Source organism: Triturus cristatus, chromosome 1_1, assembly GCF_964204655.1.
Source record: "Triturus cristatus chromosome 1_1, aTriCri1.1, whole genome shotgun sequence".
Taxonomy (NCBI): Eukaryota; Metazoa; Chordata; class Amphibia; order Caudata; family Salamandridae; genus Triturus; species Triturus cristatus.
This window is the reverse complement of record NC_140579.1, coordinates 486326204-486396058: the sequence shown is the minus strand read 5'-3', so window position 1 is coordinate 486396058 and position 69855 is coordinate 486326204.

Sequence of the window (69855 nt, the reverse complement as noted above, 5' to 3'; positions counted from 1 at the left end):
CAGTGTCTCGTGCAGCAGTGTGCGGCGTGCAGCAGTGTGCGATTTGCAGCAGTGTGCTGCGTGCAGCACTGTTTGGCATGCAGCAGTGTGTGGCGTGCAGCAGTGTGTGATGTGCAGCGGCATACAGCAGTGTGTGGCGTGCAGCAGTGTGTGGCGTGCAGCAGTGTTTTGTGTAGCATTGTGCGGCGTGCAGCAGTTTGTGGCGTGCAGCAGTGTTTCGTGTAGCAGTGTGCGGTGTGCAGCAGTGTGTGGCCTGCAGCAGTGTGCTGCATGCAGCACTGTGCGGCACGCAGCAGTGTGTTGCATGCAGCGGCATGCAGCAGTGTGCGGCATACAGCAGTGTGTGGCGTGCAGCAGTGTGCGGCGTGTAGCAGTGTGCGACATGCAGCAGTGTGCGGCTTGCAGCAGTGTGCGGCGTGCAGCAGTGTTTCGTGTAGCAGTGTGAGGTCTGCAGCAGTGTGCAGCGTGCAGCAGTGTGTAATGCAGCAGTGTGTAATGCAGCAGTGTGTGGCGTGCGGTAGTGTGCGGCGTGCAGCAGTGTGCGGTGTGCAGCAGTGTGAGGCGTGTAGCAGTGTGAGGCATGCAGAAGTGTGCGGCGTGCAGCAGTGTGCGGTGTGCAGCAGTGTTCGTGTAGCAGTGTGAGGTGTGCAGCAGTGTGCGGCGTGCAGCAGTGTGCGGCATGCAGCAGTGTGCAGTGTGCAGCAGTTTGCGGCGTGCAGCAGTGTGTGCCATGCAGCAGTGTGTGCCGTGCAGCAGTGTTTCGTGTAGCAGTGTATGGCGTGCAGCAGTGTGCGGTGAGCAGCAGTGTGCTGCATGCAGCAGTGTGTGGCATGCAGCAGTGTGTGGTGTGCAGCAGTGTGTGGCGTGCAGCGGCATGCAGCAGTGTGTGGTGTGCAGCAGTGTGTGGTGTGCAGCAGTGTGTGGCATGCAGCAGTGTGTGGTGTGCAGCAGTGTTTCGTGTAGCAGTGTGCGGCGTGCAGCAGTGTGCGGCATGCAGCAGTGTTTGGCGTGCAGCAGTGTGTGGCGTGCAGCAGTGTTTCGTGTAGCATTGTGCCGCGTGCAGCAGTGTGTGGCGTGCAGCAGTGTGCGGCGTGCAGCAGTGTGCAGCGTGCAGCAGTCTGCGGCGTGCAGCAGTGTGTGCCATGCAGCAGTGTGTGCCGTGCAGCAGTGTTTCGTGTAGCAGTGTATGGCATGCAGCAGTGTGCGGTGAGCAGCAGTGTGCTGCGTGCAGCAGTGTGTGGCATGCAGCAGTGTGTGGCGTGCAGCAGTGTGTGGCGTACAGCAGCATGCAGCAGTTTGTGGCATGCAGCAGTGTGTGGCGTGCAGCAGTGTGTGGCATGCAGCAGTGTGTGGTGTGCAGCAGTGTGTGGCGTGCAGCGACATGCAGCAGTGTGTGGCGTGCAGCAGTGTGTGGCGTGCAGCAGTGTGTGGCATGCAGCAGTGTGTGGTGTGCAGCAGTGTTTCGTGTAGCAGTGTGCGGCATGCAGCAGTGTGCGGCATGCAGCAGTGTTTGGCGTGCAGCAGTGTGTGGCGTGCAGCAGTGTGTTGCAAGCAGCAGTGTGCGGCGTGCAGCAGTGTGCAGCGTGCAGCAGTGTGCTGCGTGCAGCAGTGTCATGCAGCAAGCAGCAGTGAGTAATGCAGCAGTGTGCAGCAGTGTGCGGTGTGCAGCAGTGTGTGGCGTACAGCAGTGTGTGGCATGCAGCAGTGTGTGGTGTGCAGCAGTGTGCGGCGTGCAGCAGTGTGTGGCGTGCAGCAGTGTGTGGATTGCAGCGGCATGCAGCAGTGTGTGGCGTGCAGCAGTGTGTGGCGTGCAGCAGTGTGAGGCGTGCAGCAGTGTGAGGCATGCAGCAGTGTTTTGTGTAGCAGTGTGAGGCATGCAGCAGTGTGTGGTGTGCAGCAGTGTTTAGGCGTGCAGCAGTGTGTAATGCAGCAGTGTGTAATGCAGCAGTGTGTGGCGTGCGGTAGTGTGCGGCGTGCAGCAGTGTCGTGCAGCATACAGCAGTGAGTAATGCTGCAGCATTGTTTTGTGTAGCAGTGTGCGGCGTGCAGCAGTGTGTGGTGTGCAGCAGTGTTTCGTGTAGCAGTGTGCGGCGTGCAGCAGTGTGCGGCATGCAGCAGTGTGTGGCTTGCAGCGGCATGCAGCAGTGTGTGGCATGCAGCAGTGTGCGGCGTGCAGCAGTGTGTGTGTGAGGCATGCAGCAGTGTGCGGCGTGCAGCAGTGTGTGGCGTGCAGCAGTGTTTCGTGTAGCATTGTGCGGTGTGCAGCAGTATGTGGCATGCAGCAGTGTGTGGCGTCCAGCAGTGTGTGGCGTGCAGCAGTGTTTTGTGTAGCAGTGTGCGGCATGCAGCAGTGTGCGGCGTGCAGCAGTGTGCGGTGAGCAGCAGTGTGCTGCGTGTAGCAGTGTGCGACATGCAGCAGTGTGCGGCGTGCAGTAGTGTGCGGCGTGCAGCAGTGTTTCGTGTAGCAGTGTGAGGCGTGCAGCAGTGTGTAATGCAGCAGTGTGTGGAGTGCAGCAGTGTGAGGCGTGCAGCAGTGTGCGGTGTGTAGCAGTGTGTGGCGTGCAGCAGTGTGCGGCGTGCAGCAGTGTGCGGCGTGCAGCAGTGTGTGTGTGTAGGAGAGTAGGGTCTGCTATCCTATGGTCACCCCAAATTTTTGCTTTTTGCTTCACTGGTTTTTGACATATTGAGGCTGTGGGCCTGCCAATCAGACCCCCAGCCTGCTGTTCTCTCTACTAAATTAAAACTATGCACCCTAGGTGCATAACCAATTGGAAGTGGATCACCCTGTCAGCCCCTGTACCAGTGTACACTAGGTACCCAGGGCATTGGTGTACCCAAGGCCTGCCAGGGGCTGCAGCATGTATTATGCCACCCCAGGCTTGGCCTAACAATCTGACACAACTGGCTGATCACTCAGCTGAGGTAAGTTGGTGTAATCACCTCTTACTTAGGTGTAGTATACCTATACCTAACCTTAAATGGGACACCTGGTAACCTATAAGTCACTCCTATGGCAGGCCTTAACAATCCTGAAGGCAGAGTGCTTGGTTCCATGTGAGATGGTGCTCTGGCATGAGCTGAGCCTGTCTGCAGTGGTCGGAACAACTTCCTTCTACTGTTTCCAGATATCGTCATACCATATACTCTTAAGTGCATTATGAACCTCGCGGTTAAATGCTATCTTTGGTTTGGCTTTATCAAAACATGTCGAGTAAGGTGTCATACGAATTGGAATACTAACCCCTCGCCAATTCTGGCGACGGGGTTAGCATTCCACCCTTCTAGAGGGACACGACATGTACAGTGCCTGAAACCCGGGTAAAATCAGACATAGCCTCAGCTCCACAAAATGGATGCTGCCACCACAGACACAAGTCTGCCCTCCTGCTGCTGGGAGTCCTTCCAGCTTGGGAGGTGTGGACAAAGGGTTTCCTGCCAGGGGAGGTGCATGCACCACCCCAGACAGGATTTTGTGTATTGGTCAGGTAGGGCTTGAAAGAAACCAGACATGCCTGTGGCTCACAAGGAGCCTCGGTGCATATGCCAGTTCAAACCGGTCCTGGGGCACACCAGTCCCGGGCCTGGGGCGAGCTGGACAAAGGATTGGGGGTGTAACCACCCCCCTTCCTGGTCCCACCCATAGGGAGGGACCTAGCAGGTAGTCCGGCCCCTAGAATCCGAATAAAGGTAGGAGCTGTGTCCTAAGACTTCAGACATCCTGGAATCAACTTGAAACTAAGAAGAAGACGGGAACTTCGACGCTCTGCCGCACAGAGGACTGAAGCCAATCTCCCCTGTGGTCAGGGAGTGACCACCTTGCTAACGCAAGCACCATCCAGCGAATCAACGTCTGCTTTGCCGCCGCCTCCCGCCGGAGCCCGAGCCCAGAGACTGACAAGACCTGGACCTCCAGACCTCTCACCGCCCGATCCACAGTCCCTGCAAAGAGGAGACCCGTGGAGGCACCGAGACACGTGGAGCCAGCCATCTTGGAACGACTACGACAAGCTGACCAGTGCAACAACCGAGGCTCCCTCCAAGTTGTGCTTTGGGTCCTGAGAAGCCCAACCCTCGAGCAGCATCTGCACCAAAGGTGAGCCCTCCAGCATCTCCACGATCTGCGTGGGGCCCTTCTGCATTTTGCCACTCGACGCGCCTAACCGGTTGCTGGCCCGCTGGCTAGTGGCCATCTTGGCGACGAAATCTACGACAAACACCGCTGGTCTGGTTGCTCCAGACTGGCCCTTGCTCCCCTCCAAAGGAGCAATCCCTCTGACCTTGCTGGTCAGAACCAACAGCTGATTTCCGAATCCTCCTGCAATTGCTTTTGCCAAGGCTTGTTTGCTTCGATCAAGTCGCCGACACCGCCGACAGCGAGAGCCTGCGTGGGACAGCTCGTGAGCCGACTCCTGGACGTCGTCGACCTTCAGGGACCACGTGGCTGCGGAGACAAGCTACCCCTCATCACCTGTTTGCACCCGACATCGCCTGGTACCCACCTGGTGCCACGCTGGTCACTGGCTAGTGACTGTGAACACTGTCCCCTCTGCTTACAGGTCTTCAACATCTCCGATCCACTCTTGGATCCACTGCATCTCTTCCCGACCGACCGCCTGCAGCACTTTTGTCTACAGGCCCCACGGAACAGATAGAAGAAACCCGACGCACTTCGAGGCCTATGCACCCGCTTCCTGTGGGTGAGGTAAAGCTGGCACACCTGTGCCCAAGTGTAGTATTACATCTCTAGTGCCTGTGTTCCAAATCTTGAGTTCCTAGTCCATCCGGAAGATCCTCTTTGCAGTAACTTTGTACTTTTTACGCACCCATTGAAACCTATGGGAGCACGCGTGTGACTATTTGCTCTGCACACGCCACCCGTGGACCTCCTGGTCACTAACTGACGTTAGCTCCTTGTAGGCCCAGCGATTCTAGAGGCCCTAGGCCTTTTCCCTTTTCTGTTCGTGGTACTTATACCACTATTTTAGTATATGGTTTGAGTGGCCACCAGGGCCTATCCATATAAAGTGCAACTTCTGTGTATTCTGTGATAATCTTGTTTGACGATTTGTGCTCCTGTGCTCATAAAGAGACTAGGGGTAACTTTGATAAATAAATACATATATATTTTGAATATATATCTGTGTGGTGTCCTTTCATTGGTATAAAAGGGGGTTGCATTTGGTAAAACAGCTGGCTTAACACGCTTCACGAGTTTAGCCTCAAAGACTGCTTAGCCTACGCTACCACTAGGGCAGCTAGTCCAAAAAGGTTGACTTACAACCACACCATAAGGGTTGCTTGGCATGGTACAAGGTGGTCACTAGAACTAGTGAACAGCATATACCAGGCCAACTTCTCACATTGGTGAGCAGCGGTTGGATTTGAGCTTGCTGTGTTTTACCATTGTAATCTCTTGGTTACCAATTGAAAGATCACATAGGTACCTGTAGGTACATATAAAACAAGATTAGATATACTTAAGTTCTACTGAACTTAGTTGTTGTAGAGCAAAGGGAGTAGCACACCCTGACTACAACTACTAGATAGGTTTAGTAGGTAAACCCAAGTGTAGGTAGATTGCAACACATCCACCCACACTTAAGAGCAATGGCTGGGGCAGAGGGGTCCACTGTACCCATCTCTGTTGAGAGTGACCCCCCGAGGGCACCATCCATCTATGCTACCCTTAATCAGAATGAGCTCAGGCATTTGGCAACTCTTAGAGGCCTTAAACAGCCCAAGAACCCAAACTCTGCTGAGCTCAGAGAGCTCTTACAGAATGATGAGAATCAGAGAGCACTCAAGAAAGCTTCCCAGTTAGCCCCCTTAGGGACAGGAACAGGAGGCCCCCCTTCTGAAGATACTACAGAGGTACCCAGTTCCAATAGTCACCCCTTAGATGGGATGCCTACCACAGAGGATGAGAGTGAAAAGGATACTGACAGTAGTGAGGATGAAGGGAGAACTAGCCCAGTGCCAAGTATTATACTTGGCCCAGCTAAACCAAGGCTATTGGGGACTGACAGTGGGTTCAACCCACTGGATCTCCCCAGTGGACTTAACACAGGGCTTGGAAGGCAAAGGAATCGCTCAGGTGACTCCCATGCTTCCCATGGCTCTAGAGGCTCTCAAGGTCACTCCAGGAAAAGGATGACCACCCCTCAGAGGAGGGAACATGAGGCCAAGATGCAAGAGGCCCAGCTGAGGATCAGGAAGCAGGAGCTAGAAGTAGCCCTGATGGAAGAGAAACTTAGCAAGGCTAGACAGCATAAAGAGAGTGGGTCTATACCCACTGGTGGCAGCATTGTCCCTAAGGACAAAGATAGGGTTTTCGACAATAGAAACCTGTCTAAGGTTGTGCCCCCCTACAAAAGTGGGGATGACATCCACAAGTGGATAACTGCTCTTGAGAGAGCCTGCAAAGTACAGCAGGTTCCTGAAGATCAGTGGGCAGCAATCCTCTGGCTCTCCTTTGAAGGAAGAGGCAGAGACAGACTCCTCACTGTTAGAGAAGAGGATGTCAGAAACTACAGAGTCCTGAAGAGTGTTCTGGTAGATGGGTTAGGCTTAACCACTGAACAGTACAGGTTAATGTTCAGAGACACCCAAAAGACACAGACTCAGGACTGGTCTGAATACATTGAATGTGCCACTAAGGCTTTGGAGGGTTGGTTGCTGGGAAGTAAGGTATCTGATTTTACAGGATTGTATAATTTGATGATGAGAGAACAGATTTTAAATAACTGTCAAAACCAGCAACTGCATCAACACTTGGTTGACTCTGATCTGACCTCTCCCCAAGAATTGGGAAAGAAGGCAGACAAATGGGTCAGAACCAGGGTTAAGCAAAAGAACCAGAACCAGGGCCAAGGGGGTGATCAGAAGAAAACAGACCAAAAGGGTGGAGATCAGAAACCGAAAGACCAGAAGTCTTCAACAGGGCCCCAAACTACTGCTAAGGAGGGTGGGTCCCAACAGTCCAAGAAGAAGAAAGAAGGTCAGAAGAAACCCTGGTGCAATCATTGTAAAAATACAACTCACTGGACTAGTGATTGCAAAAAGGGTGGAGCCCCCAACACTGTTGCCCCTAAGGCACCTGCTCCCAGTACTACTGTTAGCAGTGTTGGTCCCCAGACAAAGGGTGTAGTGGGAATCACTATGGGAACTGAAGGAGATTCTGACTTAGACAGAACCCTGACACAGGCAGTCTTGATCTGTGATGGGGACATTGATTTGTCCCTGACTGTGAGCCCCAGTAACCTGGGCAAGTACAGACAGACTCCTTTAATTAATGACAAAGTGGCTCAAGCCTACAGGGACACATGTGCCAGTGTCACTATGGTGACACCAGGCTTTGTGGATCCTGGACAGTACATACCAGGTGAGAACTACCTGGTGACCAATGCCAGCAATGCCACTACTTCACATAGTGTGGCAGTTGTTAACTTCTCATGGGGAGGGGTAACTGGCCTCAAAAGGGTTGTGGTTAGTGCAGACCTCCCAGTAGAATGTTTGTTGGGCAATGACCTAGAGAGTTCTCTATGGTCAGAAGTGGAGTACAGGACTCATGCAGAGATGTTAGGTATATCATCACATGTCCTTGCTGTGACCAGGTCACAGGCCAAAAAGTGCCTCACTGAACCTCAGGTCTTGGATCCTGGAACAATGGACCAAGCACCTACCAAGAAGAAGAACAGGAGGGTCAAGGCTGTGCCTTCCCCCCTGCCTCAGAGTGATGATCAGCCTTCCCAGGAAGCTGATCTAGAGGACCCTGAAGGAACTGTCCCTGAAGAGCTTGAACCTGATCAGGTTGAGTTTCTGGGGACAGGGGGACCTTCAAGGGCTGACTTGAGGCAGGCTCAGTTATCCTGTCCCTCTCTTGAACCCCTCAGACAGCTGGCTGCTGCTGAGGCTGCTGGGAATGCTCAAGGTACCCATAAAGTGTATTGGGATGAAGGGCTCCTTTATTCAGAGGCTAGAGACCCCAAGCCTGGTGCAACCAGGAGGTTGGTTATACCTCTGCAATTTAGGGGCTTCCTCCTTACCTTGGCCCATGATATTCCTTTAGCAGGACACCTAGGCCAGAACAAGACCTGGGACAGACTTGTCCCTCACTTTCACTGGCCTCATATGAATGAAGATACAAAGGAGTTTTGTCGCTCCTGTGTTACCTGCCAAGCCAGTGGCAAATCAGGTGGCACAACAAAGGCCCCCCTGATACCACTACCTGTGGTGGGGGTTCCCTTTGAAAGAGTGGGAATAGACATAGTGGGTCCCATGGATCCTCCCACTGCATCTGGGCACAGATTTATACTGGTGGTAGTGGATCATGCCACCAGGTATCCAGAGGCAATTCCCCTTAGGACCACTACAGCACCTGTTGTGGCCAGGGCCCTGCTGGGAGTATTCTCCAGAGTGGGGTTTCCTAAGGAGGTAGTATCTGACAGAGGTACCAACTTTATGTCAGGATACTTGACAGCTATGTGGAAGGAATGTGGTGTCAACTACAAGTTCACCACCCCTTATCACCCACAATGCAATGGGCTTGTTGAGAGATTCAACAAGACCCTAAAGGGTATGATCAAAGGATTACCTGAAAAGCTCAGGCGAAGATGGGATATCCTTCTACCCTGCCTTCTGTTTGCTTACAGAGAGGTCCCACAAAAAGGAGTTGGCTACAGCCCCTTTGAATTGTTGTTTGGGCACCCTGTGAGAGGCCCACTGTGTTTGGTGAAGGAAGGCTGGGAGTTACCTCTCAAAAAGCCTAAGCTAGACATAGTGGACTATGTACTTGGTCTCCGCTCCAGGATGGCTGGGTATATGGAGAAGGCATCTAAAAACCTTGAGGCAAGCCAGGCCTTACAGAAAGCTTGGCATGACCAAAAGGCTGTCTTGGTTGAGTATCAGCCAGGACAGAAGGTATGGGTGTTGGAGCCAGTGGCCCCAGCAGCACTCCAAGACAAATGGTCTGGACCCCATACAATCCTGGAAAAGAAGGGAGAGGTCACCTACTTGGTGGACCTAGGAACTCCCAGGAGTCCCCACAGGGTACTCCATGTTAACAGGCTTAAAGCATATGTTGACAGGGCAGACATGGGCTTGCTCATGGCTACAGATGAGGGACAGGAGGAAGAGAGTGACCCTCTCCCAGACCTGTTGTCTCAGAACCCTGAAGATGGCTCAGTTGAAGGAGTGACCCTTGGAGGCAACCTCACTGCCCATCAGCAGACTGAATGTAGACAGGTTCTACAATCATTTTCACATATGTTTTCCTTGATACCTAGTCAAACTGACTGGTGTACCCATGTTGTGGACACTGGTGACAGTCTGCCTGTAAAGAACAAACTTTACAGACAACCTGACCACGTCAGGGACTGTATAAAGGCTGAGGTACATAAAATGCTGGAATTAGGTGTCATTGAACCCTCAGAGAGCCCCTGGGCTAGCCCAGTGGTTCTGGTCCCCAAACCTCACACCAAAGATGGCAAGAGAGAGATGAGGTTCTGTGTGGACTACAGAGGACTCAATGCTGTCACCAGGACAGATGCACACCCTATTCCAAGGGCAGATGAGCTCATAGACAAACTAGCTTCTGCAAAGTTTTTGAGCACATTTGACTTGACAGCTGGCTATTGGCAAATCAGGTTAGCTGAGGAGTCTAAGGCCAAAACAGCATTCTCAACCCCAGGTGGGCATTATCAGTTTGTGGTGATGCCCTTTGGTCTGAAGAATGCACCTGCCACCTTCCAAAGGCTGGTGAACCAAGTCCTTACTGGGTTGGATGACTTTTGCGCAGCATATCTTGATGACATTGCTGTCTTTAGTTCCACCTGGGAGGATCACCTGATCCACCTGAAGAAGGCTCTTGAGGCTCTGCAAAGGGCAGGCCTCACTATCAAGGCTACTAAGTGCCAGATAGGGCAGAGTAAGGTTGTGTATTTGGGCCACCTTGTAGGTGGGGGCCAAGTTCAACCACTGGAGAGTAAGATACAGTCCATCAAGGATTGGTCCCCTCCAACCACCCAGACTCAAGTTCGAGCTTTCTTGGGCTTGACTGGGTATTACAGGAAGTTTGTTAAGAACTATGGGTCCATTGTGACTCCTCTTAATGATCTGACATCCAAGAAGATGCCCAAAAAGGTTCAGTGGACAGTAAGCTGTCAAAAGGCATTTGATGACCTGAAGGAGGCCATGTGCTCTGCACCTATCCTGAAAAGTCCTGACTACTCCAAAGAGTTTATTGTCCAAACAGATGCTTCTGAGTTGGGTGTGGGAGCTGTGCTGTCACAACTTAATGTAGATGGTCAAGACCAACCCATTGCTTTTATTAGCAGAAGGTTGACCCCCAGAGAGAAGAATTGGTCAGCTATTGAGAGGGAGGCCTTTGCTGTGGTGTGGGCCCTGAAGAAGCTGAGGCCATACTTGTTTGGCACTCACTTCAAGATTCAGACCGACCATAAGCCCCTCTTGTGGCTAAATCAGATGAAGGGTGAAAACCCCAAACTGCTTAGGTGGTCCATTTCCCTACAGGGGATGGACTTTACAGTGGAGCACCGGCCAGGTACTGACCATGGGAATGCAGATGGTCTCTCCAGGTACTTCCACTTAGGACATGAAGACGAGACTGGTCAAGGCTAGTTTAATGTCCCAGCGTTTGGGGGGGGGTTGTGTAGGAGAGTAGGGTCTGCTATCCTATGGTCACCCCAAATTTTTGCTTTTTGCTTCACTGGTTTTTGACATATTGAGGCTGTGGGCCTGCCAATCAGACCCCCAGCCTGCTGTTCTCTCTACTAAATTAAAACTATGCACCCTAGGTGCATAACCAATTGGAAGTGGATCACCCTGTCAGCCCCTGTACCAGTGTACACTAGGTACCCAGGGCATTGGTGTACCCAAGGCCTGCCAGGGGCTGCAGCATGTATTATGCCACCCCAGGCTTGGCCTAACAATCTGACACAACTGGCTGATCACTCAGCTGAGGTAAGTTGGTGTAATCACCTCTTACTTAGGTGTAGTATACCTATACCTAACCTTAAATGGGACACCTGGTAACCTATAAGTCACTCCTATGGCAGGCCTTAACAATCCTGAAGGCAGAGTGCTTGGTTCCATGTGAGATGGTGCTCTGGCATGAGCTGAGCCTGTCTGCAGTGGTCGGAACAACTTCCTTCTACTGTTTCCAGATATCGTCATACCATATACTCTTAAGTGCATTATGAACCTCGCGGTTAAATGCTATCTTTGGTTTGGCTTTATCAAAACATGTCGAGTAAGGTGTCATACGAATTGGAATACTAACCCCTCGCCAATTCTGGCGACGGGGTTAGCATTCCACCCTTCTAGAGGGACACGACATGTACAGTGCCTGAAACCCGGGTAAAATCAGACATAGCCTCAGCTCCACAAAATGGATGCTGCCACCACAGACACAAGTCTGCCCTCCTGCTGCTGGGAGTCCTTCCAGCTTGGGAGGTGTGGACAAAGGGTTTCCTGCCAGGGGAGGTGCATGCACCACCCCAGACAGGATTTTGTGTATTGGTCAGGTAGGGCTTGAAAGAAACCAGACATGCCTGTGGCTCACAAGGAGCCTCGGTGCATATGCCAGTTCAAACCGGTCCTGGGGCACACCAGTCCCGGGCCTGGGGCGAGCTGGACAAAGGATTGGGGGTGTAACCACCCCCCTTCCTGGTCCCACCCATAGGGAGGGACCTAGCAGGTAGTCCGGCCCCTAGAATCCGAATAAAGGTAGGAGCTGTGTCCTAAGACTTCAGACATCCTGGAATCAACTTGAAACTAAGAAGAAGACGGGAACTTCGACGCTCTGCCGCACAGAGGACTGAAGCCAATCTCCCCTGTGGTCAGGGAGTGACCACCTTGCTAACGCAAGCACCATCCAGCGAATCAACGTCTGCTTTGCCGCCGCCTCCCGCCGGAGCCCGAGCCCAGAGACTGACAAGACCTGGACCTCCAGACCTCTCACCGCCCGATCCACAGTCCCTGCAAAGAGGAGACCCGTGGAGGCACCGAGACACGTGGAGCCAGCCATCTTGGAACGACTACGACAAGCTGACCAGTGCAACAACCGAGGCTCCCTCCAAGTTGTGCTTTGGGTCCTGAGAAGCCCAACCCTCGAGCAGCATCTGCACCAAAGGTGAGCCCTCCAGCATCTCCACGATCTGCGTGGGGCCCTTCTGCATTTTGCCACTCGACGCGCCTAACCGGTTGCTGGCCCGCTGGCTAGTGGCCATCTTGGCGACGAAATCTACGACAAACACCGCTGGTCTGGTTGCTCCAGACTGGCCCTTGCTCCCCTCCAAAGGAGCAATCCCTCTGACCTTGCTGGTCAGAACCAACAGCTGATTTCCGAATCCTCCTGCAATTGCTTTTGCCAAGGCTTGTTTGCTTCGATCAAGTCGCCGACACCGCCGACAGCGAGAGCCTGCGTGGGACAGCTCGTGAGCCGACTCCTGGACGTCGTCGACCTTCAGGGACCACGTGGCTGCGGAGACAAGCTACCCCTCATCACCTGTTTGCACCCGACATCGCCTGGTACCCACCTGGTGCCACGCTGGTCACTGGCTAGTGACTGTGAACACTGTCCCCTCTGCTTACAGGTCTTCAACATCTCCGATCCACTCTTGGATCCACTGCATCTCTTCCCGACCGACCGCCTGCAGCACTTTTGTCTACAGGCCCCACGGAACAGATAGAAGAAACCCGACGCACTTCGAGGCCTATGCACCCGCTTCCTGTGGGTGAGGTAAAGCTGGCACACCTGTGCCCAAGTGTAGTATTACATCTCTAGTGCCTGTGTTCCAAATCTTGAGTTCCTAGTCCATCCGGAAGATCCTCTTTGCAGTAACTTTGTACTTTTTACGCACCCATTGAAACCTATGGGAGCACGCGTGTGACTATTTGCTCTGCACACGCCACCCGTGGACCTCCTGGTCACTAACTGACGTTAGCTCCTTGTAGGCCCAGCGATTCTAGAGGCCCTAGGCCTTTTCCCTTTTCTGTTCGTGGTACTTATACCACTATTTTAGTATATGGTTTGAGTGGCCACCAGGGCCTATCCATATAAAGTGCAACTTCTGTGTATTCTGTGATAATCTTGTTTGACGATTTGTGCTCCTGTGCTCATAAAGAGACTAGGGGTAACTTTGATAAATAAATACATATATATTTTGAATATATATCTGTGTGGTGTCCTTTCATTGGTATAAAAGGGGGTTGCATTTGGTAAAACAGCTGGCTTAACACGCTTCACGAGTTTAGCCTCAAAGACTGCTTAGCCTACGCTACCACTAGGGCAGCTAGTCCAAAAAGGTTGACTTACAACCACACCATAAGGGTTGCTTGGCATGGTACAAGGTGGTCACTAGAACTAGTGAACAGCATATACCAGGCCAACTTCTCACAGTGTGTGAGGTGTGCAGCAGTGTGCGGCGTGCAGCAGTGTGTGGCGTGCAGCAGTGTTTCGTGTAGCATTGTGCGGTGTGCAGCAGTATGTGGCATGCAGCAGTGTGTGGCGTGCAGCAGTGTGTGGCGTGCAGCAGTGTGTGGCGTGCAGCAGTGTTTCATGTAGCAGTGTGCGGCATGCAGCAGTGTCCGGCGTGCAGCAGTGTGTGGTGAGCAGCAGTGTGCTGCGTGCAGCAGTGTGTGGTGTGCAGCAGTGTGTGGCGTGCAGCGGCATACAGCAGTGTGTGGCATGCAGCAGTGTGTGGCGTGCAGCAGTGTGCGGCGTGTAGCAGTGTGCGACATGCAGCAGTGTGCAGCTTGCAGCAGTGTGCGGCTTGCAGCAGTGTTTCGTGTAGCAGTGTGAGGCGTGCAGCAGTGTGCGGCGTGCAGCAGTGTGCGGCGTGCAGCAGTGTGTAATGCAGCAGTGTGTGGCATGCAGCAGTGTGCTGCGTGCAGCAGTGGGCTGTGTGCAGCAGTGTTGTGCAGTATACAGCAGTGAGTAATGCAGCAGCATGCAGCAGTGTGTAGCGTGCAGCAGTGTGTGCCTTGCAGCAGTGTGCGGCATACAGCAGTGTTTCGTGTAGCATTGTGCGGCGTGCAGCAGTGTGTGGCGTGCAGCAGTGTTTCGTGCAGCAGTGTGTGGCGTGCAGCAGTGTGCAATTTGCAGCAGTGTGCTGCGTGCAGCACTGTGTGGCATGCAGCAGTGTGTGGCATGCAGCAGTGTGTGGCGTGCAGCGGCATACAGCAGTGTGTGGCGTGCAGCAGTGTGTGGCATGCAGCAGTGTGTGGCATGCAGCAGTGTTCGTGTAGCAGTGTGAGGTGTGCAGCAGTGTGCGGCATGCAGCAGTGTGTGGCATGCAGCAGTGGGTGGCATGCAGCAGTGGGTGGCGTGCAGCAGTGTTTCGTGTAGCAGTGTGCGGCGTGCAGCAGTGTGTGGCGTGCAGCAGTATGTGGCGTGCAGCAATGTGTGGCGTGCAGTGGCATGCAGCAGTGTGTGGCATGCAGCAGTGTGTGGCGTGCAGCAGTGTGTTGCGTGCAGCGGCATGCAGCAGTGTGTGGCGTGCAGCAGTGTGTGGCGTGCAGCAGTGTGCGGCGTGTAGCAGTGTGCGACATGCAGCAGTGTGCGGCTTGCAGCAGTGTGCGGCTTGCAGCAGTGTTACGTGTAGCAGTGTGAGGCGTGCAGCAGTGTGCGGCGTGCAGCAGTGTGCGGGGTGCAGCAGTGTGTAATGCAGCAGTGTGTGGCATGCAGCAGTGTGCTGCGTGCAGCAGTGGGCTGTGTGCAGCAGTGTTGTGCAGTATACAGCAGTGAGTAATGCAGCAGCATGCAGCAGTGTGTAGCGTGCAGCAGTGTGTGCATTGCAGCAGTATGTGGCATACAGCAGTGTTTCGTGTAGCATTGTGCGGCGTGCCGCAGTGTGTGGCGTGCAGCAGTGTTTCGTGCAGCAGTGTGCGGCGTGCAGCAGTGTGTGGCATGCAGCAGTGTGTGGCGTGCAGCAGTGTGTGGCGTGCAGCGGCATGCAGCAGTGTGTGGCGTGCAGCAGTGTGTGGCGTGCAGCAGTGTGTGGCATGCAGCAGTGTGTGGCGTGCAGCAGTGTTCGTGTAGCAGTGTGAGGTGTGCAGCAGTGTGCGGCATGCAGCAGTGTGTGGCATGCAGCAGTGGATGGCATGCAGCAGTGGGTGGCGTGCAGCAGTGTTTCGTGTAGCAGTGTGCGGCGTGCAGCAGTGTGTGGCGTGCAGCAGTATGTGGCGTGCAGCAATGTGTGGCGTGCAGTGGCATGCAGCAGTGTGTGGCATGCAGCAGTGTGTGGCGTGCAGCAGTGTGTGGCGTGCAGCAGTGTGTGGTGTGCAGCAGTGTGCGGCATGCAGCAGTGTGCGGCATGCCACAGTTTGTGGCGTGCAGTAGTGTGTGGCGTGCAGCTGCATGCAGCAGTGAGTGGCGTGCAGCAGTGTACGGTGTGGAGAATTGTGCGGCATGCAGCAGTGTGCGGCATGCAGCAGTTTGAGGTGTGCAGCAGTGTGAGCCATGCAGCAGTGTGAGGTGTGCAGCAGTGTGTGGCGTGCAGCAGTGTGTGGCATGCATCAGTGTGTGGCATGCAGCAGTGTGAGGGAGTGCAGCAGTGTGAGGCGTGCAGCAGTGTGTAATGCAGCAGTGTGCGGCGTGCAGCAGTGTGCGGCGTGCAGCAGTGTGTAATGCAGCAGTGTGTGGCGTGCGGTAGGGTGCGGCGTGCAGCAGTGTCATGCAGTATACAGCAGAGTAATGCAGCAGCGTGCAGCAGTGTGTAGCGTGCAGCAGTGTGTGCCTTGCAGCAGTGTGTGGCATGCAGCAGTGTTTCGTGTAGCATTGTGCGGCGTGCAGCAGTGTGTGGCGTGCAGCAGTGTTTTGTGCAGCAGCGTGCGGCGTGTAGCAGTGTGCGATTTGCAGCAGTGTGCTGTGTGCAGCACTGTGTGGCATGCAGCAGTGTGTGGCGTGCAGCAGTGTGTGGCGTGCAGCGGCATGCAGCAGTGTGTGGCGTGCAGCACTGTGCGGCGTGCAGCAGTGTGCGGCATGCAGCAGTGTGTGGCGTGCAGCAGTGTGAGGCATGCAGCAGTGTGCGGCATGCAGCAGTGTGTGGCGTGCAGCAGTGTTTCGTGTAGCATTGTGCGGTGTGCAGCAGTGTGTGGCGTGCAGCAGTGTTTTGTGTAGCAGTGTGCGGCATGCAGCAGTGTGCGGCGTGCAGCAGTGTGCGGTGAGCAGCAGTGTGCTGCGTGTAGCAGTGTGCGACATGCAGCAGTGTGCGGCGTGCAGTAGTGTGAGGCGTGCAGCAGTGTTTCGTGTAGCAGTGTGAGGCATGCAGCAGTGTGTAATGCAGCAGTGTGTGGCGTGCAGCAGTGTGAGGCGTGCAGCAGTGTGTGGCGTGCAGCAGTGTTTCATGTAGCATTGTGCGGTGTGCAGCAGTGTGTGGCGTGCAGCAGTGTTTCGTGTAGCAGTGTGCGGCATGCAGCAGTGTGCGGCATGCAGCAGTGTGCGGTGAGCAGCAGTGTGCTGCGTGCAGCAGTGTGTGGCATGCAGCAGTGTGTGGCGTGCAGCAGTGTGTGGCATGCAGCGGCATGCAGCAGTGTGTGGCATGCAGCAGTGTGTGGCGTGCAGCAGTGTGCGGCGTGTAGCAGTGTGCGACATGCAGCAGTGTGCGGCGTGCAGCAGTGTTTCGTGTAGCAGTGTGAGGTGTGCAGCAGTGTGTAATGCAGCAGTGTGTAATGCAGCAGTGTGTGGCATGCAGCAGTGTGCTGCATGCAGCAGTGTGCTGCGTGCAGCAGTGTCATGCAGTATACAGCAGTGAGTAATGCAGCAGCGTGCAGCAGTGTGTAGCGTGCAGCAGTGTGTGCCATGCAGCAGTGTGTGCCGTGCAGCAGTGTTTCGTGTAGCAGTGTATGGCGTGCAGCAGTGTGCGGTGAGCAGCAGTGTGCTGCGTGCAGCAGTTTTCGTGTAGCATTGTGCCGTGTGCAGCAGTGTGTGGCGTGCAGCAGTGTGCGGCGTGCAGCAGTGTGCAGCGTGCAGCAGTCTGCGACAGTGTGTGGCATGCAGCAGTGTGTGGTGTGCAGCAGTGTTTCGTGTAGCAGTGTGCGGCATGCAGCAGTGTGCGGCATGCAGCAGTGTTTGGCGTGCAGCAGTGTGTGGCGTGCAGCAGTGTGTTGCAAGCAGCAGTGTGCGGCGTGCAGCAGTGTGCAGCGTGCAGCAGTGTGCTGCGTGCAGCAGTGTCATGCAGCAAGCAGCAGTGAGTAATGCAGCAGTGTGCAGCAGTGTGCGGTGTGCAGCAGTGTGTGGCGTACAGCAGTGTGTGGCATGCAGCAGTGTGTGGCGTGCAGCAGTGTGCGGCGTGCAGCAGTGTGTGGCGTGCAGCAGTGTGTGGCTTGCAGCGGCATGCAGCAGTGTGTGGCGTGCAGCAGTGTGTGGCGTGCAGCAGTGTGAGGCGTGCAGCAGTGTGAGGCATGCAGCAGTGTTTTGTGTAGCAGTGTAAGGCATGCAGCAGTGTGTGGTGTGCAGCAGTGTTTAGGCGTGCAGCAGTGTGTAATGCAGCAGTGTGTAATGCAGCAGTGTGTGGCGTGCGGTAGTGTGCGGCGTGCAGCAGTGTCGTGCAGCATACAGCAGTGAGTAATGCTGCAGCAGTGTTTCGTGTAGCAGTGTGCAGCGTGCAGCAGTGTGTGGTGTGCAGCAGTGTTTCGTGTAGCAGTGTGCGGCGTGCAGCAGTGTGTGGCTTGCAGCGGCATGCAGCAGTGTGTGGCATGCAGCAGTGTGCGGCGTGCAGCAGTGTGTGTGTGAGGCATGCAGCAGTGTGTGGCATGCAGCAGTGTGCGGCGTGCAGCAGTGTGTGTGTGAGGCATGCAGCAGTGTGCGGCGTGCAGCAGTGTGTGGCATGCAGCAGTGTTTCGTGTAGCATTGTGCGGTGTGCAGCAGTATGTGGCATGCAGCAGTGTGTGGCGTGCAGCAGTGTGTGGCGTGCAGCAGTGTTTTGTGTAGCAGTGTGCGGCGTGCAGCAGTGTGTGGTGAGCAGCAGTGTGCTGCGTGTAGCAGTGTGCGACATGCAGCAGTGTGTGGCGTGCAGTAGTGTGCGGCGTGCAGCAGTGTTTCGTGTAGCAGTGTGAGGCGTGCAGCAGTGTGTAATGCAGCAGTGTGTGGAGTGCAGCAGTGTGAGGCGTGCAGCAGTGTGCGGTGTGTAGCAGTGTGTGGCATGCAGCAGTGTGCGGCGTGCAGCAGTGTGCGGCGTGCAGCAGTGTGTGTGTGAGGTGTGCAGCAGTGTGCGGCGTGCAGCAGTGTGTGGCGTGCAGCAGTGTTTCGTGTAGCATTGTGCGGTGTGCAGCAGTATGTGGCATGCAGCAGTGTGTGGCGTGCAGCAGTGTGTGGCGTGCAGCAGTGTGTGGCGTGCAGCAGTGTTTCATGTAGCAGTGTGCGGCATGCAGCAGTGTGCGGCGTGCAGCAGTGTGTGGTGAGCAGCAGTGTGCTGCGTGCAGCAGTGTGTGGCGTGCAGCAGTGTGTGGCGTGCAGCGGCATACAGCAGTGTGTGGCATGCAGCAGTGTGTGGCGTGCAGCAGTGTGCGGCGTGTAGCAGTGTGCGACATGCAGCAGTGTGCGGCTTGCAGCAGTGTGCGGCTTGCAGCAGTGTTTCGTGTAGCAGTGTGAGGCGTGCAGCAGTGTGCGGCGTGCAGCAGTGTGCGGCATGCAGCAGTGTGTAATGCAGCAGTGTGTGGCATGCAGCAGTGTGCTGCGCGCAGCAGTGGGCTGTGTGCAGCAGTGTTGTGCAGTATACAGCAGTGAGTAATGCAGCAGCATGCAGCAGTGTGTAGCATGCAGCAGTGTGTGCCTTGCAGCAGTGTGTGGCATACAGCAGTGTTTCGTGTAGCATTGTGCGGCGTGCAGCAGTGTGTGGCGTGCAGCAGTGTTTCGTGCAGCAGTGTGCGGCGTGCAGCAGTGTGCGTTTTGCAGCAGTGTGCTGCGTGCAGCACTGTGTGGCATGCAGCAGTGTGCGGCGTGCAGCAGTGTGTGGCGTGCAGCAGTGTGTGGCTTGCAGCGGCATGCAGCAGTGTGTGGCGTGCAGCAGTGTGTGGCGTGCAGCAGTGTGAGGCGTGCAGCAGTGTGAGGCATGCAGCAGTGTTTTGTGTAGCAGTGTAAGGCATGCAGCAGTGTGTGGTGTGCAGCAGTGTTTAGGCGTGCAGCAGTGTGTAATGCAGCAGTGTGTAATGCAGCAGTGTGTGGCGTGCGGTAGTGTGCGGCGTGCAGCAGTGTCGTGCAGCATACAGCAGTGAGTAATGCTGCAGCAGTGTTTCGTGTAGCAGTGTGCAGCGTGCAGCAGTGTGTGGTGTGCAGCAGTGTTTCGTGTAGCAGTGTGCGGCGTGCAGCAGTGTGTGGCTTGCAGCGGCATGCAGCAGTGTGTGGCATGCAGCAGTGTGCGGCGTGCAGCAGTGTGTGTGTGAGGCATGCAGCAGTGTGTGGCATGCAGCAGTGTGCGGCGTGCAGCAGTGTGTGTGTGAGGCATGCAGCAGTGTGCGGCGTGCAGCAGTGTGTGGCATGCAGCAGTGTTTCGTGTAGCATTGTGCGGTGTGCAGCAGTATGTGGCATGCAGCAGTGTGTGGCGTGCAGCAGTGTGTGGCGTGCAGCAGTGTTTTGTGTAGCAGTGTGCGGCGTGCAGCAGTGTGTGGTGAGCAGCAGTGTGCTGCGTGTAGCAGTGTGCGACATGCAGCAGTGTGTGGCGTGCAGTAGTGTGCGGCGTGCAGCAGTGTTTCGTGTAGCAGTGTGAGGCGTGCAGCAGTGTGTAATGCAGCAGTGTGTGGAGTGCAGCAGTGTGAGGCGTGCAGCAGTGTGCGGTGTGTAGCAGTGTGTGGCATGCAGCAGTGTGCGGCGTGCAGCAGTGTGCGGCGTGCAGCAGTGTGTGTGTGAGGTGTGCAGCAGTGTGCGGCGTGCAGCAGTGTGTGGCGTGCAGCAGTGTTTCGTGTAGCATTGTGCGGTGTGCAGCAGTATGTGGCATGCAGCAGTGTGTGGCGTGCAGCAGTGTGTGGCGTGCAGCAGTGTGTGGCGTGCAGCAGTGTTTCATGTAGCAGTGTGCGGCATGCAGCAGTGTGCGGCGTGCAGCAGTGTGTGGTGAGCAGCAGTGTGCTGCGTGCAGCAGTGTGTGGCGTGCAGCAGTGTGTGGCGTGCAGCGGCATACAGCAGTGTGTGGCATGCAGCAGTGTGTGGCGTGCAGCAGTGTGCGGCGTGTAGCAGTGTGCGACATGCAGCAGTGTGCGGCTTGCAGCAGTGTGCGGCTTGCAGCAGTGTTTCGTGTAGCAGTGTGAGGCGTGCAGCAGTGTGCGGCGTGCAGCAGTGTGCGGCATGCAGCAGTGTGTAATGCAGCAGTGTGTGGCATGCAGCAGTGGGCTGCGCGCAGCAGTGGGCTGTGTGCAGCAGTGTTGTGCAGTATACAGCAGTGAGTAATGCAGCAGCATGCAGCAGTGTGTAGCATGCAGCAGTGTGTGCCTTGCAGCAGTGTGTGGCATACAGCAGTGTTTCGTGTAGCATTGTGCGGCGTGCAGCAGTGTGTGGCGTGCAGCAGTGTTTCGTGCAGCAGTGTGCGGCGTGCAGCAGTGTGCGTTTTGCAGCAGTGTGCTGCGTGCAGCACTGTGTGGCATGCAGCAGTGTGTGGCATGCAGCAGTGTCTGGCATGCAGCGGCATACAGCAGTGTGTGGCGTGCAGCAATGTGTGGCGTGCAGTGGCATGCAGCAGTGTGTGGCATGCAGCAGTGTGTGGCGTGCAGCAGTGTGTGGCGTGCAGCAGTGTGTGGTGTGCAGCAGTGTGCGGCATGCAGCAGTGTGCGGCATGCCACAGTGTGTGGCGTGCAGTAGTGTGTGGCGTGCAGCTGCATGCAGCAGTGAGTGGCGTGCAGCAGTGTACGGTGTGGAGAATTGTGCGGCATGCAGCAGTGTGCGGCATGCAGCAGTTTGAGGTGTGCAGCAGTGTGAGCCATGCAGCAGTGTGAGGTGTGCAGCAGTGTGTGGCGTGCAGCAGTGTGTGGCATGCAGCAGTGTGTGGCATGCAGCAGTGTGAGGGAGTGCAGCAGTGTGAGGCGTGCAGCAGTGTGTAATGCAGCAGTGTGCGGCGTGCAGCAGTGTGCGGCGTGCAGCAGTGTGTAATGCAGCAGTGTGTGGCGTGCGGTAGGGTGCGGCGTGCAGCAGTGTCATGCAGTATACAGCAGTGAGTAATGCAGCAGCGTGCAGCAGTGTGTAGCGTGCAGCAGTGTGTGCCTTGCAGCAGTGTGTGGCATGCAGCACTGTTTCGTGTAGCATTGTGCGGCGTGCAGCAGTGTGTGGCGTGCAGCAGTGTTTTGTGCAGCAGCGTGCGGCGTGTAGCAGTGTGCGATTTGCAGCAGTGTGCTGTGTGCAGCACTGTGTGGCATGCAGCAGTGTGTGGCGTGCAGCAGTGTGTGGCGTGCAGCGGCATGCAGCAGTGTGTGGCGTGCAGCACTGTGCGGCGTGCAGCAGTGTGCGGCATGCAGCAGTGTGTGGCGTGCAGCAGTGTGAGGCATGCAGCAGTGTGCGGCATGCAGCAGTGTGTGGCGTGCAGCAGTGTTTCGTGTAGCATTGTGCGGTGTGCAGCAGTGTGTGGCGTGCAGCAGTGTTTTGTGTAGCAGTGTGCGGCATGCAGCAGTGTGCGGCGTGCAGCAGTGTGCGGTGAGCAGCAGTGTGCTACGTGTAGCAGTGTGCGACATGCAGCAGTGTGCGGCGTGCAGTAGTGTGAGGCGTGCAGCAGTGTTTCGTGTAGCAGTGTGAGGCATGCAGCAGTGTGTAATGCAGCAGTGTGTGGCGTGCAGCAGTGTGAGGCGTGCAGCAGTGTGCGGCATGCAGCAGTGTGCGGCGTGCAGCAGTGTGCGGTGAGCAGCAGTGTGCTGCGTGTAGCAGTGTGCGACATGCAGCAGTGTGCGGCGTGCAGTAGTGTGAGGCGTGCAGCAGTGTTTCGTGTAGCAGTGTGAGGCATGCAGCAGTGTGTAATGCAGCAGTGTGTGGCGTGCAGCAGTGTGAGGCGTGCAGCAGTGTGTGGCGTGCAGCAGTGTTTTGTGTAGCAGTGTGCGGCATGCAGCAGTGTGCGGCATGCAGCAGTGTGCGGTGAGCAGCAGTGTGCTGCGTGCAGCAGTGTGTGGCATGCAGCAGTGTGTGGCGTGCAGCAGTGTGTGGCATGCAGCGGCATGCAGCAGTGTGTGGCATGCAGCAGTGTGTGGCGTGCAGCAGTGTGCGGCGTGTAGCAGTGTGCGACATGCAGCAGTGTGCAGCGTGCAGCAGTGTTTCGTGTAGCAGTGTGAGGTGTGCAGCAGTGTGTAATGCAGCAGTGTGTAATGCAGCAGTGTGTGGCATGCAGCAGTGTGCTGCATGCAGCAGTGTGCTGCGTGCAGCAGTGTCATGCAGTATACAGCAGTGAGTAATGCAGCAGCGTGCAGCAGTGTGTAGCGTGCAGCAGTGTGTGCCATGCAGCAGTGTGTGCCGTGCAGCAGTGTTTCGTGTAGCAGTGTATGGCGTGCAGCAGTGTGCGGTGAGCAGCAGTGTGCTGCGTGCAGCAGTTTTCGTGTAGCATTGTGCCGCGTGCAGCAGTGTGTGGCGTGCAGCAGTGTGCGGCGTGCAGCAGTGTGCAGCGTGCAGCAGTCTGCGGCAGTGTGTGGCATGCAGCAGTGTGTGGTGTGCAGCAGTGTTTCGTGTAGCAGTGTGCGGCATGCAGCAGTGTGCGGCATGCAGCAGTGTTTGGCGTGCAGCAGTGTGTGGCGTGCAGCAGTGTGTTGCAAGCAGCAGTGTGTGGCGTGCAGCAGTGTGCAGCGTGCAGCAGTGTGCTGCGTGCAGCAGTGTCATGCAGCAAGCAGCAGTGAGTAATGCAGCAGTGTGCAGCAGTGTGCGGTGTGCAGCAGTGTGTGGCGTACAGCAGTGTGTGGCATGCAGCAGTGTGTGGCGTGCAGCAGTGTGCGGCGTGCAGCAGTGTGTGGCGTGCAGCAGTGTGTGGCTTGCAGCGGCATGCAGCAGTGTGTGGCGTGCAGCAGTGTGTGGCGTGCAGCAGTGTGAGGCGTGCAGCAGTGTGAGGCATGCAGCAGTGTTTTGTGTAGCAGTGTAAGGCATGCAGCAGTGTGCAGTGAGTAATGCTGCAGCAGTGTTTCGTGTAGCAGTGTGCGGCGTGCAGCAGTGTGTGGTGTGCAGCAGTGTTTCGTGTAGCAGTGTGCGGCGTGCAGCAGTGTGTGGCTTGCAGCGGCATGCAGCAGTGTGTGGCATGCAGCAGTGTGCGGCGTGCAGCAGTGTGTGTGTGAGGCATGCAGCAGTGTGTGGCATGCAGCAGTGTGCGGCGTGCAGCAGTGTGTGTGTGAGGCATGCAGCAGTGTGCGGCGTGCAGCAGTGTGTGGCATGCAGCAGTGTTTCGTGTAGCATTGTGCGGTGTGCAGCAGTATGTGGCATGCAGCAGTGTGTGGCGTGCAGCAGTGTGTGGCGTGCAGCAGTGTTTTGTGTAGCAGTGTGCGGCGTGCAGCAGTGTGCGGTGAGCAGCAGTGTGCTGCGTGTAGCAGTGTGCGACATGCAGCAGTGTGCGGCGTGCAGTAGTGTGCGGCGTGCAGCAGTGTTTCGTGTAGCAGTGTGAGGCGTGCAGCAGTGTGCGGTGTGTAGCAGTGTGTGGCATGCAGCAGTGTGCGGCGTGCAGCAGTGTGTGGCGTGAAGCAGTGTGTGTGTGAGGTGTGCAGCAGTGTGCGGCGTGCAGCAGTGTGTGGCGTGCAGCAGTGTTTCGTGTAGCATTGTGCGGTGTGCAGCAGTATGTGGCATGCAGCAGTGTGTGGCGTGCAGCAGTGTGTGGCGTGCAGCAGTGTGTGGCGTGCAGCAGTGTTTCATGTAGCAGTGTGCGGCATGCAGCAGTGTGCGGCGTGCAGCAGTGTGTGGTGAGCAGCAGTGTGCTGCGTGCAGCAGTGTGTGGCGTGCAGCAGTGTGTGGCGTGCAGCGGCATACAGCAGTGTGTGGCATGCAGCAGTGTGTGGCGTGCAGCCGTGTGCGGCGTGTAGCAGTGTGCGACATGCAGCAGTGTGCGGCTTGCAGCAGTGTGCGGCTTGCAGCAGTGTTTCGTGTAGCAGTGTGAGGCGTGCAGCAGTGTGCGGCGTGCAGCAGTGTGCGGCGTGCAGCAGTGTGCGGCATGCAGCAGTGTGTAATGCAGCAGTGTGTGGCATGCAGCAGTGTGCTGCGCGCAGCAGTGGGCTGTGTGCAGCAGTGTTGTGCAGTATACAGCAGTGAGTAATGCAGCAGCATGCAGCAGTGTGTAGCATGCAGCAGTGTGTGCCTTGCAGCAGTGTGTGGCATACAGCAGTGTTTCGTGTAGCATTGTGCGGCGTGCAGCAGTGTGTGGCGTGCAGCAGTGTTTCGTGCAGCAGTGTGCGGCGTGCAGCAGTGTGCGTTTTGCAGCAGTGTGCTGCGTGCAGCACTGTGTGGCATGCAGCAGTGTGTGGCATGCAGCAGTGTCTGGCATGCAGCGGCATACAGCAGTGTGTGGCGTGCAGCAGTGTGTGGCATGCAGCAGTGTGTGGCGTGCAGCAGTGTTCGTGTTGCAGTGTGAGGTGTGCAGCAGTGTGCGGCATGCAGCAGTGTGTGGCATGCAGCAGTGGGTGGCATGCAGCAGTGGGCGGCGTGCAGCAGTGTTTCGTGTAGCAGTGTGCGGCGTGCAGCAGTGTGTGGCGTGCAGCAGTATGTGGCGTGCAGCAATGTGTGGCGTGCAGTGGCATGCAGCAGTGTGTGGCATGCAGCAGTGTGTGGCGTGCAGCAGTGTGTTGCGTGCAGCGGCATGCAGCAGTGTGTGGCGTGCAGCAGTGTGTGGTGTGCAGCAGTGTGCGGCATGCAGCAGTGTGCGGCATGCCACAGTGTGTGGCGTGCAGCAGTGTGTGGCGTGCAGCTGCATGCAGCAGTGAGTGGCGTGCAGCAGTGTGCGGTGTGGAGAATTGTGCGGCATGCAGCAGTGTGCGGCATGCAGCAGTTTGAGGCGTGCAGCAGTGTGAGCCATGCAGCAGTGTGAGGTGTGCAGCAGTGTGTGGCGTGCAGCAGTGTGTGGCATGCAGCAGTGTGTGGCATGCAGCAGTGTGAGGGAGTGCAGCAGTGTGAGGCGTACAGCAGTGTGTAATGCAGCAGTGTGCGCCGTGCAGCAGTGTGCGGCGTACAGCAATGTGTAATGCAGCAGTGTGTGGCGTGCGGTAGGGTGCGGCGTGCAGCAGTGTCATGCAGTATACAGCAGTGAGTAATGCAGCAGCGTGCAGCAGTGTGTAGTGTGCAGCAGTGTGTGCCTTGCAGCAGAGTGTGGCATGCAGCAGTGTTTCGTGTAGCATTGTGCGGCGTGCAGCAGTGTGTGGCGTGCAGCAGTGTTTTGTGCAGCAGCGTGCGGCGTGTAGCAGTGTGCGATTTGCAGCAGTGAGCTGTGTGCAGCACTGTGTGGCATGCAGCAGTGTGTGGCGTGCAGCAGTGTGTGGCGTGCAGCGGCATGCAGCAGTGTGTGGCGTGCAGCACTGTGCGGCGTGCAGCAGTGTGCGGCATGCAGCAGTGTGTGGCGTGCAGCAGTGTGAGGCGTGCAGCAGTGTGCGGCATTCAGCAGTGTGTGGCGTGCAGCAGTGTTTCGTGTAGCATTGTGCGGTGTGCAGCAGTGTGTGGCGTGCAGCAGTGTTTTGTGTAGCAGTGTGCGGCATGCAGCAGTGTGCGGCGTGCAGCAGTGTGCGGTGAGCAGCAGTGTGCTGCGTGTAGCAATGTGCGACATGCAGCAGTGTGCGGCGTGCAGTAGTGTGAGGCGTGCAGCAGTGTTTCGTGTAGCAGTGTGAGGCGTGCAGCAGTGTGTAATGCAGCAGTGTGTGGTGTGCAGCAGTGTGAGGCGTGCAGCAGTGTGAGTCGTGCAGCAGTGTGAGGCGTGCAGCAGTGTTTCGTGTAGCATTGTGCGGTGTGCAGCAGTGTGTGGCGTGCAGCAGTGTTTCGTGTAGCAGTGTGCGGCATGCAGCAGTGTGCGGCATGCAGCAGTGTGCGGTGAGCAGCAGTGTGCTGCGTGCAGCAGTGTGTGGCGTGCAGCAGTGTGTGGCGTGCAGCAGTGTGTGGCATGCAGCGGCATGCAGCAGTGTGTGGCATGCAGCAGTGTGTGGTGTGCGGCGTGTAGCAGTGTGCGACATGCAGCAGTGTGCGGCATGCAGTAGTGTGCGGCGTGCAGCAGTGTTTTGTGTAGCAGTGTGAGGTGTGCAGCAGTGTGTAATGCAGTAGTGTGTGGCGTGCAGCAGTGTGCGGCGTGTAGCAGTGTGCGACATGCAGCAGTGTGCGGCGTGCAGTAGTGTGCGGCGTGCAGCAGTGTTTCGTGTAGCAGTGTGAGGTGTGCAGCAGTGTGTAATGCAGCAGTGTGTAAGGCAGCAGTGTGTGGCATGCAGCAGTGTGCTGCATGCAGCAGTGTGCTGCGTGCAGCAGTGTCATGCAGTATACAGCAGTGAGTAATGCAGCAGCGTGCAGCAGTGTGTAGCGTGCAGCAGTGTGTGCCTTGCAGCAGTGTGTGGCATGCAGCAGTGTTTCGTGTAGCATTGTGCGGCATGCAGCAGTGTGTGGCGTGCAGCAGTGTTTCGTGCAGCAGTGTGCGATGTGCAGCAGTGTGCGATTTGCAGCAGTGTGCTGCGTGCAGCACTGTGTTGCATGCAGCAGTGTGTGGCGTGCAGCAGTGTGTGGTGTGCAGCGGCATACAGCAGTGTGTGGCGTGCAGCAGTGTGTGGCGTGCAGCAGTGTTTCGTGTAGCATTGTGCGGCGTGCAGCAGTTTGTGGCGTGCAGCAGTGTTTCGTGTAGCAGTGTGCGGCGTGCAGCAGTGTGCAGCCTGCAGCAGTGTGCTGCATGCAGCACTGTGCGGCACGCAGCAGTGTGTTGCATGCAGCGGCATTCAGCAGTGTGTGGCGTGCAGCAGTGTGTGGCGTGCAGCAGTGTTTCGTGTAGCATTGTGCGGCATGCAGCAGTGTGTGGCGTGCAGCAGTGTGCGGCGTGCAGCAGTGTGCAGCGTGCAGCAGTCTGCGTCGTGCAGCAGTGTGTGCCGTGCAGCAGTGTGTGCCGTGCAGCAGTGTTTCGTGTAGCAGTGTGTGGCGTGCAGCAGTGTGCGGTGAGCAGCAGTGTGCTGTGTGCAGCAGTGTGTGGCATGCAGCAGTGTGTGGTGTGCAGCAGTGTGTGGCGTGCAGCGGCATGCAGCAGTGTGTGGCGTGCAGCAGTGTGTGGCGTGCAGCAGTGTGTGGCATGCAGCAGTGTGTGGTGTGCAGCAGTGTTTCGTGTAGCAGTGTGCGGCGTGCAGCTGTGTGCGGCATGCAGCAGTGTTTGGCGTGCAGAAGTGTGTGGCGTGCAGCAGTGTGTGGCAAGCAGTAGTGTGCGGCGTGCAGCAGTGTGCAGCCTGCAGCAGTGTGCTGCGTGCAGCAGTGTCATGCAGCATGCAGCAGTGAGTAATGCAGCAGTGTGCAGCAGTGTGCGGTGTGCAGCAGTGTGTGGCGTACAGCAGTGTGTGGCATGCAGCAGTGTGTGGCATGCAGCAGTGTGCGGCGTGCAGCAGTGTGTGGCGTGCAGCAGTGTGTGGCTTGCAGCGGCATGCAGCAGTGTGTGGCGTGCAGCAGTGTGTGGCGTGCAGCAATGTGAGGCGTGCAGCAGTGTGAGGCATGCAGCAGTGTTTCGTGTAGCATTGTGCGGTGTGCAGCAGTGTGTGGCGTGCAGCAGTGTTTTGTGTAGCAGTGTGCGGCATGCAGCAGTGTGCGGCGTGCAGCAGTGTGCGGTGAGCAGCAGTGTGCTGCGTGTAGCAATGTGCGACATGCAGCAGTGTGCGGCGTGCAGTAGTGTGAGGCGTGCAGCAGTGTTTCGTGTAGCAGTGTGAGGCGTGCAGCAGTGTGTAATGCAGCAGTGTGTGGTGTGCAGCAGTGTGAGGCGTGCAGCAGTGTGAGGCATGCAGCAGTGTGTGGCGTGCAGCAGTGTTTCGTGTAGCATTGTGCGGTGTGCAGCAGTGTGTGGCGTGCAGCAGTGTTTCGTGTAGCAGTGTGCGGCATGCAGCAGTGTGCGGCATGCAGCAGTGTGCGGTGAGCAGCAGTGTGCTGCGTGCAGCAGTGTGTGGCGTGCAGCAGTGTGTGGCATGCAGCGGCATGCAGCAGTGTGTGGCATGCAGCAGTGTGTGGCGTGCAGCAGTGTGCGGCGTGTAGCAGTGTGCGACATGCAGCAGTGTGCGGCATGCAGTAGTGTGCGGCGTGCAGCAGTGTTTTGTGTAGCAGTGTGAGGTGTGCAGCAGTGTGTAATGCAGTAGTGTGTGGCGTGCAGCAGTGTGCGGCGTGTAGCAGTGTGCGACATGCAGCAGTGTGCGGCGTGCAGCAGTGTTTCGTGTAGCAGTGTGAGGTGTGCAGCAGTCTGTAATGCAGCAGTGTGTAAGGCAGCAGTGTGTGGCATGCAGCAGTGTGCTGCATGCAGCAGTGTGCTGCGTGCAGCAGTGTCATGCAGTATACAGCAGTGAGTAATGCAGCAGGGTGCAGCAGTGTGTAGCGTGCAGCAGTGTGTGCCTTGCAGCAGTGTGTGGCATGCAGCAGTGTTTCGTGTAGCATTGTGCGGCATGCAGCAGTGTGTGGCGTGCAGCAGTGTTTCGTGCAGCAGTGTGCGACGTGCAGCAGTGTGCGATTTGCAGCAGTGTGCTGCGTGCAGCACTGTGTTGCATGCAGCAGTGTGTGGCGTGCAGCAGTGTGTGGTGTGCAGCGGCATACAGCAGTGTGTGGCGTGCAGCAGTGTGTGGCGTGCAGCAGTGTTTCGTGTAGCATTGTGCGGCGTGCAGCAGTTTGTGGCGTGCAGCAGTGTTTCGTGTAGCAGTGTGCGGCGTGCAGCAGTGTGCAGCCTGCAGCAGTGTGCTGCATGCAGCACTGTGCGGCACGCAGCAGTGTGTTGCATGCAGCGGCATTCAGCAGTGTGTGGCGTGCAGCAGTGTGTGGCGTGCAGCAGTGTTTCGTGTAGCATTGTGCGGCATGCAGCAGTGTGTGGCGTGCAGCAGTGTGCGGCGTGCAGCAGTGTGCAGCGTGCAGCAGTCTGCGTTGTGCAGCAGTGTGTGCCGTGCAGCAGTGTGTGCCGTGCAGCAGTGTTTCGTGTAGCAGTGTGTGGCGTGCAGCAGTGTGCGGTGTGCAGCAGTGTGCTGTGTGCAGCAGTGTGTGGCATGCAGCAGTGTGTGGTGTGCAGCAGTGTGTGGCGTGCAGCGGCATGCAGCAGTGTGTGGCGTGCAGCAGTGTGTGGCGTGCAGCAGTGTGTGGCATGCAGCAGTGTGTAGTGTGCAGCAGTGTTTCGTGTAGCAGTGTGCGGCGTGCAGCTGTGTGCGGCATGCAGCAGTGTTTGGCGTGCAGAAGTGTGTGGCGTGCAGCAGTGTGTGGCAAGCAGTAGTGTGCGGCGTGCAGCAGTGTGCAGCCTGCAGCAGTGTGCTGCGTGCAGCAGTGTCATGCAGCATGCAGCAGTGAGTAATGCAGCAGTGTGCAGCAGTGTGCGGTGTGCAGCAGTGTGTGGCGTACAGCAGTGTGTGGCATGCAGCAGTGTGTGGCATGCAGCAGTGTGCGGCGTGCAGCAGTGTGTGGCGTGCAGCAGTGTAAATGTAAATGTAAATGGAAATGTAAATGTAAATGTAAGGGAATTTATATAGCGCAAATCACCAAGCGGTCTCTAAGCGCTTGCTTAGGGAACCCGTCCTGGTATTCCCCTGTGAGATAACCCGGCAGGGCATCCACAAGGTGAAAGCCAGGCATCCCGCCGCGAGGGGCCCATGTGGAGATTAAGCAAGCTATTGCCCAGAGTCGCAGAGTGTGAACCCATGAATCGAGAATGCACTGGAGCGAGAATTATCGAGTCCATGGACATTTATGGACTCAAGACCCAGCCGAGCCGGGAATTGAACCCTGGTCCCGGGCTGACCTCTGCTTCCAGGTCTGCCTCCTCTAACCAGTGAGCCACACTTCTCCACCTAACCAGTGAGCCACACTTCTCCGCAGTGTGTGGCTTGCAGCGGCATGCAGCAGTGTGTGGCGTGCAGCAGTGTGTGGCGTGCAGCAGTGTGAGGCGTGCAGCAGTGTGAGGCATGCAGCAGTGTTTCGTGTAGCAGTGTGAGGCATGCAGCAGTGTGCGGTGTGCAGCAGTGTGCAGCGTGCAGCAGTGTGTAATGCAGCAGTGTGTAATGCAGCAGTGTGTGGCGTGCGGTAGTGTGCGGTGTGCAGCAGTGTGCGGCGTGCAGCAGTGTGTGGCGTGCAGCAGTGTGTGGTGTGCAGCAGTGTGTAGCATGTAGCAGTGTGTGGCATGCAGCAGTGTGTGGCGTGCAGCAGTGTGCGGCATGCAGCAGTCTGCGGCATGCAGCAGTGTGAGGCGTGCAGCAGTGTGCGGTGTGCAGCAGTCTGCTGCGTGCAGCAGTGTGAGGCGTGCAGCAGTGTGAGGCGTGCAGCAGTTTGTGGCAAGCAGCAGTGTGTGGCATGCAGCGGCATGCAACAGTTTGTGGCATGCAGCAGTGTGTGGCATGCAGCAGTGTGAGGCGTGCAGCAGTGTGAGGCATGCAGCAGTGTTTCGTGTAGCAGTGTGAGGCATGCAGCAGTGTGCGGTGTGCAGCGTGCAGCAGTGTGTAATGCAGCAGTGTGTAATGCAGCAGTGTGTGGCGTGCGGTAGTGTGCGGCATGCAGCAGTGTGCGGCGTGCAGCAGTGTGTGTCGTGCAGCAGTGTTTCGTGTAGCAGTGTGAGGCATGCAGCACTGTTTGGCGTGCAGTGGCGTGCAGCAGTGTGCTGCGTGCAGCAGTGGCGTGCAGCATACAGCAGTGAGTAAAGCTGCAGCAGTGTTTCGTGTAGCAGTGTGCGGCGTGCAGCAGTGTGTGGTGTGCAGCAGAGTTTCGTGTAGCAGTATGCGGCGTGCAGCAGTGTGCGGCATGCAGCAGTGTGTGGCTTGCAGCGGCATGCAGCAGTGTGTGGCATGCAGCAGTGTGCAGCGTGCAGCAGTGTGTGTGTGAGGCGTGCAGCAGTGTGCGGCGTGCAGCAGTGTGTGGCGTGCAGCAGTGTTTCGTGTAGCATTGTGCGGTGTGCAGCAGTATGTGGCATGCAGCAGTGTGTGGCGTGCAGCAGTGTGTGGCGTGCAGCAGTGTGTTGCAAGCAGCAGTATGCGGCTGTTAAAAATGGGATTTCTGGTTGGCTAAGGCTTGCGCCAAAGTCAGGCAGAAACCACCACTCTAGTCAGGGCAAGGAAGTTACACGCCAAAGATAACCCCTGCTCACCCCCTTGGTAGCTTGGCACGAGCAGACAGGCTTATCCCTGAGGCGATGTGTAAAGCGTTTGCGCGCGCACCCAGCAACAACACCCAAGGCCCACCACAAAGGAAACTCCACACAAGGTATTATATAAAAATAACCTTTGTATTATACCACAACACATTAGATAAGAACACACACTCTACAATGTGCCAACAGGCACGGGCAGAATTTACAAGGGATTATATGTACAGGGGACAGGGCCACATGGACCGCTGTCTGGAATTAGCACTCTTAGAACATAGGAATAATACTGTAGTACAAAATAACACATGTAGCCCACAACCAGTAATTACTGGTAAAGGTAAGTACCACCTACGCAACCCTAACCACCTTAGGAGAATGTCACGCAGGGAACCAGGACCTCACTAGCATCACCTGTACTAGGAGAAAACAACCACCTAAGTATCACAATACCTGTAGGGGTAAACGCACATTACACATGATGTATCACATTCAGAGGTGTAGGAAAGGAAAACACATGATGCCTAAAAACATTCAGCGGTGTCAAACAAGGCACATGACGCATAAACATACATTCAGAGGTGCCGGTAGGAACAACAGCGCAAAAACTCACATAAGCCACCACTGTGGCAGTCCCTAGGCCAACTGGCCTTGTCGGGGCTAGGACGCCCTATGTCCCAGCAAAGTCAGGGGCAAGCGGCGCAGGCTGCGCCAGCCAGGAGCACAAAGCACAACCTACACGTGGCAGTTGCCCACTAAGTGCTGGGCAACTGGAGTAATGCTGGGGCACCACTGTGCCTTCTCAGAACATATCGCCAGCGTGGAGCCCCTCTGGGCTCTTACAGAAAGGAGGGGGGCAGACGATGGAGCCTCGTGGCTCTAATAGAAAGAATTGTGCCCCCAGATAACGTAGGAGCGGCCCGCTGCCTTCCGGGGCCGCTCTGAGCATAAACGAAATGCCCCCGTCGTTGGAGCTTTCACGGGGCTCTGAATAACGAGAATGTCCCCCGCCGTTGGAGCCTCGATGGGCTCGTGCACAAATGTGGGGGGGTAACGGAGCGGCCCGCTGCCTTCCGGGGCCGCTCTGTGCACCAAAAGAACTGCCCCGTATGCGGTGGAGCCTCGTGGGCTCCCAGGCAAAGAATGCTGGCCCCTAACGTTGGAGTCCCTACGGACTCTAAATCCAGCAATGCGCCAATGCCCCCGGGGTTGGAGCGCACCCCCCAGTCACCGGGCAACCAGGAGCCCCCCCCACTCACCGGACTCTTCGCGGCGGGGAAGGCTCACGCTGGTGGGTCGATCTCCGCTGGGCCGATCTGGAGCGGAGCACACAGCGCTCCGACTTCTCTGGACTGCGGGGCTTGGTCGGTAATGCGGAGCCTACGGGCCCCGAACACGAAGGCCACGCGTCCCAGTGCGGGGTGGGCTCCCGCCTGGGTGGGGGACACGGCGCTTCTCCTGAGGGCCCCGGGGTGCAGGGTAGGCTCCTGCCTGCTCCGGGGCTTCGAATCAAACCGCCAGTCTTCGGTGGGAGGCGGGGTAGGCTCCCGCCCTCCTACTTCCTGATCCGGTTGTCCCGGCGGCCCGCCCCCGGCCCGCCTGTCTTCCTGGATGTCCCGGGCTGCAGCGGTGATTTTTAAATCTTGGCAATGAGAGGGGTAGGCTCCCTCGTGATAATAAAACAATGTTCCGCGGGGTGGGCACCCGCTTACAGTTACGGCAATGTCCCTGGCAGGGTGGGCACCTGCCAGGAGACTCTAGAATCGGCAAATACGGGGCAAACGTCGGGTGGGCACCGGCTTTCAGAAATAAAGCACTTCTAGCCCTAAGAAAAATAAAAGCGCTTCCAGGCGCTTAGGGATGCCCACAGACACCAAGTCCAGCAAAGTTCTCCCCTGCATGCAGCAGGGCAGGGTGGGGGGGGCAAGGCTGGACCCAGAGCCAGCTCACTGGGCCTCCAGGCAGGGAGGTAGTCCAGGTGGCGGTCCTCTGGTCCAGCAGCAGCAGCAGCCCCCCTCAGGTAAGATCCTGGCAGAGAACAGTTTCTGTGGGGACACAGCCCCATTTTTATACAGCAAACCCCTTTGTTCTGGGTTCAGGGTGAGGGGGAAAACCAGTCGCAGCTGGTTGGGGAGCACCCTTGATGTGCTCAGCCCCTCACCCTATTCACTGGCAGGGCTAGGGTCGTCAGTCGCACCACAGGGGGCGGAGCCAGCATTGTGTGTGGAAAACCCTGTCCTATTCAGGACCCAGGTGTACTCCTCCCACCCATCTAGCTGCTGATCTCCCCATTCACCACTGGGTGACTCATCCTGACTCTGGGGAATCCCTAGCCCGTCACATGACATGACCAGCCAATCACGCGACAGACACACTGCACACAGAAGTGCCCACCTCTAGAAGTGGCACTTCCACACTAGGTACATGCACGCCGCACACATCATCGCGCAGCATTCACTCCCACGAGTCCGCACATACCAAACTCGGGCCTGCACACCCCACGCATCAGGAACTACTAGGGACACATACATTCCCCATGCATTCCTATGGGAGGGCAGGCCTATCTCACCACATGCACTCAGAGCACGCACGCACTTTACCCTGGGACACAGGGAAAGTGCGCAGAAACGAAAAATCACCACACCAAGTAACCAATAAAAAGCAAAAAAAAGTTCAGGGGTGAACCTGCCAGAAGGGCCAAGTCCAACAGCGGCGTGCTGCAGTGTGCAGCGTGCAGCAGTGTGCTGCGTGCAGCAGTGTCATGCAGCAAGCAGCAGTGAGTAATGCAGCAGTGTGCAGCAGTGTTCAGTGTGCAGCAGTGTGTGGCGTACAGCAGTGTGTGGCATGCAGCAGTGTGTGGCGTGCAGCAGTGTGCGGCGTGCAGCAGTGTGTGGCGTGCAGCAGTGTGTGGCGTGCAGCGGCATGCAGCAGTGTGTGGCGTGCAGCACTGTGCGGCGTGCAGCAGTGTGCGGCATGCAGCAGTGTGTGGCGTGCAGCAGTGTGAGGCGTGCAGCAGTGTGCGGCATGCAGCAGTGTGTGGCGTGCAGCAGTGTTTCGTGTAGCATTGTGCGGTGTGCAGCATTGTGTGGCGTGCAGCAGTGTTTCGTGTAGCAGTGTGCGGCATGCAGCAGTGTGCGGCGTGCAGCAGTGTGCGGTGAGCAGCAGTGTGCTGCGTGTAGCAGTGTGCGACATGCAGCAGTGTGTGGCGTGCAGTAGTGTGCGGCGTGCAGCAGTGTTTCGTGTAGCAGTGTGAGGCGTGCAGCAGTGTGTAATGCAGCAGTGTGTGGAGTGCAGCAGTGTGAGGCGTGCAGCAGTGTGCGGTGTGTAGCAGTGTGTGGCGTGCAGCAGTGTGCGGCGTGCAGCAGTGTGTGTGTGAGGTGTGCAGCAGTGTGCGGCGTGCAGCAGTGTGTGGCGTGCAGCAGTGTTTCGTGTAGCATTGTGCGGTGTGCAGCAGTATGTGGCATGCAGCAGTGTGTGGCGTGCAGCAGTGTGTGGCGTGCAGCAGTGTGTGGCGTGCAGCAGTGTTTCATGTAGCAGTGTGCGGCATGCAGCAGTGTGTGGCGTGCAGCAGTATGTGGTGAGCAGCAGTGTGCTGCGTGCAGCAGTGTGTGGCGTGCAGCAGTGTGTGGCATGCAGCGGCATACAGCAGTGTGTGGCATGCAGCAGTGTGTGGCGTGCAGCAGTGTGCGGCGTGTAGCAGTGTGCGACATGCAGCAGTGTGCGGCTTGCAACAGTGTGCGGCTTGCAGCAGTGTTTCGTGTAGCAGTGTGAGGCGTGCAGCAGTGTGCGGCGTGCAGCAGTGTGCGGTGTGCAGCAGTGTGTAATGCAGCAGTGTGTGGCATGCAGCAGTGGGCTGTGTGCAGCAGTGTTGTGCAGTATACAGCAGTGAGTAATGCAGCAGCATGCAGCAGTGTGTAGCGTGCAGCAGTGTGTGCCTTGCAGCAGTGTGTGGCATACAGCAGTGTTTCGTGTAGCATTGTGCGGCGTGCAGCAGTGTGTGGTGTGCAGCAGTGTTTCGTGCAGCAGTGTGCGGCGTGCAGCAGTGTGCGACTTGCAGCAGTGTGCTGCGTGCAGCACTGTGTGGCATGCAGCAGTGTGTGGCATGCAGCAGTGTGTGGCGTGCAGCGGCATACAGCAGTGTGTGGCGTGCAGCAGTGTGTGGCATGCAGCAGTGTGTGGCGTGCAGCAGTGTTCGTGTAGCAGTGTGAGGTGTGCAGCAGTGTGCGGCATGCAGCAGTGTGTGGCATGCAGCAGTGGGTGGCATGCAGCAGTGGGTGGCGTGCAGCAGTGTTTCGTGTAGCAGTGTGCGGCGTGCAGCAGTGTGTGGCGTGCAGCAGTATGTGGCGTGCAGCAATGTGTGGCGTGCAGTGGCATGCAGCAGTGTGTGGCATGCAGCAGTGTGTGGCGTGCAGCAGTGTGTTGCGTGCAGCGGCATGCAGCAGTGTGTGGCGTGCAGCAGTGTGTGGTGTGCAGCAGTGTGCAGCATGCAGCAGTGTGCGGCATGCCACAGTGTGTGGCGTGCAGCAGTGTGTGGCGTGCAGCTGCATGCAGCAGTGAGTGGCGTGCAGCAGTGTGCGGTGTGGAGAATTGTGCGGCATGCAGCAGTGTGCGGCATGCAGCAGTTTGAGGCGTGCAGCAGTGTGAGCCATGCAGCAGTGTGAGGTGTGCAGCAGTGTGTGGCGTGCAGCAGTGTGTGGCATGCAGCAGTGTGTGGCATGCAGCAGTGTGAGGGAGTGCAGCAGTGTGAGGCGTGCAGCAGTGTGTAATGCAGCAGTGTGCGGCGTGCAGCAGTGTGCGGCGTGCAGCAGTGTGTAATGCAGCAGTGTGTGGCGTGCGGTAGGGTGCGGCGTGCAGCAGTGTCATGCAGTATACAGCAGTGAGTAATGCAGCAGCGTGCAGCAGTGTGTAGCGTGCAGCAGTGTGTGCCTTGCAGCAGTGTGTGGTGTGCAGCAGTGTTTTGTGCAGCAGCGTGCGGCGTGTAGCAGTGTGCGATTTGCAGCAGTGTGCTGTGTGCAGCACTGTGTGGCATGCAGCAGTGTGTGGCATGCAGCAGTGTGTGGCGTGCAGCAGTGTGTGGCGTGTAGCGGCATGCAGCAGTGTGGCGTGCAGCACTGTGCGGCGTGCAGCAGTGTGCGGCATGCAGCAGTGTGTGGCGTGCAGCAGTGTGAGGCGTGCAGCAGTGTGCGGCATGCAGCAGTGTGTGGCGTGCAGCAGTGTTTCGTGTAGCATTGTGCGATGTGCAGCAGTGTGTGGCGTGCAGCAGTGTTTTGTGTAGCAGTGTGCGGCATGCAGCAGTGTGCGGCGTGCAGCAGTGTGCGGTGAGCAGCAGTGTGCTGCGTGTAGCAGTGTGCGACATGCAGCAGTGTGCGGCGTGCAGTAGTGTGAGGCGTGCAGCAGTGTTTCGTGTAGCAGTGTGAGGTGTGCAGCAGTGTGTAATGCAGCAGTGTGTGGCGTGCAGCAGTGTGAGGCGTGCAGCAGTGTGCGGCGTGCAGCAGTGTGTGGCGTGCAGCAGTGTTTCGTGTAGCATTGTGCGGTGTGCAGCAGTGTGTGGCGTGCAGCAGTGTTTCGTGTAGCATTGTGCGGTGTGCAGCAGTGTGTGGCGTGCAGCAGTGTTTTGTGTAGCAGTGTGCGGCATGCAGCAGTGTGCGGCGTGCAGCAGTGTGCGGTGAGCAGCAGTGTGCTGCGTGTAGCAGTGTGCGACATGCAGCAGTGTGCGGCGTGCAGTAGTGTGAGGCGTGCAGCAGTGTTTCGTGTAGCAGTGTGAGGTGTGCAGCAGTGTGTAATGCAGCAGTGTGTGGCGTGCAGCAGTGTGAGGCGTGCAGCAGTGTGCGGCGTGCAGCAGTGTGTGGCGTGCAGCAGTGTTTCGTGTAGCATTGTGCGGTGTGCAGCAGTGTGTGGCGTGCAGCAGTGTTTCGTGTAGCATTGTGCGGTGTGCAGCAGTGTGTGGCGTGCAGCAGTGTTTCGTGTAGCAGTGTGCGGCATGCAGCAGTGTGCGGCATGCAGCAGTGTGCGGTGAGCAGCAGTGTGCTGCGTGCAGCAGTGTGTGGCGTGCAGCAGTGTGTGGCGTGCAGAAGTGTGTGGCATGCAGCGGCATGCAGCAGTGTGTGGCATGCAGCAGTGTGTGGCGTGCAGCAGTGTGCGGCGTGTAGCAGTGTGCGACATGCAGCAGTGTGCGGCGTGCAGTAGTGTGCGGCGTGCAGCAGTGTTTCGTGTAGCAGTGTGAGGTGTGCAGCAGTGTGTAATGCAGCAGTGTGTAATGCAGCAGTGTGTGGCATGCAGCAGTGTGCTGCGTGCAGCAGTGTCATGCAGTATAGAGCAGTGAGTAATGCAGCAGCGTGCAGCAGTGTGTAGCGTGTAGCAGTGTGTGCCTTGCAGCAGTGTGTGTCATGCAGCAGTGTTTCTTGTAGCATTGTGCGGCATGCAGCAGTGTGTGGCGTGCAGCAGTGTTTCGTGCAGCGGTGTGCGATGTGCAGCAGTGTGCGATTTGCAGCAGTGTGCTGCGTGCAGCACTGTGTGGCATGCAGCAGTGTGTGGCGTGCAGCAGTGTGTAGTGTGCAGCGGCATACAGCAGTGTGTGGCGTGCAGCAGTGTGTGGCATGCAGCAGTGTTTCGTGTAGCATTGTGCGGCGTGCAGCAGTTTGTGGCGTGCAGCAGTGTTTCGTGTAGCAGTGTGCGGCGTGCAGCAGTGTGCAGCCTGCAGCAGTGTGCTGCATGCAGCACTGTGCGGCACGCAGCAGTGTGTTGCATGCAGCACTGTGCGGCACGCAGCAGTGTGTTGCATGCAGCGGCATGCAGCAGTGTGTGGCGTGCAGCAGTGTGTGGCGTGCAGCAGTGTTTCGTGTAGCATTGTGCGGCATGCAGCAGTGTGTGGCATGCAGAAGTGTGCGGTGTGCAGCAGTGTGCAGCGTGCAGCAGTCTGCGTCGTGCAGCAGTGTGTGCCGTGCAGCAGTGTGTGCCGTGCAGCAGTGTTTCGTGTAGCAGTGTGTGGCGTGCAGCAGTGTGCGGTGAGCAGCAGTGTGCTGCGTGCAGCAGTGTGTGGCATGCAGCAGTGTGTGGCGTGCAGCAGTGTGTGGCATGCAGCGGCATGCAGCAGTGTGTGGCGTGCAGCAGTGTGTGGCGTGCAGCAGTGTGTGGCATTCAGCAGTGTGTGGTGTGCAGCAGTGTTTCGTGTAGCAGTGTCCGGCGTGCAGCAGTGTGCGGCATGCAGCAGTGTTTGGCGTGCAGCAGTGTGTGGCGTGCAGCAGTGTGTGGCAAGCAGCAGTGTGCGGCGTGCAGCAGTGTGCAGCCTGCAGCAGTGTGCTGCGTGCAGCAGTGTCATGCAGCATGCAGCAGTGAGTAATGCAGCAGTGTGCAGCAGTGTGCGGTGTGCAGCAGTGTGTGGCGTACAGCAGTGTGTGGCATGCAGCAGTGTGTGGCGTGCAGCAGTGTGCGGCGTGCAGCAGTGTGTGGCGTGCAGTAGTGTGTGGCTTGCAGCGGCATGCAGCAGTGTGTGGCGTGCAGCAGTGTGTGGCATGCAGCAGTGTGAGGCGTGCAGCAGTGTGAGGCATGCAGCAGTGTTTCGTGTAGCAGTGTGAGGCATGCAGCAGTGTGCGGTGTGCAGCAGTGTGCAGCGTGCAGCAGTGTGTAATGCAGCAGTGTGTAATGCAGCAGTGTGTGGCGTGCGGTAGTGTGCGGTGTGCAGCAGTGTGCGGCGTGCAGCAGTGTGTGGCGTGCAGCAGTGTGTGGTGTGCAGCAGTGTGTAGCGTGTAGCAGTGTGTGGCGTGCAGCAGTGTGTGGCGTGCAGCAGTGTGCGGCATGCAGCAGTCTGCGGCGTGCAGCAGTGTGAGGCGTGCAGCAGTGTGCGGTGTGCAGCAGTCTCCTGCATGCAGCAGTGTGAGGCGTGCAGCAGTGTGAGGCGTGCAGCAGTTTGTGGCATGCAGCAGTGTGTGGCATGCAGCGGCATGCAACAGTTTGTGGCATGCAGCAGTGTGTGGCATGCAGCAGTGTGTGGCGTGCAGCAGTGTGAGGCATGCAGCAGTGTTTCGTCTAGCAGTGTGAGGCATGCAGCAGTGTGCGGTGTGCAGCAGTGTGCAGCGTGCAGCAGTGTGTAATGCAGCAGTGTGTAATGCAGCAGTGTGTGGTGTGCGGTAGTGTGCGGCGTACAGCAGTGTGCGGCGTGCAGCAGTGTGTGGCGTGCAGCAGTGTGCGGTGTGCAGCAGTGTGTGTTGTGCAGCAGTGTTTCGTGTAGCAGTGTGAGGCATGCAGCACTGTTTGGCGTGCAGTGGCGTGCAGCAGTGTGCTGCGTGCAGCAGTGTCGTGCAGCATACAGCAGTGAGTAATGCTGCAGCAGTGTTTCGTGTAGCAGTGTGCGGCATGCAGCATTGTGTGGTGTGCAGCAGTGTTTCGTGTAGCAGTGTGTGGCGTGCAGCAGTGTGCGGCATGCAGCAGTGTGTGGCTTGCAGCGGCATGCAGCAGTGTGTGGCATGCAGCAGTGTGTGGCGTGCAGCAGTGTGTGTGTGAGGCGTGCAGCAGTGTGCGGCGTGCAGCAGTGTGTGGCGTGCAGCAGTGTTTCGTGTAGCATTGTGCGGTGTGCAGCAGTATGTGGCATGCAGCAGTGTGTGGCATGCAGCAGTGTGTGGCGTGCAGCAGTGTGTTGCAAGCAGCAGTGTGCGGCTGTTAGAAATGCGATTTCTGGTTTGCTAAGGCTTGCGCCAAAGTCAGGCAGAAACCACCACTCTAGTCAGGGCAAGGAAGTTACACGCCAAAGATAACCCCTGCTCACCCCCTTGGTAGCTTGGCACGAGCAGACAGGCTTATCCCTGAGGCGATGTGTAAAGCGTTTGCGCGCGCACCCAGCAACAACACCCAAGGCCCACCACAAAGGAAACTCCACACAAGGTATTATATAAAAATAACCTTTGTATTATACCACAACACATTAGATAAGAACACACACTCTACAATGTGCCAACAGGCACGGGCAGAATTTACAAGGGATTATATGTACAGGGGACAGGGCCACATGGACCGCTGTCCGGAATTAGCACTCTTAGAACATAGGAATAATACTGTAGTACAAAATAACACATGTAGCCCACAACCAGTAATTACTGGTAAAGGTAAGTACCACCTACGCAACCCTAACCACCTTAGGAGAATGTCACGCAGGGAACCAGGACCTCACTAGCACCACCTGTACTAGGAGAAAACAACCACCTAAGTATCACAATACCTGTAGGGGTAAACGCACATTACACATGATGTATCACATTCAGAGGTGTAGGAAAGGAAAACACATGATGCCTAAAAACATTCAGCGGTGTCAAACAAGGCACATGACGCATAAACATACATTCAGAGGTGCCGGTAGGAACAACAGCGCAAAAACTCACATAAGCCACCACTGTGGCAGTCCCTAGGCCAACTGGCCTTGTCGGGGCTAGGACGCCCTATGTCCCAGCAAAGTCAGGGGCAAGCGGCGCAGGCTGCGCCAGCCAGGAGCACAAAGCACAACCTACACGTGGCAGTTGCCCACTAAGTGCTGGGTGTTGGACAGGCCACATGAAGGGCTCGCTCCCTCCCCGCATGACACGGCCCAAGCCCCGGACTCCTAGGTGTTACCCACAAGAGCAACCCGCACCCCGTCTCCCGACGGAACTCCTGCCCCCGGACATCCATGTATCATGGGGCCGAACCCCTACCGGCTCCCCCGGCCGGATCAGCCGCCATCTTGGACACTGCGCCACGAGGCCGCGTGGCCTCAGCTCGACCCTAACCCTGGGCCTGGCCCGGCCCCGACAGCCCGGCACCACCCTCCACCCAGGAGGTGAACGGACCACTTGGCAGGTCAATGGGAGAACGAAGTGTCGATGGCTCTCCCCCGCCAGGTGCCGATCGCCCTCCAGCTCCCCCGGGCGCTGGCTCCACCCCCTGCTGGGTGTCTGGACTCCCTCATCCCGGACCCCCCGACCTCCAAGTGCGAGGGTCCGGACATCAAAGGGCGCCAGACCTATAACTAGGGCAGCTCCAGAGCAGGAAGGCAGTTGTATCCTGGAGTCGAGAGACACCGAGAAGAACTCAGCCTTGACGGACTACTGGCGCTGCCTGTTCTGCTTGGGTTTTCGGATCAGATAGAACCCGCTCATCAGAGCCTCACTAACCCAGCCAGAACGTTACCCCCTCCCTAGAACCTATTTACAATCCTGCAACCACATATACCTATCACCTAAGGACAGGGGATTCCTACTATGCATACCAAGACCTCACAATCGGCGGCCTCGCGATCCCATACGGATCCAGACCTTTCTGCCCATACGACAGTATCACAAGTGGCGGCCTCGCGGTCCCATACGAACCCAGACCTCTCTACCCAGACGGCAGTCTCAGCACAATCGGCGGCCTCGCGATCCCCTACGAATCCAGACCTCTCTGCCCATACGACAGTATCACAAGTGGCGGCCTCGCGGTCCCATACAAACCCAGACCTCTCCGCCCATACGACAGTATCAGCACAATTGGCGGCCTCGCGATCCCCTACGAATCCAGACCTCTCTGCCCATACGACAGTATCACAAGTGGCGGCCTCGCGGTCCCATACGAACCCAGACCTCTCTACCCAGACGGCAGTCTCAGCACAATCGGCGGCCTCGCGATCCCCTACGAATCCAGACCTCTCTGCCCATACGACAGTATCAGCACAATTGGCGGCCTCGCGATCCCCTATGAATCCAGACCTCTCTGTCCATACGACAGTATCACAAGTGGCGGCCTCGCGGTCCCATACAAACCCAGACCTCTCTGCCCATACGACAGTATCAGCACAATTGGCGGCCTCGCGATCCCCTACGAATCCAGACCTCTCTGCCCATACGACAGTATCACAAGTGGCGGCCTCGCGGTCCCATACGAACCCAGACCTCTCTACCCAGACGGCAGTCTCAGCACAATCGGCGGCCTCGCGATCCCCTACGAATCCAGACCTCTCTGCCCATACGACAGTATCACAAGTGGCGGCCTCGCGGTCCCATACAAACCCAGACCTCTCTGCCCATACGACAGTATCAGCACAATTGGCGGCCTCGCGATCCCCTACGAATCCAGACCTCTCTACCTAGACGGCAGTCTCATACGACAGTATCACAAGTGGCGGCCTCGCGGTCCCATACGAACCCAGACCTCTCTACCCAGACGGCAGTCTCAGCACAATTGGCGGCCTCGCGATCCCCTACGAATCCAGACCTCTCTACCTAGACGGCAGTCTCATACGACAGTTCATCCTATGATCACCATAACATACGAAAAGGGAATCAGTCTCACTATTCATCAGATCACACAAGGATTGCCAGTTCGGGCATAGCCTGTTCTCAGGTTCGAGGGGCTCCTCTTTCCTCTATTCAGTTACCACTTACCTGATCAGGGTTAACATCTGTTCATGTAGCCGCAGCTGACCAGAAGAATAGGCTACCCTCTTATACAAGAACACGCAGCACATGTTGGTTCACTACAAACTGGATACTTTATTACTCATTACATACACAATCACATAACATTACGACATAACACATAACCTGCAAAGAAAAGTGAAAGATTAAGTTGTACACTCTAATAAGAAAGGGTCGACATCACCTTAGTAGTATGTAGCCTGCACTCAGTGGTCATCTAGGCTCCCTTCTCGTCTGTGCCTCGGCTCGCCTGGAATCACCCTTCTCCGAGTCACTGGGACCTCTTCCTTATCGGCTACTCTCTCCTCTCTGGCTATTCTGTTAGGAAAGCATCTGTCTCTCGGTTCTTCTCCGCCTTCAAGATGGCGTCTGTCTTCCCTGGAATAAGTAGTAGCTTTACTGCTAACGGCAAGATGCCGCCTACAGACTGAACATGTAACTGCCTCAGACTTTCACTAATATAGAGGTGCATTTCCTCATGGAAAATTCCGGCCCGTAACCTGCCGCCCACCAAATTCTTGTACCTCCCCGTACCAAGGACACGTTCCCAGCCGGCCGGCCTGATGTAGTGCCTTCGGCATGAAGAAAAATACAATCCTTCGATAAGGGCCGGCCTGAACCGGTTCTCTCCAAGCGAATAACACCTCATAACTAAAACATAACTTTTGACCTAGAAGCATCCCAAGCTGCCGGAGCAGAAAGAAAGATGGAGTCTCTCCCGTTTGAGGCCTACCAGGCCTGAATTCAGCACAGCTCCATGAAATACCCTCACTACAGGACAGGTTATCTCTAATACTAACAAATCTATCCCCTAGGCTATGTGTGAAAGCCCTGATCTATGGGGAAGAGCACAGAATCATGTCGAAGTGCCTAGTAAATAGGCTCCATTCACTACTCTAACCCTTAGGCTTGAATGGTAAGAGACTGAAGTCACATTCAATCACTTGTTAACACAAGAAGGCCGGGAAAATCAAGCAGAACATTTCACCCTTGACTTCAGTCTATTATACATTCTTTAAACAGAACTAACATCTGTGGAAGAATAATATGAAACAAGACTAACTGATCTATGTCTAGTACCAGGTGTGCAGAATTGAAGTAGTGAAGGAATACACTGAATAAAGCAACAGATAGAAATCAAAATGCCAATAGCAATCAGAATACCTCCTAATATTTGACGTAACAAATGCAAATCAGGTAACCAATTAAAGAGCCAGTCAAACCAGCCCTGGTCAATGTGTTTTCTAACTTCTTCTGTCAAGTCATGTAATTTATCAATGTGAACCTGAATGGATTTTGTATGATCCGACAAGTTAAAACAACAAAGACCCTCAAAATCAGAACAATCGTGTCCATGTTTAAGCAAAAGATAATCAATGGCCGCTCTATTTTGCAAGATAGCCCTTCGTTCACCCTGGGCGTCTAATAGCATGTCAGACAGGATTGTAGAAGTATGATTGATGGATTTTACCATCCAGCAGGCCATTTTCCCAATAGATTTGGCATTATAAACTGCCAAAGCAGGAACACCAACAATTGAAACAGCCAGGCTAAGGTATTCAGACTTGGAATATAAATGCAAAGATGAGTCACAATCCTCCTGTAACCTCACTGTATCTCGGACCACACGAGAGTTGGCATTCGGATGTGACGAGAACATTAGTAAGCTCAGTCTAGTAATGGCACAAGGGCCTCCAGAAATATTTGCGGGGATATATGGCCAGGAAGTATTACCACATGAGAAAAGCCATCCGGCAGGTAGTAACATCGTGCGATAATGACTGGGGGTAACTACCATACTCTTGCAAGTCATGTTATTCTGAACAGAAGTACATGTTTTCGGTGTCCTTTGAAAGCACAAAGTTCGTTCATGAGCGGTGAATGAAGTGGCACCTTTCAATTTTAAACGCATACATTCCGAAATCGCACTAGGATCACAAGTAAGGAAAAAACATAAATCACTTTGTGTGATATTATAGGTAACTATTTGGGACTGGACAGGCGGTATCGGGTCTGACAGTACAGTACACAAGGGGCAATACTCATGGGCAGCGAAATCGCCCAGAAGAACATTGGGGCGAGCATTTGTTATATTAAAAATATGAGTCAGAGTCTCCAATGAAGCAGGGACAGCAACCAAACAAGTTGCCAGTATATCCGTTACCGATCTCATCGGTGTCAAGCAGAAATGAGGGGTCTTCGTCACTTGCTTGGCCAATGTAACCCAAAAGTTCGGCGACGAATCCCACGCAACGAAGGAACGCGACACTCGGGTTCTCAACTCAGCCCGGGTTGATGGGATCCCTCCTCTCTCGTCGTACCATCCCAAAAGGAGTCCAACGCCGACACATCCTGCAGCAACAGTCCAAAGAATGATCTGAAAAAGAATCAAATACAGGCATTATTAATTCTCGTAAGTAACATTTGTCAGCCGGGACTGCTTCCCAGCTATCTTTCCCTGGTCTCATAACTAAAATGGTGTTGTCTTGACCGGTTGCAATCACTTCTGCTTGTTCAGGGGGATTCTTAGGCGACTGCACCCAAACTCTGGCCCCAGGATTATCTGTGGAGCCAAAACCTTTCTGGCCTCGTACAGTTAGCAACGTTGGGGCAGTGCCTTTTGTCATCTCACCACTGAAGACAGGCATTATTAGCAATTGAGCCACTCGGTCAGTTTTATGTATCAGTAAGTCAACCTCACTGCTATTCAGCAGGAGCACCTTAATCTCTCCCTGATAATCACTATCAATGATTCCTCCAAGCACCTGAATGCCTTTTACAGCCAGCCCCGATCTAGGGGCAATTAATCCGAAATTTCCAGTTGGTATATGAACACCAACACCGGTTTCAATGATGACTCGATCTTTACTTTTTATAATGGTGTCATCCATGGCATGCAAGTCTAAACCTGCCGACCCTGGGGTCGCTCTGCATGGAGCCAAAGCTCCGGGAGTAATCTCCCAGTACATCACAGTCTCTCTGATCTCATTGGGCTCAGCATCAACATTCGGAGGAAACAAACGCATAAGTGGGGATTCAGCATTTAAAAAAGGACGGTTATTCAAAAACAATAGCGCTTGAGGCAAAAAATCTCGCCAATTCTTATACTTGTCATCTGTTAATTTGCGCAATTGGTCTTTCAGCAGGCCATTCAACCTCTACACAAGACCCGAGGCCTGTGGATAATATGGTATATGAAACACCCATTCAATATTGTTTTCCACACAGAATTCCTGTACCAATCTTCCACGAAAATGGGATGCATTATCAGATTGAATTTGGAATGGCACACCATAATACATCATAATCAATTCCAATGTTTTAATAGTATTCAATTGGGTAGCTTGCTTACAGGGAAGGGCCACCAACAGGCCACTGTATGTATCAACAATGGTGCAAACATATTGACAATTCCTACTCATAGGAAGTGGACCAATGTAATCAATCTGCCAAATTTGAGCGGGCAATTTCCCGCGATGTAAATGACCTTTAACAATTTGGGGCACTTTGCGCTGCCTGATATGCTGACAAATGGGACAATGTAGAATAACATTTTTAATTAAATCTAGGGGAATATAAATTCCTCGATCAGCAGCCCACCTGCTAGTGGCTTTCTCTCCAAAGTGTCCTGCTTTCTGGTGGGCCCATTTCGCCAATCCCGCAATATCAGAATCTTGCGTGTCCACCACTGCCTCAGCAATTTTAGATTTCTCATCTGCAATGTTATGAAAGAATTTGTCAAGAGAGTCTATCGGGGTATGAGCATCCACATGGAAGATTGTAACAGTACTCTGTGGGAGCATTTCCCAAATCTCCTGCCATAATTCTTTTCCCCACATTTCTTTGGAATGGATTTTCCAACTATGGGAATGCCAAGTCGGTAACCAAACTGCCAGTCCATTGGCAGTAGACCAAGAATCGGTAAAAATATGACATGTGCCAGGTAACTCTTGTTTCAGAACTTGATAAACAGCATAGAGTTCAGCAAATTGACTGCTCTTACCCTCACCAGTTGTACTCAGCAATTTTTGTGTGATCGGATTATAGGACACTGCCTTCCAATACCGTTTCGTCCCTATGAACCTTGCTGAACCATCCGTAAACCAGACATGGTTTCTGTCCTCTGCGGACAAATCATCAAAAGGTTTACCCCACTTAACAGGAGATTCCTGTACTAAAGGTACGGAACATTCACTCTCAGTTTCAGTTGATGGCGCCCGTGCCACCTGCTCATGCAAAGATGCAACTCCTTTTTGTCCCACACGTGCCATGTCTTGTATATACCATTTCCATTTAATCACACTCGCCTCTTGAGCGTGTCCAATTCGGTGAGTTTTCGGCGAACTCATAACCCACTGCATGATAGGAATTTCAGGTCGCAAAACTATATCATGTCCCAAAGTCAATTGCTCGGTATCCACCAGAGCCCAATAACATGCAAGTAACTGTTTCTCAAAAGGTGTATAACGCTCACCAGCATCAGGTAACTTTTTGGTCCAGAAACCTAACGGTACTCTACTCTTGCCTTGTTTCTGCCACAAACTCCAATTCGCATAAAGGCCTTGTACAGACACATTCAAATCCACATCACCATCACATACAGGCCATAAATCCAGAGCATGCTGAATTGCTTCTTTTGCCAGACTGAACGCATCTTGCTGTGGTTTACCCCATTCAAATGCATTCTTTTTACGAGTGACCTGGTACAAAGGGGCCAATATTTGACTCAAATGAGGAATATGCTGGCGCCAAAATCCAAACAAACCAATGAAGCTTTGGACTTCTTTCCTATTTCTCGGAACTGCAAAATCAAGAATTTTCTGTTTAACCTGAGGGATCACTTCTCGGTGCCCTTCATGCCAATTAATACCCAAAAATTTCACAGCCTGGGACGGACCTTGTAATTTATCCGGGTTGATTTCCCAACCTTTCTCACGCAAGCACTCAATGACTCTATCCAATTGGGTCTGAACTTCCTCTTGTGATTCACCTTGGATCAAAATATCATAAATATAGTGACATATCTGAATTTGTGGATGAACTGGTACCTCAGCCAGATGCTCTGCCACCAGCCGGTGACATATCGTAGGACTATGCACATAGCCCTGAGGAAGACTTCTAAACGTCATCTGACGCCCGTTCCACGTAAAACTGAATTGTTCCTGACACTCAGGGGCAATCGGAATCGAAAAGAAAGCATTAGCAATATCAATGAACGCATACCATGTACCTGGATGTTTCTAGATTCTTTCAATTAGGGTAACAACATCCGGTACTGCAACAGTCAAAGAGGGTGTGTGTCTATTCAATTCTCGATAATCAACAGTCATGCGCCAAGAATTATCACTCTTACGTACAGGCCAAACAGGATTATTCCAAGCAGAAGTAACTGGGGTTATAACTCCTGCATCCACCAACTCCTGAATAGTGGTACTAATCTCTTCATGACCACCTGGAATACGATACTGCTTCTGACGAACCACTTTTGTCGCCCGGGGAACTTTTATGGGGGGCATTCTTAAACGACCAACCCGTACAGGCCTGGACGATATATAATGTTTAGTTCCAAATTGGTAACATCCATCATCTAAGTGCAAAGTCATTCCTTTCAAAATATCAATTCCAATTATGAATTCTAAGAGTGGCACCACTAATACAGAGTATTCTTTTCTAGGAATTCTACCTATTCTCATTTCAAGTAAGGTTTGAACTGCGGGAGTTTCCTTTCCACCTAATCCGGTAATTGTAAAAGGCTGACCTTTAAACTTCTTTGATTTTCCATGAATAAGAGTGGCCTCCGCTCCTGTATCTACCAATGCTCGGGCCCTTTGGATATTACGATGTCTCCAATAAATATCAATATCTACATAGGGTCTATTATCTCTGTGAGCCCATCTGTGTACTGGAGCTTGACCTATTTCCGAGTCCTTTTTATTGTGTTCTGTGTACCAGGATAAATCAGGATAAAGACTCTCACGGTTCCTAGGTATCGATACCTCCTGTTCATATCCATCTCCATTACGAAATGGATTACTGTTCCCTGCATTGTACTGCGGGTTTCGATCGGCCAATATGTGTCGATCCTCTCTCCTTCTCAACTCAGGGGATTGATCCCTATCATCTCTACGTCTGCTGTTAACATAATCATCTCTCCCCCTCTCTCTTTCCCCCTCTCTCTCCCTGTCCCTCTCACGACGGGGGGACAAATCACGCGCATAACGTCGATCATCACGACGATCAGAGCACCCACGGCGGTCGTCATCACCGCTACTGTCAGAAAAACCACGATCACACTCAGTTGTCCGAACACGCCGGGCACCCTCCTTTCGATCTAAGACACGTTTGCGAAACATTTTCCACAAACGAGAAGTAGTCTCACCATCAATGTCCTCCTTCCGCACACCATCAGCCATAAGAGCAAAAAACATATCACGTCTAGTAAATTTATTGTCACCAGGAGTACGAGTGTCAGGCCGGGACTGCCGTTCAGGTTTAAACCACTCACCCAACTCACCGAGTTGGCGTACCGATTCCAGCACCACAGATAACATGTTACCAGTCTGATTAATCAATAAAGTCATCATGACCTGCTTATAAGCAACAGGGGAAGAACGAATAATACGATTCCGCACAGAAGACGTCAAGAAACCATCAAGCAACCGGTCAGCAGTATTCAGAAAAATTGCCGTTTTCATCACCTCCTCTTTGAGACGTTGCGCAGCATCGCGCAAAGTATACCACGGTTTGTCATTCAGAGGCCAGTCAGACTCAGTAGGATATTTTTGATTACAACCCTCAGTCGCCAATTGAAGCAAAGAAATTTGACCACCACCATTAAAGTTACGAAAATGATCCTGTACAGTAGAATCCGAACTCAAGGAACAAAACTTCAAACAATCGCCAGCATCCAACATAATGCCAGCAGCGCCCAGTTCATAAAGGCGCACCATCCATGTGAGCAAGGGCTCACCAACTCGCTGCCGAAATCGCTGCAAAATATCACTAATTTCTTGTTGAGTAAAATCCTCCAAAGAGTCTAAAGCAATACCATTCGGAGCATCGGGAGCCTGCTGCACCTTCCGTCGAAAAACTGGATGCGCCGAGACCGCGGGACGAGCATCACAAGGAGCTCGACCAGTACAGGTAGAGGAACAATCAGTGGAAGAAGCATCGACCCCGCTCGAAGGACGAGCGCAATCACGGGGTGCACCATCAGAGGCGGAAGAAGCAGATTTACAAGCACGGCCGGAGCGAGAGGACTCGCGCTTGGCAGACTCCTCACCCGAGGAAGGAGAATCACTTGAGTTCCAGATATTACCATCCCATTCATCAGGATTCCAATCCAGTCCGGCTTTCGCCACGACCAGACGCACCTTTCGCTTCGAAACCCGACCACGCCGATTTTTGTATTTATAACGAGCAATTCGCACAGCCGCCCTCTCGGCAATAGTTTGGTACGTCTCAAGTTTGTCAGCAAGCAACTTATTTTGACACCGCAACAAAGTATGAGCATTCTGAATTTCAACAAAGTTCGCTTCCACATCCTTATGCGTTTTCTGCAACTTCAACAACCTCTCATGCAGAATCCTGTACGCAGACAGAACAATCCAACCTCTGCGCCCCAAAACTGGAAGCTCATCACCCTTAGATACCGGCGCCTTCTGTAAACAAGTAATCACATTAGCCGGCTCCGCCAGCTCCAAAAAAGAATTCCAATTCTCACTCAAACCAGGAGAATCAGCCCACTCACGGGCTAAGGCTTCATAAGGCGTTGAATCCCAGCCGGGAATATCAACGGGCAACTTAAAAGTAGATTTCGACTTTCTAGAAAACATCTTTGAAAAGAAAGAAAAAGAGAAAAAGAAAAAGAAGAAAGAGAAAAAAGAAAAGAAGAAACAATTATATAGAAATAATATACAAACGAAACCACGCACGCACCGAAAGCAAACACGATACAACCACAACGCACACAGGTTTCGTAAACGGTTCGTGACGCCAAATGTTCTGCTTGGGTTTTCGGATCAGATAGAACCCGCTCATCAGAGCCTCACTAACCCAGCTAGAACGTTACCCCCTCCCTAGAACCTATTTACAATCCTGCAACCACATATACCTATCACCTAAGGACAGGGGATTCCTACTATGCATACCAAGACCTCACAATCGGCGGCCTCGCGATCCCATACGGATCCAGACCTTTCTGCCCATACGACAGTATCACAAGTGGCGGCCTCGCGGTCCCATACGAACCCAGACCTCTCTACCCAGACGGCAGTCTCAGCACAATCGGCGGCCTCGCGATCCCCTACGAATCCAGACCTCTCTGCCCATACGACAGTATCACAAGTGGCGGCCTCGCGGTCCCATACAAACCCAGACCTCTCTGCCCATACGACAGTATCAGCACAATTGGCGGCCTCGCGATCCCCTACGAATCCAGACCTCTCTGCCCATACGACAGTATCACAAGTGGCGGCCTCGCGGTCCCATACGAACCCAGACCTCTCTACCCAGACGGCAGTCTCAGCACAATCGGCGGCCTCGCGATCCCCTACGAATCCAGACCTCTCTGCCCATACGACAGTATCACAAGTGGTGGCCTCGCGGTCCCATACGAACCCAGACCTCTCTGCCCATACGACAGTATCAGCACAATTGGCGGCCTCGCGATCCCCTACGAATCCAGACCTCTCTGCCCATACGACAGTATCACAAGTGGCGGCCTCGCGGTCCCATACAAACCCAGACCTCTCTGCCCATACGACAGTATCAGCACAATTGGCGGCCTCGCGATCTCCTACGAATCCAGACCTCTCTGCCCATACGACAGTATCACAAGTGGCGGCCTCGCGGTCCCATACGAACCCAGACCTCTCTACCCAGACGGCAGTCTCAGCACAATTGGCGGCCTCGCGATCCCCTACGAATCCAGACCTCTCTGCCCATACGACAGTATCACAAGTGGCGGCCTCGCGGTCCCATACGAACCCAGACCTCTCTGCCCATCCGACAGTATCAGCACAATTGGCGGCCTCGCGATCCCCTACGAATCCAGACCTCTCTACCTAGACGGCAGTCTCATACGACAGTATCACAAGTGGCGGCCTCGCGGTCCCATACGAACCCAGACCTCTCTACCCAGACGGCAGTCTCAGCACAATTGGCGGCCTCGCGATCCCCTACGAATCCAGACCTCTCTACCTAGACGGCAGTCTCATACGACAGTTCATCCTATGATCACCATAACATACGAAAAGGGAATCAGTCTCACTATTCATCAGATCACACAAGGATTGCCAGTTCGGGCATAGCCTGTTCTCAGGTTCGAGGGGCTCCTCTTTCCTCTATTCAGTTACCACTTACCTGATCAGGGTTAACATCTGTTCATGTAGCCGCAGCTGACCAGAAGAATAGGCTACCCTCTTATACAAGAACACGCAGCACATGTTGGTTCACTACAAACTGGATACTTTATTACTCATTACATACACAATCACATAACATTACGACATAACACATAACCTGCAAAGAAAAGTGAAAGATTAAGTTGTACACTCTAATAAGAAAGGGTCGACATCACCTTAGTAGTATGTAGCCTGCACTCAGTGGTCATCTAGGCTCCCTTCTCGTCTGTGCCTCGGCTCGCCTGGAATCACCCTTCTCCGAGTCACTGGGACCTCTTCCTTATCGGCTACTCTCTCCTCTCTGGCTATTCTGTTAGGAAAGCATCTGTCTCTCGGTTCTTTTCCGCCTTCAAGATGGCGTCTGTCTTCCCTGGAATAAGTAGTAGCTTTACTGCTAACGGCAAGATGCCGCCTACAGACTGAACATGTAACTGCCTGAGACTTTCACTAATATAGAGGTGCATTTCCTCATGGAAAATTCCGGCCCGTAACCTGCCGCCCACCAAATTCTTGTACCTCCCCGTACCAAGGACACGTTCCCAGCCGGCCGGCCTGATGTAGTGTCTTCGGCATGAAGAAAAATACAATCCTTCGATAAGGGCCGGCCTGAACCGGTTCTCTCCAAGCGAATAACACCTCATAACTAAAACATTACTTTTGACCTAGAAGCATCCCAAGCTGCCGGAGCAGAAAGAAAGATGGAGTCTCTCCCGTTTGAGGCCTACCAGGCCTGAATTCAGCACAGCTCCATGAAATACCCTCACTACAGGACAGGTTATCTCTAATACTAACAAATCTATCCCCTAGGCTATGTGTGCAAGCCCTGATCTATGGGGAAGAGCACAGAATCATGTCGAAGTGCCTAGTAAATAGGCTCCATTCACTACTCTAACCCTTAGGCTTGAATGGTAAGAGACTGAAGTCACATTCAATCACTTGTTAACACAAGAAGGCCGGGAAAATCAAGCAGAACACTGCCGTAGCCCTGCCTTGTGAATTATCGTCCTGCCTGCTGGCGCTGCCGCGGCCTTCTGCATCATCCACCTTCATCGGGACCTGCTGGCGCTGCCGCGGACCGTTGTAACGACCACCTTCATCGGGACCTGCTGGCGCTGCCGCGGACCGTGTAACGACCACCTTCCTCGGGACCTGCTGGCGCTGCCGCGGACCGTGTAACGACCACCTTCACCGGGACCTGCTGGTGCTGCCGCGGACCGTGTAACGACCACCTTCACCGGGACCTGCTGGCGCTGCCGCGGGCCGTCCAAGCTAGAACACCGAGCTCGAGGATTGTGAGCTACCCACCATACCATCTCAGCTACCAGATTGGTAACCAGACTGTCCCGCTACCCCCTTTCCCAAACCAAGAGACTAGAATCGAGGGGACCCCTGAGTCCAGACCTCCTTGTACCATTTCATCGTACCTCAAGAAATCGCCTATAAAGAACGTTAAATCCTATCCTTGTGTGGTGTGTATCTGTGGGGGGGAAGTTACTCATCTGTACGATCGCTGGAGACGGCTCTCCGCGGAGACCTCTCCCCTTGTCCTCGGCCGACCCTCCCGGTCCGTCTAACATTGGTGGCCAGCGGCGCGATCCGAATCAACGCGTAATCGTACAGAGAGTAGCTCACCCCACGACAAAACCACGATGTCAACCAAAGAGAGCGGATCCACCGAGAAATTCCAGATGGATAAATTGGAAGAGTATAGCCATCGTGAACTAAAACAATTCTGCATGGAACTAGGCATTGCTACCACCGGCCTGAGTACCAAAGACGATTTTAAGCACGCCATTGAGTCGTGGGCAGAAACCGGGGTCGCCGGATCCCCAGACCAAAACGGTGCAGCATCGGAGAGGAACGCCACGGCTCCCGAGGAGCGAGGAATGGGCCTCTCGCAGGAAGAGATCCAAGAAAGAGAAAAAAACAGACTACATGAGTTGGAAATGGCACGACTCAAAATGGACGGTGAACTAACATTAGCCGAGCAAACACTGAACCTAGAACATCTGCGGCTCCGAGAAGAACGGGAAGAAAAACAGAGGCAGAGAGAGCTCGAAGAAAAAAGACTAACATTCGAACACGAGCGCAAACTGGCAGAAATAGAACTACGGAAGCAGAACAAAGAACCGGAGGTGCCCGAGCGACCGCGCACCCCGGGAGCGACAGAAAAGAAAGTCCACATCCCCAAGGATGTTGTCCGAGAGTATGTCCGAGAGGACGACATACAACAGTGGTTCAAGGCCTACGAGATCGCCATGACCTCCCACCGGATCGATCGGAGTGACTGGGGAGCCGGCCTATGGGGGAGGTTCGTCAACGAAGGCCGCGATGCCCTACTGCAGCTCCCAGACCATCAGATGTCATCCTATGACCACATGAAGGCTGCCCTCCTCACCCGATATGGGCTGACACCCGAAATGTACCACCAGAGGTTTCGGGACTGCACCCGGATCCCGGGTACAACGTGGGTAGAATATGTCAACTATTTCAGCCGAGCCTTCGAGGGTTGGATCAAGGGAAGCCACGTAACGACCTACGAGCAACTTTTTAACCTCATGGTGTGGGAGCACCTGTCTAACAACTGCTTCGTCGAGCTCAGGCAGCACCTCCTCAACAGTAAATTGACTGACCCACGGCAACTCGCCGCCGAAGCTGACCGGTGGGAAAGCACCCGAGTGGGCCGGAGAGGGCCACACGAGCAAAACCGGAACAACCAAGGTCAGCACCGTCCCCGAGGAGGAGGAGGAGGCCAGGGGCGAGGGAGAGACACCGTCCCGGCCACTCCCGCTGCCAGCACCCCGCCCCCGGCCGGCCGGGGCAACCCCCCGATGCGCCCGGGGTTCCGAGCCAACGTCACGTGTCACCGATGCCAGCGAGTCGGCCACTACGCCAATGACCCGAACTGCCCGCAGAACCAAACGCCAAAACCCCGCCAGGTAGCTGCCGCCGCCCTGGGGGGAGAACAAACCTCCAAGGAACAAGAAGAATTAGAGCAGGCACAACAAGAGTGGGAACCGGCCGCCATGGTTCTAGCGTGCCTAGGGGGAAAAGACATGGTCCCGCGGGCTCCCCTACCCGCCAACACCAGAAAATATAGCCAGTGGGTGAACATTAATGGGCGCCGGGCCGAAGCCCTACGTGACACAGGGGCCAGTGTGACGGCCGTCCGCTGTCACCTGGTAAAACCAGAGCAGATCCTGCCGAACATTCTCTGCCCCGTCCGCTCAGCCGACAATTCCGAGAGTCTATGTCGGATGGCCTGCGTCCCCTTCGAATGGGGAGGGGTCTCCGGCATGTTGAAGGTGACGGTCCGGGATGATGCCCCCATGGACTGTCTCCTGGGGAATGATCTTGAGAGTTCCCCGTGGGCCGCCGTCGAAAGAAGAGAGCACCTGGGGATGCTGTGCCTCCCGGACTGGGCGTGCGTAACCACCCGGTCCATGGCTGCCCGTGCCATCCCCCGACCAGAAGAACCAGAATGGCCTGCACCTCCTCCCCCGATCGCTCCAGTAGAGGACACCGACTATACCGACCCCCCAGAGCCAACCCCCGAAGGGGTGGCCCAGCCCCAGGACCTTCCCGGCCTGGCTCAGTGGCGTCAAGAAGGGGGACTCCGCCAGCAAGCCATCGCCCAGAGCGCAGGGGACTCCACCGGAGCCCATTGGGTCTATTGGGATAACGACCTGCTATACAGTGAACAGAGAATCGCGGAGTTAGGGGCCAGTCGAGTGCTGGTGGTGCCCCTCCGTTTCAGAGACTTCCTGCTAAATTTGGCACACGATGTCCCTCTGGCGGGACACCTGGGCCAGGACAAAACCTACAGTCGCCTGGTGACCCACTTTTTCTGGCCGAGGATGCGAAACGACGTCCTCAACCACTGCCGGTCCTGCCCCACGTGCCAGGCCAGCGGGAAGAGCGGCTGCAAGCTCAAAGCACCTCTGCAACCCTTCCCAGTTGTCACCACCCCGTTCGAGAGGGTGGGAATAGACATTGTGGGGCCCCTGGACCCCCGCACAGCACAAGGACATCGGTTCATCCTGGTACTGGTGGATCACGCCACCCGCTACCCCGAGGCTGTGCCCCTGCAAACTGTAACAGCTCCGGTGGTCGGCCGGGCCTTAATGGGGATCTTCTCCCGGGTGGGCTTCCCCCGAGAAGTCATCAGCGACCGAGGCACAAACTTTATCTCGAAATATATGAAGTCCCTCTGGCAACAGTGCGGGGTCACCTACCGATTCACGACCCCCTATCATCCTCAAGGAAACGGACTAGTTGAGCGATTCAACCGCACGCTCAAGGGAATGATTGGGGGATTGGAAGAGCCCCTCCGTCGCCAGTGGGATGTACTACTTCCGTGCCTCCTCTTCGCCTATCGAGAAGTTTCCCAGAAGTCCCTCGGTTTTAGCCCCTTCGAACTGTTGTACGGGCACCCTGTGCGAGGGCCCCTCAGCCTAGTCAAAGAAGGTTGGGAGATGGCCCCCCTAAAGACCCCTCCAGACGTCTTCAAGTACCTCCTGGCACTGCGCAATCAGACCCGGCGATTCATGGAAATGGCAAAAGCGAATCTTGAGGCCAGTCAGGAGGACATGAAAAAATGGTACGATCAAAATGCCTCCTCCGTCAAATTCGAACCTGGTCAACAAGTGTGGGTGATGTCCCCCACCGAACCATGTGCCTTGCAGGACAAGTGGACGGGGCCCTTCAAAGTGGTCGAACGCAAGAGCCCAGTCACCTATCTCATCGATATGTAGTCTCCCCGGAACCCCCTCCGGGTCCTCCACACCAACAGACTCAAACCCCACTTTGTGCGCTCGGAACTCAGCCTCCTGATGGCTACAGACAGTGGGGCGGAAGAAGACTCCGAGCCTCTCCCTGATCTCCTGAAGACTCAGGAGAAAGACGGTTCCGTGGACGGGGTCCGGCTCTCCGATGCCCTCACCCCAGAGCAACGCCAAGGCTGCCGGAACCTCCTGCTGCAGTTTGCTACTCTGTTTTCCCTCACCCCAGGGGTCACCCCCTGGTGCTTGCACGACGTGGACACGGGGGACAGTCCCCCTATCAGACACCGGGCATACCGCGTACCAGATAGGGTGCGGGCCTGCATCCAAGAGGAAGTGTTCAAGATGCTCACGCTCGGGGTCATCGAGCCCTCGGACAGCCCCTGGGCCAGCCCGGTCGTGCTGGTCCCCAAAGCCGCTGCCCCCGGCACCACTCCTGAACTCCGATTCTGCGTCGACTATCGGGGCTTGAATGCTGTCACCAGGACCGACGCTCATCCCATCCCCCGAGCGGATGAATTGATCGACCGCATGGGGGCTGCCCGCTACCTCAGCATCTTCGACCTGACAGCGGGCTACTGGCAGATCGGTCTCACACCCCGAGCCCAAGAACGGTCCGCCTTTTCTACCCCCGATGGCCACTACCACTTCAAGGTCATGCCCTTCGGCATGAAGAATGCCCCAGCTACTTTTCAGCGACTAGTGAACCAGGTCTTGGCGGGGCTCGAAGAGTTCAGCGCCGCCTACCTGGACGATATCGCTGTGTACAGCCACCACTGGTCCGACCACCTCCACCACCTCCGAGAGGTCCTGCAAGCCCTCCAGCGGGCCGGCCTCACAATCAAGGCCGGCAAGTGCCAAATTGGTCAGGGGTCCGTGACCTACCTCGGACACCAGGTGGGAAGCGGTCTGGTGGCCCCTCTGCAACTCAAAATCGCTGCCATCCAGTCCTGGCAACCCCCAGTCACGCAGACCGAGGTCCGAGCCTTCTTGGGACTCACCGGCTACTACCGGCGGTTCGTGAGGGACTATGGCAGCATTGTGGGGCCCCTCACGGGTCTCACGTCCAAAAACCAACCGAAGAAGATTAACTGGACCCCCGACTGTCAAGCGGCCTTCGAGAAGCTGAAAGCCGCCCTGTGCACCGCTCCTGTGCTCCAGGCCCCCGATTACAGTCGGGAATTCATTGTGCAAACGGACGCCTCCGACCACGGCATCGGGGCGGTTCTCTCCCAGCTGAACCCCGAGGGTCTTGACCAGCCGGTGGCCTTCATCAGCAGACGCCTCCTGGCCCGAGAACAGCGCTGGAGCACAATCGAGAGGGAGGCCTTCGCCGTGGTGTGGGCCCTCAAAAAGCTCCGGCCCTATCTCTTCGGTACCCACTTCCGGGTGCAAACCGATCATCGACCCCTGCAGTGGCTAATGCAGATGCGGGGGGAAAACCCAAAACTATTGCGCTGGTCCATCTCCCTGCAGGGGATGGACTTCACTGTGGAACATCGACCGGGCCAAGACCACGCCAACGCAGATGGCCTGTCACGCTTTTTCCGCCTCGACGAGGAGAGTCCCCAAGAGGATGGGTGACTCTCCCCGCCTTCAGCTGGGGGGGACGCATGTTGGACAGGCCACATGAAGGGCTCGCTCCCTCCCCGCATGACACGGCCCAAGCCCCGGACTCCTAGGTGTTACCCACAAGAGCAACCCGCACCCCGTCTCCCGACGGAACTCCTGCCCCCGGACATCCATGTATCATGGGGCCGAACCCCTACCGGCTCCCCCGGCCGGATCAGCCGCCATCTTGGACACTGCGCCACGAGGCCGCCTGGCCTCAGCTCGACCCTAACCCTGGGCCTGGCCCGGCCCCGACAGCCCGGCACCACCCTCCACCCAGGAGGTGAACGGACCACTTGGCAGGTCAATGGGAGAACGAAGTGTCGATGGCTCTCCCCCGCCAGGTGCCGATCGCCCTCCAGCTCCCCTGGGCGCTGGCTCCACCCCCTGCTGGGTGTCTGGACTCCCTCATCCCGGACCCCCCGACCTCCAAGTGCGAGGGTCCGGACATCAAAGGGCGCCAGACCTATAACTAGGGCAGCTCCAGAGCAGGAAGGCAGTTGTATCCTGGAGTCGAGAGACACCGAGAAGAACTCAGCCTTGACGGACTACTGGCGCTGCCGTAGCCCTGCCTTGTGAATTATCGTCCTGCCTGCTGGCGCTGCCGCGGCCTTCTGCATCATCCACCTTCATCGGGACCTGCTGGCGCTGCCGCGGACCGTTGTAACGACCACCTTCATCGGGACCTGCTGGCGCTGCCGCGGACCGTGTAACGACCACCTTCCTCGGGACCTGCTGGCGCTGCCGCAGACCGTGTAACGACCACCTTCACCGGGACCTGCTGGTGCTGCCGCGGACCGTGTAACGACCACCTTCACCGGGACCTGCTGGCGCTGCCGCGGGCCGTCCAAGCTAGAACACCGAGCTCGAGGATTGTGAGCTACCCACCATACCATCTCAGCTACCAGATTGGTAACCAGACTGTCCCGCTACCCCCTTTCCCAAACCAAGAGACTAGAATCGAGGGGACCCCTGAGTCCAGACCTCCTTGTACCATTTCATCGTACCTCAAGAAATCGCCTATAAAGAACGTTAAATCCTATCCTTGTGTGGTGTGTATCTGTGGGGGGGAAGTTACTCATCTGTACGATCGCTGGAGACGGCTCTCCCCGGAGACCTCTCCCCTTGTCCTCGGCCGACCCTCCCGGTCCGTCTAACACTGGGCAACTGGAGTAATGCTGGGGCACCACTGTGCCTTCTCAGAACATATCGCCAGCGTGGAGCCCCTCTGGGCTCTTACAGAAAGGAGGGGGGCAGACGATGGAGCCTCGTGGCTCTAATAGAAAGAATTGTGCCCCCAGATAACGTAGGAGCGGCCCGCTGCCTTCCGGGGCCGCTCTGAGCATAAACGAAATGCCCCCGTCGTTGGAGCTTTCACGGGGCTCTGAATAACGAGAATGTCCCCCGCCGTTGGAGCCTCGATGGGCTCGTGCACAAATGTGGGGGGGTAACGGAGCGGCCCGCTGCCTTTCGGGGCCGCTCTGTGCACCAAAAGAACTGCCCCGTATGCGGTGGAGCCTTGTGGGCTCCCAGGCAAAGAATGCTGGCCCCTAACGTTGGAGTCCCTACGGACTCTAAATCCAGCAATGCGCCAATGCCCCCGGGGTTGGAGCGCACCCCCCAGTCACCGGGCAACCAGGAGCCCCCCCCACTCACCGGACTCTTCGCGGCGGGGAAGGCTCACGCTGGTGGGTCGATCTCCGCTGGGCCGATCTGGAGCGGAGCACACAGCGCTCCGACTTCTCTGGACTGCGGGGCTTGGTCGGTAATGCGGAGCCTACGGGCCCCGAACACGAAGGCCACGCGTCCCAGTGCGGGGTGGGCTCCCGCCTGGGTGGGGGACACGGCGCTTCTCCTGAGGGCCCCGGGGTGCAGGGTAGGCTCCTGCCTGCTCCGGGGCTTCGAATCAAACCGCCAGTCTTCGGTGGGAGGCGGGGTAGGCTCCCGCCCTCCTACTTCCTGATCCGGTTGTCCCGGCGGCCCGCCCCCGGCCCGCCTGACTTCCTGGATGTCCCGGGCTGCAGCGGTGATTTTTAAATCTTGGCAATGAGAGGGGTAGGCTCCCTCGTGATAATAAAACAATGTTCCGCGGGGTGGGCACCCGCTTACAGTTACGGCAATGTCCCTGGCAGGGTGGGCACCTGCCAGGAGACTCTAGAATCGGCAAATACGGGGCAAACGCCGGGTGGGCACCGGCTTTCAGAAATAAAGCGCTTCTAGCGCTAAAAAAAATAAAAGCGCTTCCAGGCGCTTAGGGATGCCCACAGACACCAAGTCCAGCAAAGTTCTCCCCTGAATGCAGCAGGGCATGGGTGGGGGGGCAAGGCTGGACCCAGAGCCAGCTCACTGGGCCTCCAGGCAGGGAGGTAGTCCAGGTGGCGGTCCTCTGGTCCAGCAGCAGCAGCAGCAGCCCCCCTCAGGTAAGATCCTGGCAGAGAACAGTTTCTGTGGGGACACAGACCCATTTTTATACAGCAAACCCCTTTGTTCTGGGTTCAGGGTGAGGGGGAAAACCAGTCGCAGCTGGTTGGGGAGCACCCTTGATGTGCTCAGCCCCTCACCCTATTCACTGGCAGGGCTAGGGTCGTCAGTCGCACCACAGGGGGCGGAGCCAGCATTGTGTGTGGAAAACCCTGTCCTATTCAGGACCCAGGTGTACTACTCCCACCCATCTAGCTGCTGATCTCCCCATTCACCACTGGGTGACTCATCCTGACTCTGGGGAATCCCTAGCCCGTCACATGACATGACCAGCCAATCACGCGACAGACACACTGCACACAGAAGTGCCCACCTCTAGAAGTGGCACTTCCACACTAGGTACATGCACGCCGCACACATCATCGCGCAGCATTCACTCCCACGAGTCCGCACATACCAAACTCGGGCCTGCACACCCCACACATCAGGAACTACTAGGGACACATACATTCCCCATGCATTCCTATGGGAGGGCAGGCCTATCTCACCACATGCACTCAGAGCACGCACGCACTTTACCCTGGGACACAGGGAAAGTGCGCAGAAACGAAAAATCACCACACCAAGTAACCAATAAAAAGCAAAAAAAAGTTCAGGGGTGAACCTGCCAGAAGGGCCAAGTCCAACAGCGGCGTGCTGCAGTGTGCAGCGTGCAGCAGTGTGCTGCGTGCAGCAGTGTCATGCAGCAAGCAGCAGTGAGTAATGCAGCAGTGTGCAGCAGTGTTCAGTGTGCAGCAGTGTGTGGCGTACAGCAGTGTGGCATGCAGCAGTGTGTGGCGTGCAGCAGTGTGCGGCGTGCAGCAGTGTGCGGCATGCAGCAGTGTGTGGCGTGCAGCAGTGTCATGCAGCAAGCAGCAGTGAGTAATGCAGCAGTGTGCAGCAGTGTTCAGTGTGCAGCAGTGTGTGGCGTACAGCAGTGTGGCATGCAGCGGTGTGTGGCGTGCAGCACTGTGCGGCGTGCAGCAGTGTGCGGCATGCAGCAGTGTGCGGCTTGCAGCAGTGTGAGGCGTGCAGCAGTGTGCGGCGTGCAGCAGTGTGTGGCGTGCAGCAGTGTTTCGTGTAGCATTGTGCGGTGTGCAGCATTGTGTGGCGTGCAGCAGTGTTTCGTGTAGCAGTGTGCGGCATGCAGCAGTGTGCGGCGTGCAGCAGTGTGCGGTGAGCAGCAGTGTGCTGCGTGTAGCAGTGTGCGACATGCAGCAGTGTGCGGCGTGCAGTAGTGTGCGGCGAGCAGCAGTGTTTCGTGTAGCAGTGTGAGGCGTGCAGCAGTGTGTAATGCAGCAGTGTGTGGAGTGCAGCAGTGTGAGGCGTGCAGCAGTGTGGGGCGTGCAGCAGTGTGTGGCGTGCAGCAGTGTTTCGTGTAGCATTGTGCGGTGTGCAGCAGTGTATGGCGTGCAGCAGTGTTTCGTGTAGCAGTGTGCGGCATGCAGCAGTGTGCGGCATGCAGCAGTGTGCGGTGAGCAGCAGTGTGCTGCGTGCAGCAGTGTGTGGCGTGCAGCAGTGTGTGGCGTGCAGCAGTGTGTGGCATGCAGCGGCATGCAGCAGTGTGTGGCATGCAGCAGTGTGTGGCGTGCAGCAGTGTGCGGCGTGTAGCAGTGTGCGACATGCAGCAGTGTGCGGCGTGCAGTAGTGTGCGGCGTGCAGCAGTGTTTCGTGTAGCAGTGTGAGGCGTGCAACAGTGAGTAATGCAGCAGTGTGTAATGCAGCAGTGTGTGGCATGCAGCAGTGTGCTGCATGCAGCAGTGTGCTGCGTGCAGCAGTGTCATGCAGTATACAGCAGTGAGTAATGCAGCAGCGTGTGCCTTGCAGCAGTGTGTGGCAAGCAGCAGTGTTTCGTGTAGCATTGTGCGGCATGCAGCAGTGTGTGGCGTGCAGCAGTGTTTCGTGCAGCAGTGTGCGGCGTGCAGCAGTGTGCGATTTGCAGCAGTGTGCTGCGTGCAGCACTGTGTGGCATGCAGCAGTGTGTGGCGTGCAGCAGTGTGTGGCGTGCAGCGGCATACAGCAGTGTGTGGCATGCAGCAGTGTGTGGCGTGCAGCAGTGTTTCGTGTAGCATTGTGCGGCGTGCAGCACTTTGTGGCGTGCAGCAGTGTTTCGTGTAGCAGTGTGCGGCATGCAGCAGTGTGCAGCCTGCAGCAGTGTGCTGCATGCAGCAGTGTGCGGCACGCAGCAGTGTGTTGCATGCAGCGGCATGCAGCAGTGTGTGGCGTGCAGCAGTGTGTGGCGTGCAGCAGTGTTTCGTGTAGCATTGTGCGGCATGCAGCAGTGTGTGGCGTGCAGCAGTGTGCGGCGTGCAGCAGTGTGCAGCGTGCAGCAGTCTGCGGCGTGCAGCAGTGTGTGCCGTGCAGCAGTGTGTGCCGTGCAGCAGTGTAGGAGAGTAGGGTCTGCTATCCTATGGTCACCCCAAATTTTTGCTTTTTGCTTCACTGGTTTTTGACATATTGAGGCTGTGGGCCTGCCAATCAGACCCCCAGCCTGCTGTTCTCTCTACTAAATTAACACTATGCACCCTAGGTGCATAACCAATTGGAAGTGGATCACCCTGTCAGCCCCTGTACCAGTGTACACTAGGTACCCAGGGCATTGGTGTACCCAAGGCCTGCCAGGGGCTGAAGCATGTATTATGCCACCCCAGGCTTGGCCTAACAATCTGACACAACTGGCTGATCACTCAGCTGGGGTAAGTTGGTGTAATCACCTCTTACTTAGGTGTAGTATACCTATACCTAACCTTAAATGGGACACCTGGTAACCTATAAGTCACTCCTATGGCAGGCCTTAACAATCCTGAAGGCAGAGTGCTTGGTTCCATGTGAGATGGTGCTCTGGCATGAGCTGAGCCTGTCTGCAGTGGTCGGAACAACTTCCTTCTACTGTTTCCAGATATCGTCATACCATATACTCTTATGTGCATTATGAACCTTGCGGTTAAATGCTAACTTTGGTTTGGCTTTATCAAAACATGTCGAGTAAGGTGTCATACGAATTGGAATACTAACCCCTCGCCAATTCTGGCGACGGGGTTAGCATTCCACCCTTCTAGAGGGACACGACATGTACAGTACCTGAAACCCGGGTAAAATCAGACATAGCCTCAGCTCCACAAAATGGATGCTGCCACCACAGACACAAGTCTTCCCTCCTGCTGCTGGGAGTCCTTCCAGCTTGGGAGGTGTGGACAAAGGGTTTCCTGCCAGGGGAGGTGCATGCACCACCCCAGACAGGATTTTGTGTATTGGTCAGGTAGGGCTTGAAAGAAACCAGACATGCCTGTGGCTCACCAGGAGCCTCGGTGCATATGCCAGTTCAAACCGGTCCTGGGGCACACCAGTCCCGGGCCTGGGGCGAGCTGGACAAAGGATTGGGGGTGTAACCACCCCCCTTCCTGGTCCCACCCATAGGGAGGGACCTAGCAGGTAGTCCGGCCCCTAGAATCCGCTTAAAGGTAGGAGCTGTGTCCTAAGACTTCAGACATCCTGGAATCAACTTGAAACTAAGAAGAAGACGGGAACTTCGACAGTCTGCTGCACAGAAGACTGAAGGAAATCTCCCCTGTGGTCAGGGAGTGACCACCTTGCTAACGCAAGCACCATCCAGCGAATCAACGTCTGCTTTGCTGCCGCCTCCTGCCGGAGCCCGAGCCCAGAGACTGACAAGACCTGGACCTCCAGACCTCCCACCGCCCGATCCACAGTCCCTGAGAAGAGGAGACACGTGGAGGCAACGAGACACGTGGAGCCAGCCATCTTGGAACGACAAGCTGCAAGTGCAACAACCGAGGCTCCCTCCAAGTTGTGCTTTGGAATCTGAGAAGCCCAACCCTCGAGCAGCATCTTCACCAAAGGTGAGCCCTCCAGCATCTCCACGATCTGCGTGGGGCCCTTCTGCATTTTGCCACTCGACGCGCCTAACCGGTTGCTGGCCCGCTGGCTAGTAGCCATCTTGGCGACGAACTTCACGAAATACACTGCTGGTCTGGTTGCTCCAGACTGGCCCTTGCTCTTCTCCGAAGGAGCAGTCCCTCTGACCTTGCTGGTCAGAACCATCAGCTTATTTCATCTCCTACAACAATTGCTTTTGCCAAGGCTTGTTTGCTTCGATCAAGTCGCCGACACCGCCGACAGCGAGAGCCTGCGTGGGACAGCTCGTGAACCGACTCCTGGGCGTCGTCGACCTCCAGGGACCACGTGGCTGCAGAGACAAGCTACACCTTTCTTCCTGTTTGCACCCGACATTGCCTGGTACCCACCTGGTGCCACGCTGGTCACTGGCTAGTGACTGTGAACACTGTCCCCTCTGCTTACAGGTCTTCAACATCTTCGATCCACTCTTGGATCCACCGCATCTCTCCCGGACCGACCGCCTGCAGCATCTTTGTCCACAGGCTCCACGGAACAGATAGAAGAAACCCGACGCACTTCGAGGCCTATGCACCCGCTTCCTGTGGGTGAAGTAAAGCTGGCACTCCTGTGCCCAAGTGTATTATTACATCTCTAGTGCCTGTGTTTCAAATCTTGAGTTCCTAGTCCATCCGGAAGATCCTTTTTGCAGTAACTTTGTACTTTTTACGCACCCATTGAAACCTATGGGAGCACGCGTGTGACTATTTGCTCTGTACACGCAACCCGTGGACCTCCTGGTCACTAACTGAAGTTAGCTCCTTGTAGGCCCAGCGATTCTAGAGGCCCTAGGCCTTTTCCCTTTTCTGTTCGTGGTACTTATACCTCTATTTTAGTATATGGTTTGAGTGGCCACCAGGGCCTATCCATATAAAGTGCAACTTCTGTGTATTCTACTGTAATCTTGTTTGACGATTTGTGCTCCTGTGCTCATAAAGAGACTAGGGGTTACTTTGAGAAATAAATACATATATATTTTGAATATATATCTGTGTGGTGTCCTTTCATTGGTATAAAAGGGGGTTGCATTTGGTAAAACAGCTGGCTTAACACGCTTCACGAGTTTAGCCTCAAAGACTGCTTAGCCTACGCTACCACTAGGGCAGCTAGTCCGAAAAGGTTGACTTACAACCACACCATAAGGGTTGCTTGGCATGGTACAAGGTGATCACTTTAACTAGTGAGCATCATATACCAGGCCAACATCTCACAAGCAGTGTTTCGTGTAGCAGTGTGTGGCGTGCCGCAGTGTGCGGTGAGCAGCAGTGTGCTGCGTGCAGCAGTGTGTGGCATGCAGCAGTGTGTGGCGTGCAGCAGTGTGTGGCGTGCAGCGGCATGCAGCAGTGTGTGGCGTGCAGCAGTGTGTGGCGTGCAGCAGTGTGTGGCATGCAGCAGTGTGTGGTGTGCAGCAGTTTTTCGTGTAGCAGTGTGCGGCGTGCAGCAGTGTGCGGCATGCAGCAGTGTTTGTCGTGCAGCAGTGTGTGGCGTGCAGCAGTGTGTGGCAAGCAGCAGTGTGCGGCGTGCAGCAGTGTGCAGCATGCAGCAGTGTGCTGCGTGCAGCAGTGTGTGGCATGCAGCAGTGTGAGTCATGCAGCAGTGTTTCGTGTAGCAGTGTGAGGCATGCAGCAGTGTGTGGCGTGCAGCAGTGTGTGGCGTGCAGCAGTGTGAGGCGTGCAGCAGTGTGAGGCATGCAGCAGTGTTTCGTGTAGCAGTGTGAGGCATGCAGCAGTGTGCGGTGTGCAGCAGTGTGTAGCGTGCAGCAGTGTGTAATGCAGCGCTGTGTAATGCAGCAGTGTGCGGCGTGCGGTAGTGTGCTGCATGCAGCAGTGTGCGGCGTGCAGCAGTGTGTGGCGTGCAGCAGTGTGTGGCATGCAGCAGTGTGCGGCGTGCAGCAGTGTATGTGTGAGGCGTGCAGCAGTGTGTGGTGTGCAGCAGTGTTTCGTGTAGCAGTGTGCGAGGTGCAGCAGTGTGCAGCATGCAGCAGTGTGTGGCTTGCAGCGGCATGCAGCAGTGTGTGGCATGCAGCAGTGTGCGGTGTGCAGCAGTGTGTGTTTGAGGCGTGCAGCAGTGTGTGGCGTGCAGCAGTGTGTGGCATGCAGCAGTGTTTCATGTAGCATTGTGCGGTGTGCAGCAGTATGTGGCATGCAGCAGTGTGTGGCGTGCAGCAGTGTGTGGTGTGCAGCAGTGTTTCATGTAGCAGTGTGCGGCATGCAGCAGTGTGTGTTTGAGGCTTGCAGCAGTGTGTGGCGTGCAGCAGTGTGTGGCATGCAGCAGTGTTTCGTGTAGCATTGTGCGGTGTGCAGCAGTGTGTGGTGAGCAGCAGTGTGCTGCGTGCAGCAGTGTGTGGCATGGAGCAGTGTGTGGCGTGCAGCCGCATGCAGCAGTGTGTGGTGTGCAGCGGTGTGTGGCGTGCAGCAGTGTGCGGCATGTAGCAGTGTGCGACATGCAGCAGTGTGCGGCTTGCAGCAGTGTGCGGCGTGCAGCAGTGTTTCGTGTAGCAGTGTGAGGCGTGCAGCAGTGTGCGGCGTGCAGCAGTGTGTAATGCAGCAGTGTGTAATGCAGCAGTGTGTGGTGTGCGGTAGTGTGCTGCGTGCAGCAGTGTGTGGCATGCAGCAGTGTGTGGCGTGCAGCAGTGTGTGGCGTGCAGCGGCATGCAGCAGTGTGTGGCGTGCAGCAGTGTGTGGCGTGCAGCAGTGTGTGGCATGCAGCAGTGTGTGGTGTGCAGCAGTTTTTCGTGTAGCATTGTGCGGCGTGCAGCAGTGTGCGGCATGCAGCAGTGTTTGTCGTGCAGGAGTGTGTGGCGTGCAGCAGTGTATGGCAAGCAGCAGTGTGAGGCGTGCAGCAGTGTGCAGCGTGCAGCAGTGTGCTGTGTGCAGCAGTGTGTGGCATGAAGCAGTGTGAGGCGTGCAGCAGTGTGAGGCATGCAGCAGTGTTTCGTGTAGCAGTGTGAGGCATGCAGCAGTGTGTGGCGTGCAGCAGTGTGTGGCGTGCAGCAGTGTGAGGCGTGCAGCAGTGTGAGGCATGCAGCAGTGTTTCGTGTAGCAGTGTGAGGCATGCAGCAGTGTGCGGTGTGCAGCAGTGTGTAGCGTGCAGCAGTGTGTAATGCAGCAGTGTGTAATGCAGCAGTGTGTGGCGTGCGGTAGTGTGCTGCATGCAGCAGTGTGCGGCGTGCAGCAGTGTGTGGCATGCAGCAGTGTGTGGCATGCAGCAGTGTGCGGCGTGCAGCAGTGTATGTGTGAGGCATGCAGCAGTGTGTGGTGTGCAGCAGTGTTTCGTGTAGCAGTGTGCGAGGTGCAGCAGTGTGCGGCATGCAGCAGTGTGTGGCTTGCAGCGGCATGCAGCAGTGTGTGGCATGCAGCAGTGTGCGGCGTGCAGCAGTGTGTGTGTGAGGCGTGCAGCAGTGTGTGGCGTGCAGCAGTGTGTGGCATGCAGCAGTGTTTTGTGTAGCATTGTGCGGTGTGCAGCAGTATGTGGCATGCAGCAGTGTGTGGCGTGCAGCAGTGTGTGGCGTGCAGCAGTGTTTCATGTAGCAGTGTGCGGCATGCAGCAGTGTGCGGCGTGCAGCAGTGTGTGGTGAGCAGCAGTGTGCTGCGTGCAGCAGTGTGTGGCATGGAGCAGTGTGTGGCGTGCAGCCGCATGCAGCAGTGTGTGGCGTGCAGCAGTGTGTGGCGTGCAGCAGTGTGCGGCGTGTAGCAGTGTGCGACATGCAGCAGTGTGCGGCTTGCAGCAGTGTGCGGCGTGCAGCAGTGTTTCGTGTAGCAGTGTGAGGCGTGCAGCAGTGTGCGGCATGCAGCAGTGTGTAATGCAGCAGTGTGTAATGCAGCAGTGTTTGGTGTGCGGTAGTGTGCGGCGTGCAGCAGTGTGCGGTGTGTAGCAGTGTGTGGCGTGCAGCAGTGTGCGGTGTGCAGCAGTGTGCGGCGTGCAGCAGTGTGTGTGTGAGGTGTGCAGCAGTGTGCGGCGTGCAGCAGTGTGTGGCGTGCAGCAGTGTTTCATGTAGCATTGTGCGGTGTGCAGCAGTATGTGGCATGCAGCAGTGTGTGGCATGCAGCAGTGTGTGGCGTGCAGCAGTGTGTGGCGTGCAGCAGTGTTTCATGTAGCAGTGTGCGGCATGCAGCAGTGTGCGGCGTGCAGCAGTGTGTGGTGAGCAGCAGTGTGCTGCGTGCAGCAGTGTGTGGCGTGCAGCAGTGTGTGGCGTGCAGCGGCATGCAGCAGTGTGTGGCATGCAGCAGTGTGTGGCGTGCAGCAGTGTGCGGCATGTAGCAGTGTGCGACATGCAGCAGTGTGCGGCTTGCAGCAGTGTGCGGCTTGCAGCAGTGTTTCGTGTAGCAGTGTGAGGCGTGCAGCAGTGTGCGGCGTGCAGCAGTGTGTAATGCAGCAGTGTGTAATGCAGCAGTGTGTGGCATGCAGCAGTGTGCTGCGTGCAGCAGTGGGCTGCGTGCAGCAGTGTCATGCAGTATACAGCAGTGAGTAATGCAGCAGCATGCAGCAGTATGTAGCGTGCAGCAGTGTGTGCCTTGCAGCAGTGTGCTGCATACAGCAGTGTTTCGTGTAGCATTGTGCGGCGTGCAGCAGTGTGTGGCGTGCAGCAGTGTTTCGTGCAGCAGTGTGCGGCGTGCAGCAGTGTGCGATTTGCAGCAGTGTGCTGCGTGCAGCACTGTGTGGCATGCAGCAGTGTGTGGCGTGCAGCAGTGTGTGGCGTGCAGCAGCATACAGCAGTGTGTGGCATGCAGCAGTGTGTGGCATGCAGCAGTGTGTGGCGTGCAGCAGTGTTTCGTGTAGCATTGTGCGGCGTGCAGCAGTGTGTGGCATGCAGCAGTGTGCGGCGTGCAGCAGTGTGCAGCGTGCAGCAGTCTGCCGCGTGCAGCAGTGTGTGCCATGCAGCAGTGTGTGCCGTGCAGCAGTGTTTCGTATAGCATTGTGCGGCGTGTAGCAGTGTGCGGTGTGCAGCAGTGTTTGGCGTGCAGCAGTGTGAGGCATGCAGCAGTGTGCGGTGTGCAGCAGTGTTCGTGTAGCAGTGTGAGGTGTGCAGCAGTGTGCGGCATGCAGCAGTGTGTGGCATGCAGCA